The sequence below is a fragment of the Cupressus sempervirens genome, chromosome 5, assembly GCF_028749045.1.
Source record: "Cupressus sempervirens isolate cs-2001-9-10 chromosome 5, ASM2874904v1, whole genome shotgun sequence".
Classification (NCBI taxonomy): domain Eukaryota; kingdom Viridiplantae; phylum Streptophyta; class Pinopsida; order Cupressales; family Cupressaceae; genus Cupressus; species Cupressus sempervirens.
The window spans coordinates 669,076,276-669,146,475 of NC_143122.1; the positions used below are offsets into that span (position 1 = coordinate 669,076,276).

Consider the following 70,200-nt stretch of genomic DNA (forward strand, 5'->3'; position numbering starts at 1 on the left):
GAAAAGTGAGGAAGAAAACTTGAAGGATAAGTAGGTATCCTTGTCAAGTAGAAAAGTAATATTCGATTAGGAATGATCAAGTTTAAGTAGAACAAAGATCTAGATTCAATAATTTAGTTGCATCACAATCAGATCATTTCATTGTTACTCTCTAATCATTGTAGCAGTAAAGTTGGTTTAATAGCTAGTTTCAAATCCTCTAACAAGGTGGCAATTCCATTGAATCATTTTAAGACCTCTTATAAGGCTACTCCTAATAGGGTGATTAAATCCTCTAACAAGGTCACACCTAACAGTTTGTTTTGTAACCTTTAATCGAGTTGGCTCCTAACAAGGCTCACTTTAGAAGAGTGAAAAATAGTAGGTACTTACTTTGGTGGTTTTCCATATATTGGGTTTCCACAGTAAATCCTAGTGTCTCATGTGTTCATTTCTTTTCTCTCATGCATGAAAATTAAGGTTAAGTAATTACTGACAATATCTTAAGAATAATTTTTAGGCCTCACCCCGACCCATCATAGCCTAGATACTATATTTCCATTTTGTTACTTAGAACTAAATATCTCGACATATATTTTGATACTTGATGGACTGTACATTTTGTAATGTGAAGCCTCGCCCAAACCCATCATAGCATAGATGATAAATTATTATTTTGATACTCATGATTCGATATGTCAAGACACTATTGGATACAATGAACATATTATGTTATTTCATGTCATGTGATGTTTTACTTTCAGATATTTGATTACATTATTTAATGTTTTATGAACATGTATACTAATGAAGTAGTGTAGAAAGTGAATGTAGAATTAGCACTTTGATTATGCAATTTTAATGGTTAAGCATATGAGTAGAATGAGATAAACAATTGGTTATTTTAAAGATGGATGTTTTAATTTATGTAATTTCCCTGATATGTTGTATACACATATGCATGTGATTTTCTTGAGCTACTGATCTGTGCAATGAGTGTGCATGATATTTTAGCCAAGAAATCTAATGGAGAAATGAAACTAAACCCTATGTACCAATTTTGAAAACCAAGGTTGAGTCTAACAAAAGGCACAAACCCCATTGTTCATATTTTATTTGTATTGTGGATTGAATGAATGTATCATTTTATAATCTTTAAGTGTTAATGTTTTGTAACAATGAATTTTTAGTGTCACTTGACACTCGTAAATTATATATGCATTCTAGCATGATAGTAAGGGTTAACCAAGTAACCTAAAGATCTAATTTGGACTAGGTTAGTGACCTTTTTGCTAATTAGTTAGTAACCAAGATTAAATAGCCTAATCAGGATTAGTGAGTAATCTACATTTTTGAAGGTTGTTAGAAAGTCCTAAAATTTCCTTTCTTTTTATAGGTCCCTAATTAATCCTAAAGGCATAAAATCATGAAATCAAGTACCTAAAGGGTACGTGTATGGGTTGGGGGCATTTTCCACCCCACTAGCCCCTTTTGTCGACTTTAATGTCACCTAAAAAACCCATTTTTTCTTTATTGCAAAAATTGAATGTTTCATCATGAGTTAGATAACTTTAACTCTACCTTGAGGTTAGCCTTATGTCTAGTTGAGTTAGAAGACTCTAGAATTTTTAGGCAAGTGGGGGAGTCATTAGATTTTGAAGGTGGTTGAGTTTGGGATCTTATTTAGAGGCAAATTTGAGAGGGTTTGAGTGTTCACCCAACCTCTAATTTAAGAGAGCATTTCAAGATTGAAGGAGAAGGAGAGGAAAGGAAGATCATCTCAAATTTTTTCTATTGCCATAACCTTATTGTGAAGGTAGGAATCCCTCATCTCATGATGTTCATGTTTTGTTTCATGCTTAAGTTATTCTATTTGCATACGTATGTTTGTGTGTGTGTTGAATGTGTTTGGGAGGGATTGAAATAGGTTTTATTAAATGTTTTTCCTTTTTTTTTCTTGAATTTTGAAGGGATTGTATGGCTTGTATTAGCATTACTCACCCTCAGATAGGGAAAAAGTGGCAATGTATAGGAGGAGGTCTTTAGTTGGACTCCGATAGTGTAGGGTCCCTTCTTAGGACGAGAAGAGGAAGAGAGAGTAGGCTGTTATCAGCCCCTACTCATTAGCACAAACCACATTTGAGTTTTGGAATGTAAGAATGGAAGAATATAAGTTCTTGAGTTTATAGCCCTGAAAGGGCACCTATTATGGTATTGTGTCTGACATCTGCTATTGGAAAAATCCACCTTCTCCCTAGTCTGATTCAATGTTGAACCTGTTGTGCAAACTTGGATGGGAGTGAATGTATGAATTTGTCTTCTTGTTGAGTTTGGTTATCTCTCGAGTAGTTTTCATTCTCTCCATGATCATCGTGATGCATTGCAAAATTCATAATGGATCCCTTGCTAAGGATCCAAAAAGGAAATTCAAAATTGTTAATGGATTTCAAATATGTTGGGAGTTTTTCCCTCAGGATAATAATCTTATGTAAATAATGTTATTTTTAAATATATTGTGGAAATGACAATGATGTCAAGTTTTCTTCCTAGTTCTTTCCTACTGGAGCCTTTAAATTAGGTGGTTCAATAGAAAAAAAGAGGTTGAGTAACATTCTTGCATCTAAGTTCTAGCATTTCAGTTTTTCTTTGCACATGTTTACTTTAAAGTTGATGTGATGATGATTTACCTTATTTTGGCATTATATACTTCAAAATTTCATTCACCTAATTTATATTAATTGGATAAAAAGGATGGTATATAATTAAGCAATTTAAATTTGAATTATGTCAAGGAAATTTGAGGTTGCATGAATAAAATTCACATCTCGAAATTTAGTATTTGGTTAGTACTTCAATGTTCATAATTATTCATAAGGATGAGGAAGTTAAATAATGCTATTTGAATTCTATGGATTTACATTGAACCCTATGTTATAAATCTAATTAAATAAATAAATAAACAATCCCCTTTCCATGATAATATATTTTTCTTTCAAATTTAACAATTGAAAAAAAAATGAGGAACAAAAAAAATATACTTCCTTGTCTTAAAATTCCAACACTTAGAAAAATTTTGCATCCTAAAGAGTAAAAACTCTTTGGATTTTGTATGAGGAGAAAAAATTTAAATCCATTGAGATAATAGGGAATATTCCATTTAAGGTTCTCTTTGAAAATCTTTTGTTTAAATTTATTAAATCATAAAAATTAAATAAACCAAAAAAAAAAGAAATAGAAAATGCATAAAGAATATCTTAAAATATCCTAAGTGCTACCAAATAAACTTTAAACTCTAAATACTCCCCCCTTTCTCCTAAGTCTTCACCTACCCCACTCACAATTATCTCCATTCTTCTAGCACATGGAAGATCCCTTTATCACTGTGCATAAGTACACCTCCCTAGATGCCAAGTTGGACTTGGAGGGAAGGGGAGTAATGGTAAATTTAAACAAGGTGCAAATTTGTTTATAAAGTTATTTCACATCCCTCTTTCACCCTTCCTCAAACCTGGCATACTTCCCTTAAATCCTTCTTGGGATACATTTTTCTCAAACCCTAGGTCAGTGTGGGAAGCCTTGGTGTGTGCCCATGTCATCTTGACTTGACATATGGGGAATGGAGTAAAGTTGGGCTAAACATATAATGAAGTTTGACATTTAAAAACATTCTCCTTTTCATCCATCCTTTAAGCAAGAAAATTTTTAGTTTTTGGGAAGAGTGAGGTGTCTTGGGGAAATACATGGCCTAGGGAGTAGGATTTGACATGTGTCAAGTTGCCAAGGGTTAGTCTAGGGAAGTATAGGGTTAGGTAGTTATTGTAGTTAGTAATGATTACTTTAGAATTTAGTTTTAAATTATATGTAGTCAGAATTTTAGTTGTTAGTAACATTTATTAAATTGTGTAGTTAGTATTATTTAAAGTTATTAATATTATGTTAGTTTAGGATTTTGTTAAGTAGATATAATTAAAGATGGTTAGTTTTATTTTGAAGTAGCTTAATTAATATGTTTTTAAATATTAGTTCATTAGTAAATTTAGTAATGTAAATAATTATATTTATTTTAGTGTAAGCTAAAAGTTATTTACCACAATTTAGTTTTAGCTTAAGTATATTTTAGTTAGATTAAATTTTTAAGTATTTATTAAGATTTAGTTTAGTTTAGTTGTATTTTAAATATTCTAATAGTCAAAGTTTTTAGGATATAGTTTCATCTTGATGTTTAAACTTGAATTGGATATAATTTAGATAATTTTAAAATATTAGTTAATTGTTTTATCTAAATTATTATTTAGCCTTAGAGTAATGATGGCATTATAATGTTTGTTTAAAATCAAGTCAAGTTATTGGATGGTAAATGTTATATTAATTAAGTGAGTTCTTTTTATTTCAAAGCGTTTTGAATATTTAGAGTTAGTTCGATGATTTTAATGTGTCAAAATAGTTGGATTTGTATTTATTTAAATTGTTTTTCGAATGATTTAAATGTATTGTTCATTAATATTTTAAAAGTAAATAAAAGTGACAATATGTTAAGTCTTTTAATAAATTGAAATTGGATCGTTTAAATTAATTATTCAATTTAATAATGAAAGTTGAATTAAATGATCTATTCCTACATGTGTTTAAAATTGAGTTGTAGTCTTAGGTATTGATAGGGGAACATTTATCTACTTTGCAACATCCCCATAGTTGAACTTGTAAATCAAATGTAGTAAATTTTATCAAAACCCCTCATCAACTTAGTGGTGTTATTAATCTTTTTTTTTTTTTTTAAAATGTACATGTGTTTTTGCCCTTTGTATTTTTGGGCATGACATTTTAGTATCAGAGCTCATGTTTCAACACTAGGAACCTAAAACTATTATGCTTCTGAAACATTAACTAAACTTTAAATTATGTAGGATGTCTCAGATCACATAAAGCAATCGATGAGGTAGGGGTCGTAGGGTGAGAGGAGATAGAGCAGAATAGGAGGATGGACCACCACTTCCACCAACACCACCATGAAACTCAAACCAGGACATTTTGGATGCCCTTTAGACATTGATTGGTGCAATCCAGTAGAGGCTACCACCTGTAGTATGGCTAGGAAAATAGATTTCCAAAGTGGAAGTAGAGGGACTCAGAGGAGGTGAGGCTTATAGTAGAGAGGGGAGTAGGAGTCCCCAACCGAGACAAGTAGAGGGATAGGGTGAGCATGAGGGTGAGTCAATACATCAGAGAGGACCACCACTTGAGAGACCTCCTAGACATGTAGGAGATGATATCAAGGAGTTGATATGACTCTAGCCACCAATCTATACCGGTTCCACTGAGGGAACAGTAGCAGAGGCTTGGTTAAAAAGTGTATAGTGGTGCTTTGGATTACATCCTTATGGGAGTAATCTAAAGGCATGTCTAGAAGTCCATCAACTAAGGGGATATGCCTCCAATTAGTGGCATCAGGAGGAGACTACAGGAGGAGTGAGGATGGATACCCTCACATGGGAGTCATTCTTGGAGAGATTTTGGGAGAGGTACCTATCTGAGCACTTTAAACAGAAGTAGATAGAGGAATTTCAATCTCTATATTAGAGGGGTCTCATAGTAGCTCAGTATGAGAGCAAGTTTCTCAAGCTCCTTCCATATGTTGAATACATGAAGGATGAGAAACTATGAGTGCATCGCTTGATCATGGGACTAAATTTCTCACTCTAGGGTCCAGTCAATTTGGCCTTTTCTACCACCTTTAGATAGGTAGTTGAGATATTATTAGTTTCTAAGGATACTCAGGGTAGACAATAGTCATGGGATCGATCTCAGAACCAAAGCTCTACTTAGCAGAAACCCCCTTAGAAAGGGAATCAAAACTATACAGTAGGGTCTTCTAAGGGACAACAATCTCAGTAGAAGAAACCACAATAATAGTAGCAAAAACCTTGATAAGGTTATTAGGGCTCCAAGCCCAAGTAGTGGCAGTCATAGGGTCCCAAAAAGGATCAAAATGTATAGGCCCCATAGTCATAGTTAGTGAAGACTCTACAGTCTTCTAGGGATGGATATAGTGGATCTAGCAGGTCAGGAGGCCCATAGCAGTCTAGATCACAGGGTGTACAGTCTTATACCCAAGGAACATGCTACACTTGTTTTGGCATGGGTCATATAGCTAGAGAGTGTTTTTAGGGATAGTCATTCGATGGTCAAAGAGGGGCTTTTTTGAGAGCTGACAATTGGTGATATGGGCAAATCCCATAGATTTTTTTGCAGCAATTGACAACCACTAGGCCGTAGTTATCGAGGCCATATGTATAATATAGGGTATTATAGTTGCTATTTTATTTGATTCTAGAGCTACTAACTCTTTTATATCTCCATATATAGTAGAGCATTGTAGGCTAGTGGTAGTTAGACAGGATGTCAGTTGGGAAGTAGAGTTAGCCTCAGGAGCCAGAGTGTTAGTTAGTTCCATGGTGCATAATTAATAGATGCAAATTATAGACATAACCACAATGTCTGATCTACACATTATCCCTCTAGGTTCTTATGATGTTGTCCTTGGCATGGATTGGATTTATGCCCACAACACTAAGATGGATCATCTATAGAAGAGGGTAGAATGTGTGGATGAGTTTGGGATCTCTAGGGTGATCTTCAAAGTAAAGAGACTAGTATCCCTTCATATGATTTCCACTATGTATCTTAGATGGTGCATGTGAAAGGGATGTCAGTTGTTCACTATCACCATTAGTGACAAAGAGGAAGATTCAAAGGGAGAGCCATCCCTTGATGATTTTCTAATCCTATAAGAGTTTGTAGATGTGTTTCCTTCAGAGATCCCTAGTATGCCTCCACCTAGAGTAGTGGATTTTCATATTGATCTTATGCTAGGAGCTAAGCTAGTATCGAGAGCATCATACAAGATGACTACTAGTAAGCTTAGTGAGCTAAAGAATTAGTTGGACGAACTCTTAGAGAAGAGGCATATTTGACCTAGTGTGTCACCTTGGAGTGTAGTAGTGATCTTCATAAAGAAGAAGGATAGATCACTTAGGTTGTACATTGATTATCAGCAATTAAACAAAGTAACCTTCAAGAATTGATATCCTCTTCCTAGAATTGATGATCTCTTCGATCAATTAAAAGGTGCCCAAGTATTTTCAAAGATTGATCTAAAGTCAAGTTATCATCAGTTGAGGATTGTGGATAGTGATATCCCCAAAACTACATTCTGTATGAGGTATGGTCACTACAAGTTCACCATGGTACCATTTGGCCTCACGAATGTTCCAACTGTATTCATGAGCCTCATGAATGGAGTATTTTATACCTTTTTAGATAATTTTTTGGTCATTTTCCTTGATGACATTCTAATTTATTCTTGTGATGAGAAGGATCATGAAGAGCACCTGAGACAAGTATTCTAGAAGTTTAGAGAGAATCAGTTGTATGGTAGCTTGTTGAAGTGTGCATTCTATAGATCTGAGATACATTATTTGGGTCATGTCATTTCAGGTGATGGTGTCTTAGCAGACCCATCAAAAATTAGGGCCATCATGGATTGACTAGCACCCACTAGTGTCACTAAAGTGAGGAGCTTTATGGGACTAGCAAGATATTACTGACGCTTCATTGCAGGATTCTCTAGATTGGCACACCCAATCACATCTCTTCAAAAGAAAAGGAAGAAGTATGAGTGGATAGAGAAGTGTGATAGAGATTTTCAAGAGCTCAAGAGATCTGTCATGAGTGCACAAATTCTTATAGTACCAGATCCTTTTGCATAATTTGTGGTGTGCACCGATTCATCTTTGCATGGTATAGGGGCAATCCTTATGTAGGAGGGACAACCTATTTCCTTCGAGTCTAAGAAGTTAAAGACTCATGAACTCAATTACCCTACTCATGACCTAGAGCTTGCAATAGTGATTCATGCTTTAGTGAGGTGGTGACACTTCCTTCTAGGTCATATATTCAAGCTTCATTTTGACCACTAGAGCTTGCAGTACATATTTACCTAGCTTAACCTTAATGCTAGGAAAAGAAGGTGGATGGAGTTCTTTTGTGAGTACAATTTTGATGTTCATTACATCAATGGAAAGGAGAATGTTGTTATAGATGCCTTAAGTAGAAGGTTCCATGACCTTTCATCTGTGACTACTTGCACTGACTTGAGGGAGCGGATCCTATAGCACTTGCCAACAGATGAGCTTTTTGCAAAAGTTAGTCAAATGGTGCATTCTTAGAGACCCATGGAAGGGAAGTATTCAAAGTATTCTTTGGAGTCTGATAGACTCTTGTGTCATAGAGGATGCATGTATGTACCTTCCATTGGGGGTTTGCGTGAGCTCATTGTACTTGAGGCTCACATAGAACCTTATGCAGTGCACCCTGGTGTTAAGAAGTTAAATGTAGATTTGAGACAGTTATATTACTGGCTAGGCATGAGAGTGCAGATTGCTAACATAGTTGCAAACTGCCTTGAGTATCAAAGGGTGAAGGTAGAGCACTATCATCTTGGTGGGCTTCTTCAACCTCATGAGATTTCAGAGTGGAAGTGGGATGTTATATCTATGGATTTTATTGTTGGTCTTCCCATGTAATCTTGCTGTCATGATGCCATTTTGGTGATAGTTGACACATTGACCAAGGTTTCCCATTTCTTACCTATTCATACTACATACATAGCATGAGACATAGATTATGTGTTTTTGTGAGACATTGTCAAAATTCATGGTGTTCCCCATAAGATCATCTCTGATAGAGATTCACTATTCACTTCATCCTTTTGGAGAGAGTTGTAGGAAACATTGGGCACTAGACTCAATTTCAGTACAGTGTCCCATACTTAGACCAATGGTTAGAGTAAGTGAGTGAATCAAGTTTTAGAGGACATGTTATGTATGTATGTGATGGACCATCAAGTCAAATGGGGGGAATACCTACACCTTTTTGAGTTTTCCTATAACAATGGGCACCATTCCTCCATAGGTATGTCACCCTATGAGGCCTTGTATGGAAGACCTTGTAGAATGCCCTTGAGTTGGGATAGGATCAAGGATCAAGTATCTATTGGTCCTAAGTTAGTAAAGGAGATGGAGTAGTAAGTAACCCTAATTAAAAAATGCCTAAGAGAGACATAGGATAGGTAGAATAAGTATGTAGATGCGAAGAGGATAGATCGAGAGTATCAGGTTGGTGATAGATTTTTCTTGAGAGTGAAACCACACAAGAGTCTGATTCAATTTGAAAAGGGCTCTAAGTTGGCACCCTAGTTTGTTGGATCATTCAAGATCCTAGAGAGGATAGGACTAGTTGCATACCATCTAGCTTTGCCACCTAGCATATCATGCATCCATAATGTGTTTCACATTTTAGTACTTAGAGGATACATTTATGAAAAGTCTCATATTATATATTAGGATGCCTTGCAAGTGGAGTCAGACGGGCAGCTAGTGCTAGAGTGTATCTGTATTATTGCCTGATGGACCCTAGCTCTTCAAGGCCGAGAGCTGCACCAGGATAGGGTCTAGTGGGATTGTTATGATGAAGTTATAGCTTCATAGGAGGATGTAGCATGGATGTGATCTCAGTACCCTTATCTTTTTGATGAACTCTAGGAGGAATTTCATGCCTAGTGGGGAAGGATGTGAGGCCTCAACCCAAACCATCATAGCATAGTTAATACATTATTATTTTTATACTTATGACTCAATATGTCAAGACACTATTAGATACACTAAACATATTATGTTATTCCATGTTGTGCGATCTTTTTCTTTTAGATATTTGATTATGTTATTTAATGTTTTATGAACATGTATATTGATGAAGTAGTGTAGAAGGTGAATGCAAAATTAACACTTTGATTATGCAATTTTAATGATTAAGAATATGAGTAGAATGAGATAAACAATTGATTATTTGAAAGATGGATGTTTTAATTTATGTGATTTTCCTGATACATTATATACATATATGCATATGGTTTTATTAAGCTACTGATGTGTGTAATGAGTGCGCAAGATATTTTAGATGAGAAATCTAATGGAGAAATGAAACTAAACCCTATGTGCCAATTGTGAAAACTAGGGTTGAGTCTAACAAAAATTGCAAACCTCATTGTTCATATTTTATTTGTATCATGGATTGAATGAATGTATCATTTTGAAATCTTTAAGTGTTAATGTTTTGTAACAGTGAATTTTTAGTGTTGCTTGACACTCAGAAATTGTATATGCATTCCAACATGATAGTTAGGGTTAATCGAGTAACCTAAAGATATAAGTTGGACTAGGTTAGTGACCTCTTTGCTAATTAGTTAGTAATCAAGATTAATTATCCTAACTAGGATTAGTGAGTAATCTACATTTTTGAAGGTTGTTAGAAAGTCCTAAAATTTCCTAGCTTTTTTATAGGTCCCTAATTAATCCTAAAGGCCTAAAATCATGAAAACTAAGTACCTAAGGAGTATGGGTATGGGTTGGGGGCATTTTCCACCCCGCTAGCCCCTTTTGTTGACTTTTATGATCACCTAAAAACCTCATTTTTTCTTTATTCCGAAAATTGAATGTTTCATCATGAGTTGGATAATTTTAACTCCACCTTGAGGTCAGCCTTATGTCTAGTTCAGTTAGAAGACTCTAGAACTTTTAGGCAAGTGGGGAGTTATTACATTTTGAAGCTGGTTGAGTTTAAGATCTTATTTAGAGGCAAATTTGAGAGGGTTTGAGTGTTTGCCCAACCTCTAGTTTTAGAGAGCATTTCAAGATTGAAGGAGGAGATCAGGAAAGGAAGCTCATCTCAAATTTTTTCTATTGCCATAACCTTATTATGAAGGAATGGATCCCTCAGCTCATGTTGGTCATGTTTTGTTTCATGCTTAAGTTATTTTGTTTGCATATGTATGTTCATGTGTGTGTTGAATATGTTTGGGAGGGATTGAAATAGGTTTTCTTAAATGTTTTTCCCTTATTTTTTTGCTTGAATTTTGAAGGGATTGTATGGTTTGTATTGGCATTACTCACCCTCTGATAGAGCAAAAGTGGCAATGTATGGGAGGAGGTCTTTAGTTGGACTTTGACAAGGTAGAGTCTCTTCTTAGGATGAGAATAAGGAGGGAGAGCAGGGTGTTATGGTCCCCTACTCATTAGCACAAACCATGTTTGAGTTTGAGAATGAAAGAATGGAAGATCAAAAGTTCTTGAGTTTATAGTCCTGAAAGGGCACATGTTATGGTATTGTGTTTGACATCTCCTATTGGAAAAATCCACCTTCTCCCTAGTCGGGTTCAATGTCAAACCTGTTGTGCAAACTTGGATGGGAGTGAAGGTATCAATTTGTCTTCATATTGAGTTTGGTTGTCTTCCAAGAAATTTTTGTTCTCTCCATGATCACCGTGATGTATTGTAGAATTCATAATGGATCCCTTACTAAGGAGCCAAAAAGGAAATTCAAAATTGTTAATGGATTTCAAATATGTTGGGATTTTTTTCCCTTGGGATAATAATCTTGTGTAAATAATGTTATTTTTAACTTATTGTGGAAATGGAAAAAATGTTGAGTTTTCTTCCTAGTTCTTTCATAGTAGAGCTTTTGAATTAGGTGGTTCAGTAGAAGACTGAGTAACATTCTTCCATTTGAGTTCTAGCATATCATTTTTTCTTTGCACATGTTTACTTCAAAGTTGATGTGATGATGATCTACCTTATTGTGGCATTATACACTTCAAAATTTTATTCACCTAATTTATGTTAATTGGATAAAAAGGATGGTATATAATTCAGAAGTTTAAATTCAAATTATGTTAAGGAAATTTGAGGTTGCATGAATGAAATTCACATCTCAAAATTTCATATTTAGTTCGTACTTCAATGTTCGTAATTATTCATAAGGATGATGAAGTTAAATAATGTTATTCAAATTCTATGGATTCAGATTGAACCCTATGTTATAAATCTAATTTAAAAAATAAATAAATAGTCCCCTTTCCATGATAATATATTTTTCTTTCAAATTTAACACTTGAAAAAAAAATGATGAACAAAAAAAAATATACTTCCCTATTTTAAAGTTCCAACACTTGGAAAAATTTTGCATCCTAAAGAGTAAAAACTCTTTGGATTTTGTATGAGGAGAAAAAAGTTAAATCCCTTGAGATAATAGGAAATATTTCATTTAAGATGCTCTTTGAAAATCTTTTGTTTAAATTTATTAAATCATAAAAATTAAGTAAACAAAAAAAAATGCATAAAGAATATCCTAAAATATCCTAAGTCCTACCTAATAAACTTTAAACTCTAAATACTCCTCCCTTTCTCCTAAATCTTCACCTACCCCACTCACACTTATCTCCATGTTTCTAGAGCATGGAAGATCCCTTTATCACTGTGCATAAGTACACCTCCCTAGATGCCAAGTTGGACTTGGAGGGAAGAGCAGTAATGGCGAATTTAAAAAATGTATAGATTTGTTTATAAAGTTTTTCACATCCCTCTTTCACCATTCCTCAGACTTGGTGTACTTCCATTAAATCCTTCTTGGGCTGCATTTTTCTCAGACCCTAGGTTAGTGTGGGAAGCCTTGGTATGCACCCATGTCATCTTGACTTGACATATGTGGAATGTAGCAAAGTTGGGCTAAACATATAATGTAGTTTGACATTTAAAACATTCCCCTTTGCATCCATCCTTTAAGCTAGTGATTTTTTAATTTTTGGGAAGAGTGGGGTGGCTTGGGGAAATGCATGGCCTAAGGAGTAGGATTTGACATGTGTCAAGTGGCCAAGGGTTAATCTAGGGAAGTATAGGGTTAGGTAGTTATTGTAGTTAGTAATGATTACTTTAGAATTTAGTTTTAAATTATATGTAGTTAGAATTTTAGATGTTAGTAACATTTATTAAATTGTGTAGTTAATATTATTTTAAGTTATTAATATTATGTTAGTTTAGGATTCAGTTAAGTAGATATAATTAAAGATGGTTAGTTTTATTTTCAAGTAGAGCTTAATTAATATGTTTTTTAAATATTAGTTAATTAGTAAATTTAGTAATGTAAATAATTATATTTATTTTAGTGTTAGCTAAAATTTATTTACCACAATTTATATTTAGCTTAAGTATGTTAGATTAAATTTTTAAGTATTTATTAAGATTTTGTATTGTTTAGTTATATGCTAAATATTCTAATAGTCAAAGCTTTTAGGATATAGTTTCATCTTGATGTTTAAACTTGAGTTGGGTATAATTTAGATAATGTTAAAGTATTAGTTAATTGTTTGATCTAAATTATTATTTAGCATTAGAGTAATGATGGCATTATTATGTTTGTTTAAAATCGAGTCAAGTTATTGGATGGTAGATATTATATTAATTAAGTGAGTTCTTTTTATTTCAAAACATTTCAAATATTTAGAGTTAGTCCTATGTTTTTAATGTGTAAAAATAGTTAGATTTGCATTTATTTAAATTTTTTTCCAAATGATTTAAATGTATTGTTCATTAATATTTTAAAAGTAAATAAAAGTGACAATGTGTTAAATTTTTTAACAAATTGAAATTGGATTGTTTAAATTAATTGTTCAATTTAATGATGAAAGTTGAATTAAACGATCTATTCCTACATGTTGTGTTTGAAACTGAGTTGTAGTCTTAGGTATTGATAGGGGAACATTTATCTACTTTGTAACATCCCCATAGTTTAATTGGTAAATCAAACATAATAGACTTTATCAAAACCCCTCATTAACTTAGTGGTGTTATTAATCTTTTTTTTTTAAAATTGTACGTGTGTTTTTGCCCTTTGTATTTTTGGACATGACATGTAACTTAGTTGATGATATTAATCTTGTGGTTTTCCATCATGATATGTATTATGACTTAATTGGCATAGTCAATGAATTAATGGATATTTATTCAGTATTTCACTATTATGATAAGAAATGAAATTATGATGTGATTCAAATTCTTAATGTGATCTTGTTAGGGAAGTTAGTAATATGTAGGTTTTGAGGGTTAATGATTAAATGTGTTATATGTAAATGATGGAGAATAGAAAGTTAATTATGAAATATGTTATATGTGAATGGTAGAATAACAAAATTATCATGTACATTTACTTTCATATGTATTTTATATGTTACTTTTCATTGGACTAATCATGCTAAGGTTTAGTGTGCAGGAAAGGAACCATGGAAACATAATGGGGAAACAAGGTATAAACACATGTTAATATGGCACTACCCAAGTGAATCTTTAGAAGATTCATAAACCTTGTTGTGATGTGTTTATTTTGTAAATGTGAGATGGATATTTGCAGTATGTATTTCACGAGTAGATTCAAAACATGTAATTTCTTATGTATAGTGAATTTTGTGTGTGTCAATTGACACTTGTACTCATTATGTGAAAATGACATGTTATTTGAAGTTGGATCATGTGGCCACCTTATCTCAAGTTGAATTCCTTAATTAAGAATTAGACTTATTTCCTTGACCTAGTAATGGAAACAAAGGTCGCAACCATAGAAAATTTGAAATTGGACTTTACATAGCATTGTGAGGACCAAAAAATAGCTCTAAGATAAATTTGTGATGAAAATAAACCTTAAAAATGATAATACTTTAAGTTAGGGGGCTAATAGTGACTACTAGGGTGCATAGAAGACCTAGGAGACCCCAAAAAGAGTGCATTTTATATTGAATCCGAAAATGGGAGTCTTATATAGAGGCATGGCCAAATTAGAAACCCACTTACCCACTCTCTAGCTTTAGAGACATTTAGGATTTGGAGAAAGAGGATAAAGAGCTCTAAAAAAGCTTTCATTTTCCATTGCTTGGAGTGAGGTTGGTATCCATGATGCATGGTGTTTCTCATTGCATTGTAGATTTGACATGGTGTAAATGTGGTTTGTGAAAAATCTTATTGTATGTGTGTTGAATGTGAGAAGTTTTAGGTTATTCCTTCCTTGAATCTTGTTTTGTTCATGTTGGATGTTTGTGTAAAATGGGTTTGAAGCATCACTCACCCTTGGGAGGGAAGAGATGCTGGGGTGAAGGGGTTAATTGGGCTCATTTAATGTAGTTTAGAAACCCTCCCATGTGTGGAGATGATTTTGATGTGTTTCAATTGAGTATGGGCTTCAAGATTACTTGCATTCTTGGAAGGTATAAGGAGGTGTATGAAGAGGGAGAACATTGTTAAGCCTTGAAAGGGCATATTACTTATGAGAATATGTGAATATATGTGATTCATGGATTTGCAATTCTCCTCATGGAGAGAGCCCACCTCCACCCTATATCTTGATTCTATTGTAGAATCTATGTGCAAGCCTTGGAATGGGTTGTATTGTGTTGTGTTGAGTTGTGTTGAGTTGTGTTGAGTTGTGTTGTTATAGTTTTGCATAATATGTGAATGTAAAGGTGTGCAATAGTTTGTGCCTTGTTTCCCCAAGCTCAGTGAGTGATGTCCTTGAGGCCTAGGATGGGAGGTGAGCCTCCATGGTTCTACATTTTTATCTCTCTTTTGCAAGTTTTTACTTGATGATCTTGGAAACTTGGAGATCATGTAACCTCTCCATTTCATAGGAGAAGAATATACTACTATATTTGTATTGAAATAGAGACCAAAACCCATTTTGTTATGTGATTATATCATATATATGAGAGTGTTGTATTTCTTCTATTTCATTTCCCAGTAGAGAGATTGCGAGTCAACTAAGTGTTGTGAAAAGGTATTTCCATTGTTAATATTTCAAAATATTGATTTCACCACCCTATGTTCATGGTTGATAAGTGTGTAGTATGGAAGAAATGAGAGGACTTTGAAAGAGAATTCTGTTAGATTACAATTGTAGTTTCATTTTCTTGGATATGAATGCGTTGAAGAAAAGGATTAAGTATCATGGTAGACATTAGAAAGATGAATAGGAGATTATCATTTTGTTATTCTTATTTCCTCAAGTCTCATATGAATAATTTAGATTCATTTGTGTTCAATCTCAAATCATATTAAGTGTATATTATGTTTCTAATTTATAATGAATTTGTAGTCATGATGGAGACATCGACAATAAAATTGGAGTATTTAAAGTTCTTATGTAGAAGATTGTATTGTGTCTGTTATAAGAGGATTTTGCAATTTAAGTTTGATAGTAATAGGGTAGTTGTCATGTAGCAATCATAGATTTTATTAGATGGAATAAGCATTGAAATAAATAATGCAGTGTTCAAATGATATTAGCTCTAAAATAAGTATCCATAGAGAAAACTATGAAGAAGACATGGCAATAAGCTCAACTTAAAAACAAATTTCCTATTGATGCATGTTCATTCTCTGGAAAATGTATGAGCAAAATCAAATAATGTCTCTTGCCATTATTGGTCTATAAAATAATAGACCCTGAATAAGATATTAATATCTTGAAAATTATAAGTTAGAAATAAATATTGTAATTCCCAGCGAAGGGATCCAAAGGATTAACCTAGAATTTCACTAAGTTTGGTAGCATTTTTTTTTTTTAAACATGAAAGTAAATACCACATATAACTTATGCACAATAACGGAAGCAATAGCAATGTCCATCTGAAATTAAACATAACATACATAAAAAATTATATTCTTTAAGATCCCTTAACGTTGAATTACATCCAAATTAACTAACATACATGAATCCATCTAGTACAACATCCACATGAAATAATAATGATAAGTACAATGTTTATACATTACATTTCCAAATACTCAATCATCCACTGTACATGTCATAGGGTATGACAAGCTCAAAAGAATATACATACATGATTTATGGTACATCATCCTATTCTAATCCATGATACATCAAAGTAAAGATAATCACATGATACATCATCATAGAAGACATATACATCCATCATAAAGATCAAACATAATAAACTAAGTGCACGGTTCCTCCCAACTGTTAATAGCAACATTAGACCATCGTGGATCCTAGCCATCCCTCCGTGCATAACATTCCAAATCACCGAAGAGATCATCAATACTAACATAGTAGGAATGTCATTCCTAACATACACTATATCATATGCAGAAAGCAATCTAACAAAAGATAACATCATCTAACATATGCTAATCATCAATGAAAGGATACATATCTACCATCATGAAGGACGCATAAGCCATGATGTCTCAATGAATCTCAAATGATAAGAGTGGAAAATACACTACCACCTGACCACGTGGTACCTAAGTGGTCCACTCCCATCGTGCTGAGGAGATAATCTTAAGTCCCAAACAGGCTATCCAAAATCACATAGCACAAATATCTATAAGTTCAGGAATCTTAAAAGTATACTAACTCAAGGGTTCCAAACACAACATTGACATCTAATTCCCAGAGGTACACAATGACATGTAGGAACCTACTATGCAAGCGGGAAAGTGTCATCGCATTTATCACATACAAGTTACCCTAGCAGTTAGCTAAACTCTACGGGTCCATACTGATCTCATGCATCCACTAGTATCCTCTCATACTGATGAGGCATACTATGGAATGCAAGGTCGCAACCATGCATTCTCACTACTCCCATCCTAGCTTGTACAAGCACTCAAGGCATGGGCAAGAACAAAACACTTATCTTTTTAGGTTCATTTAGTTAGTATTAGGTGTGAATGTTATCACTTATTAATCCAACTTATAATGAGTTACCCTGGTAGCCTCTTAGGGCCTCGGCCCCCATTATAAGCCACTTCTCGTCACTACATGTAGATATCCTACCCTAAGCTCATGGAATCATAAATCCCAAAATAACAAAAGAAAATATATAATAAAATCATCAAATATGCATAAAAGCATCAAATATCTATGAGCAAACATCCATAGAAAATCATGAACACAACAGCTCTCTATTGGCAACTGAAGTATCACTGATAATCAAAGTATCCAATGGTTCTCAATAACCAAAATATATCTCAATCATACTAATCGAAGACTCCAAAAATAGTTGAGTCAAACATGTCACAACATGACATCATCAAGAATAAATCCACATTTCAATCCCATCATGGCGACTAGAAAATAACCAAGGATAACTGATCGATGACCAAAAATAACGGTTAAGTCAAGTGTCTCATACATAAGAATCTCAACTATAACTATCAATAATCACATCCAATACATAGAGCATTCCATCACATAACCATCGTTGGGTTTATAAAGATCGAGATTAAAACATCATCATGACATCACAATCACATAATCCCCCAAGCCTCTAGTAGACGTCCTATACTGGTCAACACTAGTCAACCCAAAACCCAAAACAATAGCATAAAAAATACACAATGCAAACACATGTTTTGGTTTTGCTAAGTTTACAACTTAAATTTAAATGCAAAAGTCTCGATTTACATTTCCAAGTTTAGAGAAAGAATTGGAGGAACATTTATACATTTGAATGAATACAAATATTCTTTAAAATCCATCTTTCAATTATGATTTTAATTCAAAACGTCCCCCACCAAACTAACAATTAAATTTCATATAAAACAATTAATTTAAACCATAAACCTTTGATATAAATCATTTATCAGTTATACAATTATAAAACAAATTATTAATAATCATATTTACATATTATATACATACTTTTATATATATATATAATTTTTACATTAAACAAAATCGAATTAGCAAATTCAATTAATACCATTTAACACATATAAAAATTTAATAACAATTAAAAATGATTACTTATGGAAAATGTTATAAACATTCACATAACATAACAGTTCATAACAGTTCGTCGGTACGCAGGATCCTGCGGTCGCAGGGCCTGCGATGGCAGTACACTACAACTGCAGTGGGGGTGTGGATCTCGTCCCCCCTCTCGACTTAATGCCTAATATGTATATAGTTTTTTAAAAATCGCTTACGCGATTCCCATTCGAGTTTTTCGATTTGGTTTAAAACGTTTCTTAAAATGTTTTCGCCTAAGGATATATTATTTGGATTTTAACAAATATATTATATATACATATATATCTATATACATATATATGTATATATATATATGTATGTATATATATATGTATATATATATATGTATATATGTATATATATATATATATATGTATATATATATATATATACATATATATATATACAGATATATATATATATATATATATATATATATATATATATATATATATATATATATATATATATATATATATATATATAATTGCATGTGTGTGTGTGTGTGTGTGTGTGTGTGCATAAATTGAAAATATATATATAAATTTCAATTTCCAGAATTTCTCCATAAACCTTTGATCTCCAAAATTTCCAATAATTAATCTAATGGGTCTGACTATAAATCTCAACCCTAGTCCCGTGTTCTTTTTAGCTCAATGCATATAGAATTCTCAAATAAATTAAACTACCCATATAGAGAATGCATACAAGAAAAATATGAAATTCCTCATAAGACATATGGAAGACACGAAGAAGACAGGGAATGCATGATGCGGAAATAGCATAAGAAAAATCACAAGAATCTACCCAGATTCTGATGCTAATTCACTCTTCCTCAAAAAACCCGCAGAGCAAGCTCCCTTCTTTAGAATTCTTGAATCCTCCAATGCTCCAATTGCACTCCAAATGTTATGTCTAAGCTTCTAGGAATGCCTGAATATAAAGAGCTCTCAGGAAACACCTAGAATGCTTCTAGAAACAGCTAGAAGGTGTCACCAACTAAGCATGGGTCTTTTCCAACCTTCTAGATGAGTCATAGGGTTGTAGACACCATGTGCTTAATTGATGCACTAACCTCCGTGTTGTTGACACATGAGAAATAGAAAAGTGCATTAACTCCCATGCAAGCTTATAACTCCAATTCACTTTTTATATAATTTCTATTTAAATATTTATAACCTTTATTATTATTATTATTTATTTATTACTTTATTATTATTTTATTATTATTATTAATTTTAATTTTCTAATTTTCTTTTATTTATTTCTTTTTCCTCAATTATTTCTCATTTAATTAATTATAATCAAAATATCAAAGATCATGATATTTTATATTAATTTTCTCAAATAAATAATTTATTAAATAAATCTATTTATTAAGACTTAATTAATAAAAAATTCACCATAGACCTCCAAGATAAAATATGAAAACCCATCATAGAGCAAATCACACAAACTCAATCTAAAGGGTTAAAAATCACGAATTATGTCATCCAACAGATTCAGTGGGTAAAATATCCAGATACTTGTCCTACCTCACTAGGAAAATTGGCTTAAAGGTTTGGGATTTGGACTTGAGAATTTATCTCCCTTCTCTTATCATTGAGACAGTATAATAGGGTACGCTCATCCTGGCAATTCAAGGAAGTAGATACCTGGTACTTGCAACCTACAGAAAAACCATGCATGTACATACAATATATATAATGCTAAGCTAAACAGACAATGGCAGGAAGTGGTGCATCGTGTAGATCCCGACTAAGTAGGTGACTATGACTCTCTTCCTTAACCACATAAAAAACACCATACAATAAGAAAACATGCACACCATACACATGCAAGTATGGGGTAAGTATCCATAATAAAACACATAAGATAATAAACCATCCATCTAATCATCAACAATAACTGAAAATAATATAATGATTATCATGTATGCATGAAATGTAAAGTCTAAATAATCTCATCATATAACCACTGAATCCATAACATAATGTCTGATAGTGTCAAAACAATACCACTAATCCATCAACATAAAACTAGTCCATCATAGTCTAATAATAATAGCAACAATAGGTCCTGAAAAAATGTGAATGAGGGTAGGCACTACATCCACCCCCCCCCCTTGTGTTAGCCTTACTCCTGGAAGCCTACAAACAAGTAGGGATATAACTCACTCAATCTAGCTACATCCTCCCAAGTAGCTAAAGAATCATCAGTAGGGTCCCATTGGACCCTTAAATGCTCGATGGTTCGACCCCTGAGGATCAACTTCTACTACTCCAGAATATGAACCAGCTCCAAAGCCAGCTGCCTATCCTCTACCTGCAACGCATTCCAATCAAGAACATGTACAATATCAAGAATATACTGTCAAAGCACTAAAAGATGGAAAACATCATGAATGCGAGCTAGGATGGGCGGTAGAGCAAGGCGGTAAGCAACTAGGCCAATCCTCTCTAGAATCTCGAATGGTACCACAAAGCGAGGTGCTAACTTAGAACTCTTCCCATATCGGATCAAACTCTTTCGCAATCACACTCTCAAGAAAACCTTATCTCCCACAGCAAACTGCTTATCAGTCCTATAAGCATCAGCATACTTCTTCTGCCTATCCTGTGCCATAGTCAAGTGCTCACGGATATGCACTACCTCTTGCTCCATATCATGAAGCATCTTAGGACCCAACAAGATGCGATCCTCAAGACTATCCCAACTCAATGGTGTACGACAAGGACATCCATATAATGCCTAAAATGGTGCCATGATAATAGAACTATGATACGCGTTGTTGTAAGCAAACTCCACCAGGTAGAGATAGTCCTCCCAATGTGTCTGCCTATCCATCACATACATCCGTAACATGTCCTCCAAAACTTGATTCACCCTCTCTATCTGACCATCAATCTCTGGATGATATGCCAAATTGAAGTTTAACTATGCTCCAAGCTCATGCTGCAGTGATGTCCAGAATGCAGATGTGAATACAGGATCCCTATCAGAAATGATCTTTCTAGGAATACCATGTAATCTCACAATGTCACGCATGAAGACATTGGCTACAGAATTTGTTGTATAGGAAGACCTAATCGGTGAAAAATGTGCCACCTTAGTCAACCGATACATGATGACCATGATAGCATCATGACGATAAACAGTCATAGGTAATCCTACTATAAAATCCATGGAGATGATATCCCACTTCCAAGAAGGAATGAGATTAGGCTGCAAAAGTCCAGTCGAGTGCTAATGTTCTGCCTTAACTCTCTGACACTCAAGGCACCTAGCCATAAAATCAGCAATGTCTTGCTTCATCCCAGACCAAAAGAACAAACGTCTCAAATTAGCATGCATCTTCTTGACACTTGGATGTGTTGAGTAAGGTGTACGATGGGCTTCTGCCAGTATCAAGGTGTGAAGCTCATCCAAAAATGGCACATAAATCCTCCCTAGATGTCTTAAAAGACCATCTTATTCTCGAACATAACCCGCAAACTTACCTTCCAAAGATCTCCTTGAATCTATCTCTTTGCACACTTCCTGATACCATGAATCCATAGGAAGTGCTTGAAGAATCTGACTCCTCAAATCCACACTAAGGGCCATTGATGATACCACATGTCTCCTGCGACTCAAAGAATCCACCACCACATTCTCCTTACCCTAAATGTACTTAACCTCAAAATCATACTTGCATAGAAACTCCATCCATCGCCTCTAGTGAGCATTCAAATTAGGCTGAGTAAAAATGTACTGAAGACTACGTGATCACTGTGTAGCTCAAATCTGTGCACCAACAAGAAATGTCTCCACCTTGTCAAAGCATGAACTACTATTGCTAACTCAAGATTATGCGTAGGATAATTTAACTCATGATCCTTGAGCTTGTGTAATTCATACACAATCACCCATCCATTCTGCATCAACACTACCCCAATCCCTTTAAGAGAAGCATTTGTACACACCATAAAATCACCTTTTGGATCAGGTATGGCTAGAATCGGTTCACTAGTCAAAAGCTCCTTGAGCTTTTGAAAAGCTTCCTCACATTTCTTTGTCCATACGAACTTCTTTCCTTTCCTCTGAAGAGAAGTAATAGGATGTGCTATCCTAGAGAAGTTCTGGACAAATCTACGATAATAACTGGCTAAACCTATGAAACTACAAATCTTTGACACATTAGTCGGTGTCATCCAATCTATTATCGCCTAAATCTTTGTAGGATCCACTGAAATACCATCACCTAAAATAACATGCCCTAAATACTAAATCTCCAATTTTAAAAATTCACACTTAGCTGCATTGGCATAAAGTTGATTGTCTCTTAAACACTGCAATACCAACCACAGGTGTTCCTCATGCTCCTTTTGAGTCTTAGAATATATCAATTTGTCATGAAGAAACACGAGTACAAACCTGTCAAGATAAGATTGGAACACACCATTCATCAAACTCATGAACACCGATGAAGCATTAGTCAACCCAAAAGGTACCACTGTGAACTCATAATGCCCATAGCGAGTTCAAAAAGCAGTCTTGTGAATATCTTCTTCCTTAATGCGAAGCTGGTGGTATCCTGAATTAAGGTCAATCTTGGAGAATACTATAGCTCCCTTGATCTGATCAAATAAGTCATCAATCCTAGGCAGAGGATACCTATTCTTAATAGTCACCTTATTCAACTGTCTGTAGTCGATACAAAGGTGCAAAGAACCATCTTTCTTCTTCACAAAGAGCACTGGAGCTCCCCATGGTGATACACTAGGCTGAATGCTCCCTTTGGCCAGAAGTTCCTCTAGCTAAAGATGTAGCTCACCCAATTCTTGAGTAGTCATGTGATAAGGAGCTTTAGAGATAGGCTCCGCTCCAGGAATCAGATCAATACTAAGTCAGTGTCCCTCTTTGGAGGCATGCTTGGAACCTTACTTGGAAAGACATCTACGTACTCTTGCAAAATTAGGTGATCTAAAGTATTCCTCATGGGATCTTCCTCATCAAGATCATTTACCATAACAACAAATATTTGACATCCCTTACGAAAACTTCGCTTCAATTGCATAGCAAAAATCATCCACAAAGATATAGGCCTTGGTATCCCCACTATCTGCACATCATTCCCTTGGTCATCTTGGCACAAAAAAATCTTCTTCCTGCAATCTATACTGGCTCTATGAGATCCAAGCTAGTCCATGCCTAAAACCACATCATAGGAACTAAGGGGTATAACTCGAAGATCCATTGCCATATCAAAGCTTCCTAAGCTAAGCCCACACTTATGAATTATAGAGTCTATGGAGACCTTAATGCCTAAGGCTAGTTCCACTTGCCAACCATGATCTTGCTTCACCACATCTAGCTTACACTTAGAAACTATAGATGGTGAAATAAATGAATCTATTGCTCCTGAATCAAACAATACTAAAAGAGATATACCTCTAATAGCACCTGTGGTCTCAACCATTATTCCCTGATGATCTGCCTGATGCTGATCAATTGCTGCAAAAACTCTATGAGCTCTACCTGCATCACCAACTGTAGGCTCTGAAATAGTAGGTCTAGGTCCTAAAAACTGAGATGCTCATTAAGGACACTGAGCTACATAATGTCCAATCTATCCACATGAAAAACATTCTATATTTCTGCCAGATCCTCAACCCATAGGTGGTACATTTGATTGTTGACGACTGTTCCTGCTAACAAAAGACTGGCTACTCTGAGCTGGCTAATTGGACTGATTCTGTTTATTGCATTGAGCATTGTGGTTGTTCTTGATGTTATAACCTTTGCCACCACCTTGAGCCTGAGAATTTGATCCCTTCTATTGTTGTGTCTGCTGAGACTACTGCTGATATTGTTTCCCCTTAGAGAAAGAAAACTTCTTGTTACCACCTGAATTGTAGTTGCCTTTAGATCCTGATGCTGTTGGCACTCCTACAAAACCACCTTGACCAAGGTTGACACTTTTCTCAACAAGGATAGCTCAATGTACCACATCCTTCAGGGTTTTTGGCTCAAATACCTTGACACCCCCAATTATATGATTATTCAAACCCCTAATAAAATGTTGTGTCAACTGAGCTAAATTTTCATTGAACCTTGAAAAAGACATGAGCTCATAAAACTTACGCTCATATTCAGTCACTGACAAAGTGTACTGTCTAAGATTATGAAATTCATCAGCCCTTTACTATTTCCATTCCTTTGGTAGGAATCATTCATTAAAACTCTCTAGGAATAACTCCCATGTAACACTGCTCATATCGATTCCCAGCTTCTTCTCCTCAATCGTCCACCAAGTGGCCCCAAAATTCTCTAAATTAGTGGTCACAAATCTTGCCTTAACATTGCTGTCAAACTCTTGCATGGAAAAAATCTTGTCAAGGGAAATAAGCCACTGCTCGGCCACATAACTAGAACCTTGCCCATTGAAAGGCTTAACCTTGGATCTTGAAAGATCCTTCATATGAGTGGACACAACGGACCTCTGACGATCCTTTCGAGGACTTCTAGATCTGGGTCTATGCTCTTGTTCTATTTGATGCACTTTGGGTTGTTCTTGAACAAGAGGTAGACATTCTAGAATACTCTGCATCATCTATCTTAAATTGACCTCTTCAAACTTAGCTTGGTCCTCTCTACGGCTCTCTTCCTGCTACCTACTAGTGTGCTCTTCCCTGCTCTCTACATGAGCTGATCCCTCATGGGCAGACTCATGGACACTGATAGCTCTGCCATGACCACGGCCTCTACCACGGCCTCTACCATGGCCTCTAACAAAACACCTAGTCCCAGATACCATCCTACAACAGTGCAAAGTACAATTACAACCACATGTTGCAATAGACTAAGTTTAGTTCTATGTTTAGGTTAAAGTAAAATTTCTAGTTTTGAAACTAAGTGTTGAAGTATGAAAAATATTCAAGTAATAGTTCAAGTTCTATTTTAGTTCACCTAGTTTCAAGTTTGAAAAGTTACACTTAATAGTTCAAAGTTCCAGTTGTTCCAAAATACCTAGAGCTCCCAATGTAGAAACTCGGGCTTTGATACCAAATGTAATGCCCCGCCAAGGGATCCAAAGAATTAACCTAGAATTTCACTAAGTTTGGTAGCATTTTTTTTTTAAAACATGAAAGTAAATACCACATATAACTTATGCACAATAACAGAAGCAATAGCAATGTCCATCTGAAATTAAACATAACATACATAATAGATTACATTCTTTAAGATCCCTTAACGTTGAATTACATCCAAATTAACTAATATACATGAATCCATCTAGTACAACATCCACATGAAATAATAATGATAAGTTCAATGTTTATACATTACATTTCCAAATACTCAATCATCCACCGTACATGTCACAGGGTATGACAAGCTCAAAAGAATATACATACGTGATTTATGGTACATTATCCTATTCTAATCCATGATACATCAAAGTAAAGATAATCACATGATACATTATCATAGAAGACATATACATCCATCATAAAGATAAAAAATAATAAACTAAGTGCACAATTCCTCCCAACTGTTAATAGCATCATTAGACCATCGTGGATCCTAGCCATCCCTCCATGCATAACATTCCAAATCATCGAAGAGTACATCGGTACTAACATAGTAGGAATGTCACTCCTAACATATACTATATCATATGCAAAAAATAATCTAACAAAAGATAACATCATCTAACATATGCTAATCATCAATGAAAGGATATATATCTACCATAATGAAGGATGCATCAGCCACGATGTCTCAATGAATCTCAAATGATAAGAGTGGAAAATACACTACCACTTGACCGCGTGGTACCTAAGTGGTCCACTCCCACTGTGCTAAGGAGATAATCTTAAGTCCCAAACAAGCTATCCAAAATCACATAGCACAAATATCTATAAGTTCAAGAATCCTAAAAGTATACTAACTCAAGGGTTCCAAACACAACATCGACATCTAATTCTTAGAGGCACACAATGACATGTAGGAACCTACTATGCAAGCAGAAAAGTGTCATCGCATTTATCACATACAAGTTACCCTAGAAGTTAGCTAAACTCCATGGGTCAATACTGATCTCATACAGCCACTAGTATCCTCTCATACTGATAGGGCATACTATGGAATGCAAGGTCACAACCATGCATTCTCACTACTCCCATCCTAGCCTATACAAGCACTCAAGGCATGGGCGAGAACAAAACACTTATCTTTTTAGGTTCATTCAATTAGTATTAGGTATGAATGTTATCACTTATTAATTCAACTTACAATGAGTTACCCTGGCAACCTATTAGGGCCTCAGCCCCCATTGTAAGCCAGTTCTCGTCACTACATGCAAATATCCTACCCTAAGCTCATGGAATCATAAATCTCAAAATCAAAAAAGATAATCTATAATAAAATCATCAAATATGCATAAAAGCATCAAATCTCCATGAGAAAACATCCATAGAAAATCATGAACACAACAGCTCTCTATTGGCAACTGAAGTATCACTGATAATCAAAGTATCCAATGGTTCTCAATAAAACCAAAATATATCTCAATCATATTGATCGAAGACTCCAAAAATAGTTGAGTCAAACATGTCACAACATGACATCATCAAGAATAAATCCACATTTCAGTCCCATCATGGCGAGTAGAAAATAACCAAGAATAACTGATCAATGACCAAAAATAATGGTTAAGTCAAGTGTCTCATACATAAGAATCTCAACTATAACAATTAGTAATCACATCCAATACATAAAGCATTCCATCACATAACCATGGTTGGGTTTATAAAGATCGAGATTAAAACATCATCATGATATCACAATCACATAATCCCCCAAGCCTCTAGTAGACGTCCTATACTGGTCAACACTAGTCAACCCAAAACCCAAAACAATAGCATAAAGAATACACAATGCAAACACATGTTTTGGTTTTGCTAAGTTTACAACTTAAATTTAAATGCAAAAGTCTCGATTTACATTTCCAAGTTTAGAGAAAGAATTGGAGGAACATTTATACGTTTGAATGAATACAAATATTCTTTAAAATCCATCTTTCAATTATGATTTTAATTCAAAACATCCTCGACCAAACTAACAATTAAATTTCATATAAAACAATTAATTTAAATCGTAAAACTTTGATATAAATCATTTATCAGTTATACAATTATAAAACAAATTATTAATAATCATTTTTACATATTATATACATACTTATATATATATATATATATAAATACATATATGAATATATAAATTATTTTTACATTAAACAAAATTGAATTAGCACATTTGATTAATACCATTTAACACATATAAAAATTTAATAACAATTAAAAATGATTACTTATGGCAAATGTTATAAACATTCACATAACATAATAGTCTGCCGGTATGCAGGACCCTATGGTCCCAGGGCCTGCGACGTCAGTGGTACTGTGTACCAATGTCATTGTAGTACCTGCAACGGCGGTACACTACGACGGTAGTGGGGACGCAAGTCTCGTCCCCCCCCCAACTTAATGCATAATATGTATATAATTTTTTTTAAATCGCTTACGCAATTCCCATTTAGGTTTTGCAATTTGGTTTAAAACGTTTTCACCTAAGGATATATTATTTGGATTTTAACAAATATATTATATATACATATGTATGTATGTATATACATATGTATGTATGTATATACATATGTGTATATATATATATATATATATATATATATATATATATATATATATATATATATATATATATATATATATATATATATATATGAAGGTATGTGTGTGTGTGTGTGTGTGTGTGTGTTTATATTCATGTAGAATTAAAAACATCATAGCATATAAACATGTATACATATATATATATAATTGCATATATATAAATATATGTATATGTGTATGCAAATTGACAAAATATATATAAATTTCAATTTTCAAAATTTCTCCATAAACCTTTGATCTCCAAAATTTTCAATAATTAATCTAATGGGTTTGACTATGAATCTAAACCCTAGCCCCATGTTCTTTTCAGATCAATGCATATAGAATTCTCAAATAAATTAAACTACCCATATAGAGAATGCATACAATAAAAATATGAAATTCCTCAGAAGACAAATGGAAGACACGAAGAAGACAGGGAATGCATGATGCAGAAATAGCATAAGAAAAATCATAAGAATCTACCCGGATTCTGATGCTAATTCACTCTTCCTCAGAAAACCCGCAGAGCAAGCTCCCTGCTTAAGAATTCTCGAATCCTCCAATGCTCCAATTGCACTCCAAATACTATGTCTAAGCTTCTAGGAATGCCTAAATATAAAGAGCAGCTCTTAGGAAACACCTAGAATGCTTATAGAAATAGCTAGAAGGTGTCACCAACTAAGCATGGGTTTTTTCCAACCTTCTAGATGAGCCATAGGGTTGTAGACACCATGTGCTTAATTGATGCACTAACCTCTGTGTTGTTGACACATGAGAAATAGAAAAGTGCATTAACTCCCATGCAAGCTTATAACTCCAATTCACTTTTTATATAATTTCTATTTAAATATTTATAACTTTCATTTTAATTTTTATAACCTTTATTATTATTATTGATTTATTACTTTATTATTATTATTAATTTTAATTTTCTAATTTTCTTTTATTTATTTCTTTTTCCTCAATTATTTCTCATTTAATTAATTATAATCAAAATATCAAAGATCATGATATTTTATATTAATTTTCTCAAATAAATAATTCATTAAATAAATCTATTTATTAAGACTTAATTAATAGAAAATTCACCATAGACCTCCAAGATAAAATATGAGAACCCATCATAGAGAAAATCACACAAACTCAGTCTAAAGGGTTAAAAATCACGAATTATGTCATCCAACAGATTCGGTGGGTAAAATATCTAGATACTTGCCCTACCTCACTAGGACAATTGGCTTAAAGGTTTGGGATTTGGACTTGAGAAATTATATCCCTTCTCTTATCATTGAGATAGTATAATAGGGTATGCTCATCCTGGCAATTTAGGCAAGTCGATACTTGGTACTTGCAACCTGCAAAAATACCATGCATGTACATACAATATATATAATGCTAAGCTAAACAGACAATGGCAGGAAGTGGTGCATCAAGTAGATCTCGACTAAGCAGGTCCTTAACCACATTAGAAATGCCATACAATAAGAAAATACACACACCATACACATGCAAGTATGGGGTAAGTATCCATAATAAAACACATAAGATAATAAACCATCCATCTAATCATCAACAATAACTGAAAACAATATAATGATCATCATGTATGCATGAAATGTAAAGTCTAAATGATCTCATCATATAACCACTGAATCCATAACATAATGTCTGATAGTGTCAAAACAATACCACTAATCCATCAACATAAAACTAGTCCATCATAGTCTGATAATAATAGCAACAATATGTCTAGAAAAGATGTGAACGAGGGTAGGCACTACAAATATTTTTTACAACCATCCCCCTTAATAATGTGTCAGCCTTGAGATATGATGTATTTTAATCATTAGAAGACCTTGTACAAAAATAATAATAATAAACTAAATATGTGAAAGCCTTTTTACCATAAGAAGTTAGCTACGAAAATGATTGGATAGTAACTCATAATGTATTGAACTCCATTCTTTTCCCTAGGCCTACTTCAGGTGACCATGCTGACAAGGTGTCAATTTCATCTTTAAAAAAAATAAATTAAAACTTAATCTGCAAGGAAGAGTGGAGGGTGGCCCCACCCACTCCACCTTCCCACCTCCTCTCTCCCCATTGGCTTGCCAAAAAACATATATGGAGCACATTTATGGGATCAAGCATGCCTAGAAAGGCTACCCCACATCTTGCACATCTCCTTGTCCTTATTCATGTGAAGCAAGGAGGGATAGCGAATTAGCATAGGGAAAGGTGTTAGTCTAGTGGAAACATAAAGACAATTAGTTGAGTATTAAATTTTCTTTTGTATTTGACGCATTGTTATAAAGTAAAAGGGGTAATATGGGAATGAAAGGGTTAGGAAATTATAATGGAAAGAGTTGAAATTTAAAAGTTTACATGTTTATTTCATTAGGATAGGGGTAGTCTAGATAGGATTTACTTTTAAGGTAAGTGCCAATTTTCATCTTTATTATAAGGAACATTAGTTGGGAAAGTAGTGTTTATATGTGGGATATTAAGGTGTTAAAGGTTGGGGATAAATTAAGTAGATTTAATATCTATACTTAGGGGATAAGTGTAGGGGATTTTTTAGAGTATTGATTCAGTTGTTGTGATGTGGGTTCAGATAGGTTAATATAGTTATATTTAAATTAGCAAAGTAAAAATTAGGAATCAAAAATTAGGAATAGGATTAATATGGAGTTAAAATTTAAATGGATGGTAGTAAGGGTTAACTTAGGAAGTGATGTATCCCTTAGACTAATGGGCAACAATGGTGTTGATAAGAAAATGGTAAACTACTAAGTTTTATGGGATTCAAATTTAATGTTTAGTTAGTATATAATTTAGTAAGAACATTTGACTGATCAAGAAACACTCACTAAAGTAATTCATGAATGGAACCTTCCATATTGGAAATTGACATATCATTATCATTAGGAAAGGGCTAAGACCATTGGCTAATAGACATAAATACCAATAGTTATAAGTGAAATTTAGAAGTAGTTGACACTCAACATACACTAGGTTAAGAATGACATAGCTATATCTTCTTGATTTGGAAATGACTTACAAAGGAGTTAATTTGGCTAACAAAGTTAAGAATATGTATCTCACTTATCTAATCAAAATTCAAAATATTTGGGCAATGTCTAGATCTTCATCATCATCTGTAACCTTAGAATGCAACTTTTTACACATTCAGTTATAATGATTACCATTTATGAATAACCATAACCTAATGCAAGTGTTAACTTTATCAAATTAAACTTAAAATCATTTGACTAACTATACAACATAAAAGTATGCTTTTAAAATACAAAAATCAGTTGTGTTTTTCCTTGTAGAATTTTAGACATGATGTTTTGGTATAAAAGCATTTGGTTACAACACTAGGAGCCTAACCCATTACATCTAACTTATGAATTGAAACTTTGTGTAGGATACTTATAGTCACTCAAAATGGTTGTCAAAGGGCTAAAGGTTCTAGAGTAAACTTAGCAAGCTAAGATGGGGTAGGACGAGATGTGTGAGGATCTCCACCAGGGAAACCTCCAAATATTGATTAGGTTTTGAATGCTATCAATAATCATATTGGGGTAGTGCAGCGAATATTACCACTTGTCATTCCATATCCAAGCTAGTAGGGTGAAGAGGGGATGGGGCCGATATCAAGGAGAGAAGTTGGAATCCCCTACCTACAATTGCAAAGGATCAAGAGGAAGCATCAGTACACCCAATAGAGCCACCCCCTACATTAGACTGAGCACTAGTGAGAGCATCCAAAGATATTGTGGATGAGATTAGTGAGTTACTATGACTCAAGCCACCCATATTCACTGGTACCATAGATGGCACATGTGCGGAGGCATGACTATAGATTTTCTAGATGTGCTTTAGATTGTGTACCTATGAGAGAAATTTGAAGGCATGACTAGCCATACACCTATTACAAGAGGATGCTTCCAACTAGTGGATTTAGGAGGAGACTATAGGGGGAGTAGACATAGAGATACTCACATGGTAGTCATTTTTAGACTGATTTAGAGATAGATATTTGTTAGAGCATTTTAGATAGAGGCATCTTGAGGAGTTCCATGATCTTCAGTAGAGGGGTCTCATGGTGGCCCAGTATGAGAGTAGGTTCTTGGAGCTACTTCCTAATGTAGAGTACATGAGAAATGACAAGTTATACATTCATTTATTCATTAAGGGCCTTAACTTATCTCTCTAGGGATTAGTGTAGCTAGCATTTCCTAACACTTTCAAAGAGGTAGTTGAGATGGCATTGGTTTTTGAAGACACTTGTAGTAGACAATAATCTCGAGATAGGTCTAATAACTGAAACCCCTCCCAGTAGCTAGCATAGTAGAAACCCTCTTGGAAGGGTAATCAAAGTCATTTGGTGGGGACCTTAAAGGCCTTACAAGCACAACAGAGAGGCTAGCAAGACACTAGATAGAGGCCTTATTAGGGTAATTAGGGCTCTATGCCCAAAAAATGGCCATCTTCTCTCTCCAACTATAATTTATATAAATATTAGGGGCCTACCCTTGCATGCATACCCCCTACTATTTTATAAGGATAGGGATACGCAGTTTAGGTTAGTCTCAATGGGGCTTGATGCCTCAAAAATTGATCTGGGCATAGCGAACCAACCTCTTCATTCATGCCTGGCTCTATGGCCTCCCTATTTACCCTTTCAATGGCATTTTCCTACATGCTACACTACCTATAGAAAACTGATGTGGCAAGTCAAGCCAAGGAGCAAGTTGGGCTAACCCCATCAAAATTGGCATAGATCACTTTGTCATTTCAACCTTTAGAATAGTAGGCTCTACTATTATATGGATCAATCTATCCTATAAGATGGATATGAATTTTTCTTCCTTCTCCTATAGATAACAAGAATGGCCAAAAAATAATTTTTCTCTGTAAGGCTCCTAAGTCCTGCTCATGTAGAGGTGATGCAAATGAAAGGGGGTAGATGCTTTCTAAAAAATGATCTAGGTGTGTGAAAAGGAATTATTTAGGGTTGATAAGGGAATGATTTGATGCAAAGGAGGTGAGCCAATTGATCAAAGGCAAAGGTTGGTGGTTTGGAGCCAGCCTCCCCAATTCTAGTTGGTGGGGAAAGTTGGTGGTTTGGTCCTTGGTTTGGCCTACTATTCTAATGGGCCATCTAGGCCCCAAGTGTGATCAAGCCCATAGACCTAATATACATAGCCAGCTAGGAATCAATAGTCCTCTAAGGGAGGCTTTAGTGGATCTAGTAGGATCAAGGGTCAACTACAGCCCAGACCATAGGGAGTGTAGATTCAGACCCATGGGCCATGTTATGCTTACGGTGGTATGGGTCATATTGTGAGAGAGAAAACCACAAGGTCCCATAGTAGGTAGTTAGTGAGAAGCCACCTTAGAGCCTACAATAGGTGATATGGTCAAATCCCATAAGGTGTTTGCAATGGTTGATAACCACTAAGCCTAGCATCAGGCCATAATGATTGAGGCTACAGGTATGATTAGAGTGTATGAGGTTACTATACTATTTAACTCTATAGCTACAAAATCTTTTATATCCCCTTTTGTAGTGAAGCAACATAGGTTAGTGTTAGCTAGACAAGATATTGATTGGGAGGTTGAGTTAGCTTCAAGGGCTTGGGTGTTAGTTGAATCATTGGTTCATGAGTGTCTGATTTAGATTGGAGACATGTCCAGCACATTAGACTTGTGTATTACTCCTTTGGGTTACCATGATGTAGTCCTTGGCATGGATTTTCTTTGCACCCATAGTGCTAAGATGGATTGCAAATAGAAGAGGGTTGAGTGTATACATGATCACGATACACCTAGGGTGATTTTAGCAGTTCAAAGGCCAGTATGCCTTCATATGATTTTTTTCATGCAGCATAAGTAGAGCATGCAGAAGGGATGTTAGTTGTTTACCATCACAATCAATGATAGAGAAGAGGATATAGGGGAGGAACCTTCCCTCAATTGCTATCTGATATTACAAGAGTTTTTGAATGTGTTCCTATCAAAGCTTCCTAGTATGCCACCACCGAGGATAGTTGATTTCCATATTGATCTCATGCTAGGTGTTGTACATGTATCTAGAGCACCCTATAGGATGACCACACCTAAGCTCAATAAGCTTAAGATTTAGGTAGAGGAACTTTTAGAGAAGGAACATATCTAACCTAGTGTGTCACCTTGGGGAGCACTAGTGATCTTTGTAAAGAAGAAGGATAGATCACTCAGATTGAGCATTGATTACCAAAAATTGAATAAGGTAACTATTAGGAATTGATACTCATTACCTAGGATTGACAACCTATTTGATCAATTATAGGGAGCTTGAGTATTCTCTAAAATAGATTTGAAGTTAGTGTACCATTAGTTGTGCATCATGAAAAGTGGCATCCACAAGACTAGATTTTGTACAAGATATGGTAACTTCAAGTTCACAATGATACCTTTTGTTCTCATGAATGCCTCAGTTGTATTTATGAGCCTCATGAATGAGGTAATCTATACATTTTTAGATAAGTTTGTAGTAGTATTCTTAGATGATATATTGGTCTATTCTCATCATGAGAAGGAACATGAAGAGCACCTATGATAGGTATTACAACAGTTAATGGAGAATCAACTTTATGGTAGCTTGTCAAAGTGTGCCTTTTTTAGATGGGAAGTGCATTATTTGGGTCATGTGATATCAGGAGATGGGATCTTAGTGGACCCATCCAAGATCTAAGCCATCATGGATTGGCCAGCACCTACCAATGTCACAAAGGTTAGAAGTTTTATGGGTTTAGCAGGATACTATAGGTGGTTTGTATCAAGTTTCTCTAGGGTAGCTCACCCTATTACATATCTTCAGAGAAAGGGAAAGAAGTTTGAATGGACAAGAAAGTAGGAGGAGGCCTTTTAGGAGCTCAAGAGGGCACTCACTAGTGCACCCATTTTAGTAGTACCCAACTCCTCATTGGACTTTGTAGTATGCATAGATTCTTCCTTGGATGGAATTGGAGTTGTTCTTATGCAAGAGGGTCAAACCATAGCTTACGAGTCTAGGAAACTCAAGGCTCATGAGCTCAATTAGCCTACTCATGATCTCAAGCTCATGGTAGTGGTTCATGCATTGGTACAATGGCATCATTTTCTTCTAGGGTGATGATTTAAACTTCATCCAGATCACCAAAACTTGCAATATATTTTCGCACAACCAAATCTTAATGGTAGGAAAAGGAGATGGATGGAGTTCCTATGTGAGTACAATTTTGATGTGTATTACATTAAGGATAAAGAGAATATAGTGGTGGATGCTTTGAGTAGATGACATCATGAGCTCACTTCCATGATTATAGGCACAAATTTGAGGGAGTGTATTATGCACCACCTACCTAAGGATGGATGCTATGTAGAATTTCACTAGATAGTCCACTCTCAAAGACCTCTTGAGAGTAAACTTGCTAATTATTCATTGGAATCTGAAGGATTATTATGCTATAAAGGGTGCATCCATGTACCCTCCATAGGTGACTTGCATAGGTTCATTATTTTTGAGGCTCATCAAGCACCTTATGCAGCACATCCTAGAGTTAAGGAGTTCCATACTGATTTAAGATAGCTATATCATTGGCTAGGTATGAGGATGTAGATTGCTAGTATTATAGCCAAATTTCTTGAGTGTTAGAGAGTTAAAGAAAAACATGGGCATCCATGTGGACTCTTGCAGCCGCATGAGATACTTGAGTGGAAATGGGACACTATTTCCTTGGATTTCATTGTTGGTCTTCTGATGTCTTCTTGTCCCCATGATGCCATCATGGTGATGGTTGACAACTTAACCAAAGTTGCCCATTTTTCTCCAATTTGAACTAGCTTCATTGCCCCTACAATTGCATAGGTGTTCTTAGAAGACATTGTCTGACTTCATGGCATTCCTCACAAGATCATCTTGGATAGAGATTCCTTGTTTACATCATCTTTTTGGAGGGAACTACAAGTAGCATTGGTCGCCAAGCTCAGATTTAGCACCACTTATCATCCTTAGATAGATGGACAGATAGAGAGGATTAATCAAATTTTAGAGGATATGTTGTGGATGTATGTGATGGATAACCAAGTTAAGTGGGAAGAATACTTGTATCTTGTTAAGTTTTCTTACAATAATGGGCATCATTCTTCCATTAGTATGCCACCCTAGCAAGCCTTGTATGGAAAACCTTGCAGGACACCCTTGAGTTGGGATAGGATCAAAGACAAAGTATCCATTGGACCACAATTGGTCAAGGACATGGAACAAAAAGTGGTACAAATTAGGCAATGACTCAAAGAGGCCCAAGATAGATAGAAGAAGTATGCAGATGCCAAAAGGGTAGATAGAGAATACATGGTGGTTGAGAGAGTATTCTTGAGGGTGCAACCTCATAAGAGTCCAATTTGTTATGGAAAGGGCTTTAAGTTAGCACCCCATTTTGTTGGACCCTTCAAGATTTTGGAACGAATAGGACTAGTCACCTATCATCTAGCCCTACCACCTAGTATGTTGCGTATCCATGATGTATTCCATATTTCTATATTTTGGAATTATATCTATGATGAGTCTCACCTCATAGATTGGGATGCTTTGTAGGTGGAGTCAAACAGATAGATAGACTTGAAGCCAATTTTCATATTGGCTTAGTGGACCTTCTCACTTTGGGACAAAGAGTTGTACCAGGTTAGAGTCTAGTGGGACTATTATGATGAGGTCATGGCATCATGGGAGGATGTAGCATAGATGAGAGCACAGTACCACTATCTTTTTGATGAACTTCAGGAGGAAGTTCATGCCTAGTGGGGTGAGGATGTGAGGCCTCACCCCAACCCATCAAAGCGTAGATACTATATTTCCATTTTTTTATTTAGGACTAGATATCTTGACATATATTTTGATACTTGATGGATAGTAAATTTTTCTACTTACCCAATGATATTTATCTTGTGATTTTCCATCAAGAGATGTATTAGGACTTAATTGGCATAGTTGATGAATTAATGGATATTTATTCAGTACTGAACTATTATGATAAGAAATGGAATTATGATGTGATTTGAATGCTTAATTTAATCTTGTTGGGGAAGTTAATAATATACAGGTTTTGAGGGTTAATGATTAAATACTTTATTTATAAATTATGGAGAATAGGAAGTTAATTATGGAATGTGTTATATGTGAGTGGTAGAATAATTAAATTATCATGTACCTTTACTTTCATATGTATTTTATATGTGACATTTCATTGGACTACTGATGCTCGAGTTTAGTGTGTCAAAAAGGAACCATGAAAACATAATGGCGATACAAGGTATAAACACATGTTAATATGACACTGCACAGGTGAATCTTTAGAAGATTCACAAACCTCATTGTGATGTGTTTATTTTGTAAATGTGAGATGTATGTTTGTAGTATGTATTTCATGAGTAGATTCAGAACATGTCATGTGTGATGCATAGTGAATTTTGTGTGTGTCACTTGACACTTGTACTCATTATGTGAAAATGACATGTTATTTGAAGATGGATCATGTGGCAACCTTATCTCAAGTTAAATTCCTTAATTAAGAATTAGACTTATTGCCTTGACCTAGTAAAGGGATACCACCATAGGAAATTTGAAATTGGACTCTACTTAACATTGCGAGGGTCAAAAAGTAGATCTATGGTGAACTTGTGATGAGAATAAACCCTACCCATGATAATAATTTAATTTAGGGGGCTAATAGTGACCACTAGGGTGCCTAGAAGACCTAGGAGACCCCAAAAAGAATGCATTTTATATTAAATCCAAAAATGGGAGTCTTATATAGAGGCATGGCGAAATTAGAAAGCCACTTACCCACTCTCTAGCTTTAGAGACATTTAGGCTTTAGAGAAAGAGGATAAGTACCTCTACAACAACTTTCATTTTCCATTGCTTGGAGTGAGGTTGATATCCATGATCCATGGTGTTTCTCATTGCATTGTAGATTTGATATGGTGTTTCTTCATTGCATTGTAGATTTGATATGGTGTAGATGTGGTTTGTGAAGAATCTTGTTGTATGTGTGTTGAATGTGAGAAGTTTTAGGTGATTTATTCCTTGAATCTTGTTTTGTTCATGTTGGATGTTTATGTAAAATGGGTGTGAAGCATCACTCACCCTTGGGAGGGAAGAGATGTTGGGGTGAAAGGGCTAGTTGGGCTCACTTGTGTAGTTGAGAAACTCTCCCATGTGTGGAGATGATTTTGATGTGTTTCAATGGAGTATGAGCTTCAAGATTACTTACATTCTTAGGAGGTATAAGGAGGTGTATGAAGAGGGAGGACATTTTTAAGCTTTGAAAGGGCATGTTACTTTTGAGAATATGTGAATATATGTGATTTATGGATTTGAAATTCTCCTCATGGAGAGAGCCCACCTCCACCCTATATCTTGATTCTATTGTAGAATCTATGTGCAAGCCTTGGGATGGGTTGTATTATGTTGTATTGAATTGTGTTGTTATAGTTTTGCATGATATGTGAATGTAAAGGTGTGCAACCATTTGTGCCTTGTTTCCCCAAGCTCCATGGATGGCCTCCTTAAGGCCTAGGATGAGAGGTGAGACTCCATGGTTCTATATTTTTATCTCTCTTTTTCAAGTTTTTACTTGATGATCTTGGAAACTTGGAGCTCATGTAACCTCTCCATTTCATAGGAGAAGAAGACACTATTGTATTTGTATTGAAATAGAGAGAGAAACTGATTTTGTTATGTGATTATATTGTATTTGTGAGAGTATTGTCTTTGTTCTATTTCATTTGCGAGTAGAGAGGTTGTGAGTCAACTATGTAGTGTGAAAAGGTATTTCTATTGTATACATTTTAAAATATTGATTTCACCACCCTATGTTCATGGTTGACAAGTGTGTAGTATGGAAGAAACAAGAGGACTTTGAAAGAGAATTCTATTAGATTATAATTGTAGTTTAATTTTCTTGGATATGAATGCATTGAAGAAAAGGATTAAGTGTCATGGTTCACATTAGAAAAATTAATAGGACATTATCATTTTATTATTCTTATTTCCTCAAGTCTCATATGAATAATTTAGATGCATTTGTGTTCAATATCAAATCATATTAAGTGTATATTATATTTCTAATTGATACTAAATTCATAGTCATGACGGAGACATCAACAATAAAATTGGAGTATTTGAAGTTCTTAAAATTGCATGCAAAAGATTGTATTGTGTCTCATATAAGAGAATTTTGCAATTTACATTTCATAGTAATAGGGTAGTTGTCATGTACCAACCATATATTTCACTAGATGGAATAAGCATTGAAACACATAATGCAATGTTCAAATTATATTAGCTCTAAAATAAGTATCCATAGAGAAAATTGTGAAGAAAACAAGGCAATAAGCTCAACTTAAAAACAAAGTGCCTATAGATGCACCTTCATTCTCTAGAAAATGTATGTAAAAAATTAAATAATATCTCTTGCCATTATAGGTCAATAGAATAATAGACCCTAAATAAGAAATTAATATCTTAAAAATTATAAGTTAGAAATAAATAATTTTTACAACCACCCCCCATTAATAATGTGTTATCCTTGAGATATGATGTCCTTAAATCATGAGAAGACCTTATACAAAACAAAATAATAAACTAAATATGTCAAAGCATTTTTATCCTAAGAAGTCATTTAGGAAAATGATTGGATAGTAACTCATAAGTTAATAGACTCCATTCTTTGGCTTGGGCCTACTTGAGGTGACCATGCTGACAATGTCTTAGTTTCATCTTTTAACAAAAAAAAAAACATAAACTACAAGGAAGAGTGGAGGGTGACCCCACCCACTCCACCTTCCCACCTCCTATCTCCCCATTGGCTTGCTAAAATCATATATGGAGCACATTTATGGGAGCAAGCATGCCTAGAAAGGCCACCCCACATCTTGCATGTCTCCCTTTCCTTGTTCACGAGAAGCAAGGAGAGCTGGTGACTTAGCATAGGGAAAGGTGTCAGTCTAGGGGAAAGGTAAAGATAATTAGTTGAGTATTAAATTTTCTTTTGTATTTGATGCATTGTCATAAAGTAAAAGGGGTAATATGGGGAACAGAGGGTTACGAAATTATAATGGAAAGAATTGAAATTTAAAAGTTTAAATGTTTATTTCATTAGGATAGGGGTAGTCTAGATAGGATTTACTTTTAGAAATGTTTTTCTTTTGTAAGTATATGTATAAGGTAAGTGCCAATTTTCATCTTTATTATAAGGAACATTAGTTGGGAAATTAGTGTTTATATGTGGGATATTAAGGTGTTAAAGGTTGGGGATAAATTAAATAGATTTAATATCTATACTTAGGGGATAAGTATAAAGGAATTTTTAGAGTATTCATTAAGTTATTGTGATGTGGGTTCGGGTACATTAATATAGTTTTTTTTAATTATAGGGAGGGAAAGTAAAAATATAGTTATATTTAAATTAGGAATCAAAAATTAGGAGTAGGAATAGTGTGGAATTGAAAATTAATTGGATGATGGTAAGGGTTAACTTAGGAAGTGATGTATCCCTTAGATTAATGGCCAACAATGGTGTTGATAAGAAAATTGTAAACTACTAAGTTTTATGGGATTCAAATTTAATGTTTAGTTAGTATATAATTAAGTAAGAACATTTGACCAATCAAGAAACATTCACTAGAGGAATTCATGAATCCAACCTTTCATATTGGAAATTGACATATCATTATCATCAGGCAAGGGCTAGACCATCTGATAATAGACATAAATACCAATAGTTATAAGTGAAATTTGGAAGTAGTTGACACTCAACATACATTAGGTTAAGAATGATATAGCTATATCTTCTTAATTTTGAAATAACTTATGAAGGAGTTAATTTGGCTAACAAAGTTTAGAATATGTATCTCACTTATCTAATTGAAATTCACAACATTCGGGCAATGTTCGGATCTTCATCCCATAACCTTAGAATGCAACTTTTTACACATTCAATTATAGCAATTACCATTTATGAATAACCCTAACCTAATTGAAGTGTTAACTTTATCAAATTAAACTTCAAATCATCCTACTAACTGTAAAACATAAAAGTATCCTTTAGAAAATATAAAAAATAAAAATTCAGTTGTGTCTTGCCTTGTAGAATTTTGGGCATGACAATAATTGATTATCGAGTTATAGTAATTTATGTTTACTAAGCATTAGCAGTAATCAATTTTATTAGTCTAAATTTCAAGTTGACATCTAAGGGATCTAGGATATATTTCAGTTGTAACTAATTCATCCCCCATCTCAGTTACTCTTATATTTCCAACAATTGGTATCAGAGCTTTTGGTGCTTGCAAGAAGGTTTCAAGGACCTAAGCTAAAGATAAGGATGTCCTAAAAGAGAGAGATTCCAAAGCTAAATAAAGACAACTTTTCAGCATATTAGGGACTTATAAGACTTCATCTAGCTACCATCAGTGATTCAGGTTGCAAATACCTTGATGAAGAATAAAAAACTCCTACTAGTACATTATCTATTGGACATCTTGCTAAGAAAAAAGAACCATAACATCATGATGATTGACATTGTATCTACTCTTAGCTATGATGAATTTGATGAGATCAAAGACTCTAAAATTGCTTTTAATATGTGGAACAAGCTAAAGAATATCTATGGTGGTGATGACAATGTAAGGAGATCCAAAGTAGAAAACCTTAGAGGACAATTTGATCAAATGAGAATGAGAGAAGATGAAAATGTTGCTAAATATGTGGAAAGAATCAAAGCCAGTGTTACTTTAATCAGAGCTTCTGGAGGATAGATCAAAGAAGAAACTATTGTAAGTAAAATTCTTAGAACTTTTCTTCCCATCTATGCAATTAGACTATTTTCTATTCAAGAAAAGAGATGTGATTCAAATAGCAAGTTAGGCTTAGATGCCCTAGTAGAAATATTGATAACTTTTGAGCTAGACAACTTTAACAATTATGTTCCAGCTTCCAAAAGTATTGAGTCTACATTTGAAGCAAAAATTTCACTCAAATAAAAAGGCAAGAAAATAAAAGAAAATTAGTCAAAAAGTGAAGAGGAAACCAAGGAAAGTTCCAATAGTTATCTTGAACTTGTTGAATCATTACTTGCAAAGAAGCATTCTAGGAGTAGAGGAAAGTACAAAGATAAATTTCCTCTAATATATTTTTTATGTGAAGAATTTGGTCATATTGCTGCCAAGTGTCTAAATAGAGATAGCAAGGATGAGAAGAAGAGCCACAAGTACAAAGGAAAAAAGGAATTCAAAGTTCGCAAATCCAACAAAGACAAAGCTAAGAAAACTTGTTTTATGGCAAAGAATTCTAATAATAGTGGGGATGAAATAGTGTACATTACTATAAAAGATGAATCAGATGATGAAGGAGATAAGATGGAACTTATCTCTCATGTTAGTAAAAATGATACATGGGTCATAGATAGTGGATGTTCACACCATATGACTAGAGGAAAAAAAAAATTTGAACATTTTGAGCACTATGATGGAGGTAGTGTAAGGTTTGGAAATAATGAACCTTTTTTCATAAAAGGAAAAGGTTGTATCTCATTAACCAATGAACTTGTACATGACAATGCTTATTGGGTTGAAGGACTAAAACATAATCTACTGAGTGTGGCATAGCTAATCAACATTGGATTCAAGGTAGAATTCATGCATGGCAAGGAAAGACTATTGGATGACAAAGGGAATCTAATTGGATCAAGAAAACAAACAAAAGGTAACCTATTTTATATTGATCTTGGTGATTGCTAATGTCTCATTGCTCAAGTGGAAGAAATTTGGTTATGGCACAAAAGAGTATGTCATGTAAACTTTGACAATATGGTCAAGATAAGAAAATTTAGAAAAGTAAGAGGTATCCCTAGTTTGAAGAAACTAGATGTTGGCTTATGCAAGAATTGTCAAATTGGAAAAATGTGAAAGGCTAGTTATAAGAGAAAAAACTATCAATCTAAAGATGTCTTGGAAACTATGTATACTTACTTATGTGAATCTAGTGGAATAGAAAGTTAAAGTTGAAAAAAAATAAAATTATTCTTTTTATTGATGACTACTCTAGAACGATGACTATTATGTATACAAGAGAAAAGTCAGAAGCATTTGAGAAATTCAAATGGTATCTAGAAAGAGTAGAAAAGGAAATAGGAAAAATATTGAAATGCTTAAGATAAGACAAATGTGGTGAATTCATCTCTGATGAATTCAATAATTTCTTGCATTGAAAGAGGAATCAAAAGACAAGTATCAACCCCTAGTACTCCTAAGCTGAATGGAATAGCTAAAAGAAGAAATAGATCCATCATGGAATGTGCAAGGACACTAATGATTGAAAAGAATGTTGCTATCAAATACTTGAAGGAAGCTATCAGTAGTGTAGTTCATACTTTGAACTAAGTACAGTTGAACAAGGACTCAAATAGAAATCCCTATGAACTATGGTATGGCTACAAATCCAATGTAAGTTACCTGAAAGTATTTGGCAATAAATGTTATATCTTGAAAGAATCTAGAAAAGGCAAGTTTGATGTAAAAAGTGATGAAGGTATATTTCTAGGATATTCCTATAGAAGTAAAGCATATAAATGTTTGAATTTGTCTACTCACAAGATCATAGAAAGTGTGCATGTGAGAATTGATGATTTTGCAGAAAAGACTAAAGAAGAAAGCAAGAAGGAACCAAAAGATTATAGGAAATTTGTTTACTTCAAACCTGATACATTACCAGATCTATCTGACAATCAGGAGACTTCACCTCCCAAGTCCTTCATAGTTATCAAGTCACATTATAAAGCTACCAAGTCTGAAGGACCCAAACCATAGACTAAACAACTTGAGCCTAAAGTTGAAATTCAAAATGAAGATAGTACAATTCATTCAAAAGGAAAAGAACCTATATTGGCTAAGTATGTCAGATGACATCATACACCTGATCGGATTATTGGAGTTAAATTAGATGAAACTATGATAAGAAGAAAACCAAAAGGTACATGTTTACTTGCTGAATTTGAACCTAGAAGTGTTAAAGATGTATTGGAAAATGAAAGTTTGATTGAGGCTATGAATGAAGAAATAGAATAGATAGAAAAGAACAAGACTTGGACTCTTGTACCTAGGACTAAGGATAAACATTTGATTAGTACAAAATGAGTATTTAGAAATAAGCTAAATGAAGATGGAAACGTATCAAGAAATAAAGCAAGATTAGTATGTAAAGGTTATTCTCAAGAAGAAGGTGTTGATTATGGTGAAACTTTCACTCCTGTTCTAAGACTAGAAGGTGTTAGGACTTTACTTGCATATGCAACACACTGAGGATTCAAAGTATATCAGATTGATATTAAATCTCCATTCTTGAATGGAATTCTTGATGAAGAAGACTATATTGAAAAACTAGAAGGCTTTTTTGATCCTAACAAAAGGGACATGGTCTACAAATTACACAAAGAATTGTATGGTCTCAAACAAGCTCCTAGAGCCTGGTATGAAAGATTACATAACTATCTGATATAGATCAATTTTCAAAGAACAAATGATAATAGTAGTCTGTATATCAAGGAAGGACTGGATAAGAAGATTGTGTTGGTAGAAATATTTGTGGATGATACTCTATTTATAGGGAATGATGACCTATGCAAAGCATATTAAGAACAAATGAAAAAAGAGTTTGAGATGTCCATGTTTGGAGAGATAAAATTATTTGTTGGATTGTAGATACAATAGAACAAAAATGGTATCTATATCACTCAATCTAAGTATATGAAAGAGATACTCAAGAAGTTTGGAATGGAAGATTCAAACCTAGTTAGAACCCCCATGTGTATTGTAATAAAGCTTACCAAAGATGGTGACTCCAAAGAATTAGATCAGACCTTATACAAATCAATGATTGGGAAATTATAGTATGTATTTCACAAAAGGCCTAATATTGCCTTGGTAGTTTGAATAGTGGCAAGATTCTTAGTAAAATGCAAAGAAAACCACATGATGGCAATCAAAAGAATCTTAAGATATCTAAAAGGTACTAAAGACTATGGGTTATGGTACAAACTTGGAGGAAATCTAGACCTAAAAGTGTTTATTGATGTTGATTGGGTAGGAAATATTGATGATAGAAAAAGAACTAGTGGTGGAGCTTTCTTTCTTAGTAAAAGGTTCTTATCTTGGATGAGCAAGAAGCAAAATTGCACATCCCAATCCAAAATAGAAGCATAATATGTGGCAGTAGTAGTAAACTATTCTAACATTGTTTAGTTCAAACAATTACTGGAAGGAATGAATATTGAAATCAAAGAGCTAGTAATCATGTATTGTGATAACACTAGCACAATTAACATATCAAAGAACCCAGTGATGCATTCCAAAATGAAGTGCATTGATATAAAATATCACTTTGTCTAAGAACTAGTGTAGGACAAAGAAATTGAATTGGAATATGTCCATACAAAAGAGAAAATTATAGACACATTCACCAAACCATTACCTAAGGATGCATTCTTGTATCTAAGAGGTAAGCTAGGGGTCATTCTCCTAAATAAAGCTCACTAAATGAAGTTTAGTTGTGCATCAATAAGAACCAAGTTGAAGATCAATTAGTTGATGTAGCTTAGTTAAGAGAGTATTGCATATGAATTAGTACTCAAGGTACATTGATACTAATTTGGCATGTGTTGTCTTTGGCATGTGTTGTCAAAGAGGGAGAAGTTTACTATCATAAACTTTTGAAATTTGTTTTGTCATTCCAAGAAGAAGAAAGTGATATAATTCCTTTATAGAGGGAGATGACTACAATAAAGGAGAAACTTCCCATGTAAAATCAAAGAGGGAGAAACTTTATATCAGAGGGAGTCTTATTCTCAAATTTCATTGTGCTATGACATGTTGTGTTGCCATCAATGCCAAAGAGGGAGAATTTTGGATACAATTGATTAATTGTGTGTTTTCTTTGATGTTACATGAATGTCATATCAAATGGCAGTCAATGCATAGTGAGCTTACTTGGTTAGTTAGACAATTTTCCTTGTGTACTGAGCATTCTAAGTTTACTCTATGGGAAGGCAGTGTCTACCAAGCTCACTCAGGCATCGAAGGAATTATGTAGAAAAGGGTGTTAACTAAGATCACTCAGTTAATGAAGGAAAGTTAAACAAAGTTACTGCTAACCAAGTTCACTTAGTTACCAAAGGATTTTTGCAAGTTTGCAGTGTTAACTGAGCCTCTATTGGTTAACACAAGAAATCATCTCAGAATCTAAAACACAAGAAATCATCTCAAAATCTATGTTTGCCAAGCAGGGTTAGCCAATGAAGGATTTTATTATTTTGGCATAAGAAAATTTATTATTTTAAGTATTGGTCACTATAGTAATGAATATTGGTCATTCTAATTTTTATTTGAGTCAACTTGACAATCTGGATGATATAAGTATAAGGTCAAGTTGAGATTTCAAGAGTGTGCAAGTGTGTTGATTGAACTGAAAGAGAAAAGTGAGGAAGCAAGCTTGAAGGATAAGTAGGTATCCTTGTGGAGTAGAAAACTAATATTCAATCAGGAAGGATCAAGTTTAAGTAGAATAGAGATCTGGATTCAACAATTCAATTGCATTACAATCAGGTCATTTTATTGTTACTCTCTAATCATTGTAGCAGTAATCTGAAATCTCTTAACCAAGTTGGTTTAACGACCATTTGTAAATACTCTAACAAGGTGGAAAATCCATTGAATCATTCTAAGACCTCTTACAAGGCCACTCATAACAAGGTGATTAAATCCTCTAACAAGATCACACCTAACAGTTTGTTTTGTAACCTTTAATCAAGTTGGCTCGTAACAGGGCTCACTTTAGAAAAGTGAAAAATAGTAGCTAGTTACATTGGTGGTTTTTCCCATATTGGGTTTCTACATTAAATCCTAGTGTCTCATGTGTTCATTTTTTTCTCTCATGCATGCAAATTAAGGTTAAGTAATTATTGATAATATCTTAAGAATAATTAATTACCGAGTTATAATAATTTATGTTTATCGAGCATCAGTAGTAATTAGTTTTATCAGTCTAAATTTTAAGTTGAAATCTAAGGGATCTGGGATATATTTTAGTGGTAGCTAATTCAACCCCCCCTCTTAGTTACTCCTCTTATATTTCCAACAGGTTAGAACTTCATAAAAATTGCATTTCACGAAAAACTTTGAAAAATCACAAAAGATCAAGAATGATATTTGCATACCAACATTGTTTCATCTTGAAACTAGTAGATGTGCACTAGAGTTACCATGGTGTTTGATGAAATGCCTCTAAAGGCTAATGACACTAAGAATAATAGCCACATTCTCAATGCATAAGGATTGCAATGGCTTCCAATGGACTTGAGTAGATGAAATTGTTTGTCCCACCAGATGTGTCAAAAACTATTAACAAAATAGTTTGCACCCTTTCTTGAGATATGACCCTCAAATGACCTTTTGTAACATGGAAACAAGCTCCAAGTGTGGGACTTTTTGTATGAGGATGAATCTTTAGAAAATCTTGGATTCCTTACTACTAGGATGCACCTAAACTACCACTTAAGAGGAAAAGGGAGAAGGAATGCACAAAATTAAATTGTTGAAAGGGGAGAGGAGTATTGCAGCAAAATATAATGTGGTTAAATATCTTCCTATAACTGCAAAAAAATCAATGAAAACCCAAAATACACTAATCTCGATCCAATCTATTTCCCAAAATGACATGAAGGTTTGGCATTAATTGCAGTATTGAAAAGAAAAGGGATTTTACTATGCAATAGCTGCTAGCAGACTTGACATAACATATGAATCAAGAAAATAGAAAATAAATTATTCACCACAAGGCAATAGATGTGCACAAATAGTGAACTAAAAGAAGAGGTAAGAAATAGAGCTTTCACTAATGGAAGAAAAAAGTTGTAGAGTATAATATTATTGTAAAATACAAGCAAAGATGAACCCTCAAAACATATTCACAACTACCTTTTATAGTGTTCAGGCATAATTCTAATATTTATATTGAATTCAAACCCCAACCAAGTGGAATTGGATTGTAGATAAGAGCAATAACTGAGAATCAAAAGAGAAATCTAATTAGATGCACATCCCAACAACTAGAAATTTTGATTTTTGTGTGCAAATCATGCTTTAAAGAGACAAAAATGATAGCCATAAATACTTTGGCTAGTAGATGGATAAAAAAGGTGGTGGAAGGATGAAAAATGCATTTCCCAAGCATGAAGAACACTAAAAGATGGTTACAAATGATAAAAAATATCTATTTTCCATTGACAAGCTACTTGATTTCATGTTTGTTATAGTGCTAGGTCCTTCATGTCATTATTCAACAACCAATTCTACCACATGGCCTCATATTCTTTAAATATTCCACCACCTCACCTATTCTTAATCTCCTTGTTGACCTATAATGTTGTAAAGACTTCCCTTGTTCATTGATTCATATCTCTTTATTTTCATTAAATTCATGGCCTTGTGAAACTATGACACCTTCAATTTATGCCTTATCACTACTTTGCAACTATTTATCATTTTGGTCCACTAACCATTGTGACCCTATGATGACCACTAAAATATCTTCATCACATCACCGCAACTGCTTGTTGCTCAACACTTTCTTTGTCTATGATGCCTTATATTTAACTATGTCACCTCCTTGTAACCACCAAACATAAATCTTTCTTTAACCAAGAAACATTGTGAACACTACTTTGGATGGCTACTATCACCCTCTGCAACCTCATAACTAAAAACTTCTACAAATGAAACCTTGAGATGTTGTCCTTAGCCCTTAACCTTAACATTTCTTTCTATTACAATCTCACAACCATAAACTTTAGCCATATTATTAACCTTGCAAAGATGAGAACAAATCTTTCACCACTTTGTAACCTAAACTAGGGGTTAGCATTAACTCAATGTGACACTGCAACTTCCCTAAATCTTAATTGCCTCAATCACCATTTGCACCTTCATAGCTTAATATTTTGTTGTAACTCAAACACTTATGATGGTGTGAAAACCACTTTCTTTAATTGTTATATATCCCTCATAGCTTGGCAATGATCACCATACACACCTTTGTAGCTTAATATTTCTCTATAGCTCAGCCACTTATGATGGTATGATGACCACTTTCATTAATTGTTAGATATCCCTTGTATCTTCACAACTTAAATTCTTTACTTTTGGCTTAATCATGTGAGAATGCATTAACTAAATTTTCACTAAGGCTATTTTACTTTCACACTATTACAACTTGAAACATTGGAGCTTATTAATGGATTTATATCTATTTAAGCCAGTCTACATTTATCAAAAAGACAATCAATCAAAACTAATTATATTAACCTGTGACAATGCAATGAAGGATTCCTATGAAATGGGGTCCACCAAGGCATGTGTCCACTAATCACTTCATCATAACTTAAAATTGGAGTTTAGCATTAACTCTTACAAAAGTGAAAACAAGGCATTCCACATCATCACAACCCAAAACTCAGGTCACCCTTGACTATTTACAAAGATGAAAAAGCCATTTAAACTTGACTATAACTCTCCATCGTGACTTCATAAATTAAGATTCCATATTGCATAAACAATCTATAGTCATGCGATTGGCAACCTTCATGCCTTCACAAATCGAATTTGAATGTTATTCCAAATAGTTGTGAATCTGTGCTAATTGTGAACATAACTCTTTCACATCCTCATAGCCCATCTGACAATTAGATCACAAACTAGAGTGATGAGGTGATTGAAATGATTTCACACCATCGCAACTTGAAATACTCATAGAGATATTGACATATAATATAAAATATTAGACTTAGGGATATAAAAGAAATAATGCATAACCAAAGTTCTTATGTATCCCTTTTTATGCTTGCATGCAAATTATGAATAATTTATCAGAATGTAGGTCATAGCTATCACCTTGGGTGTTTAATGAAGATGGAAACCTTGAAACAATAGGGGCAAATGGAGAACAGTAACCCAAAGAAAGTTAATATGGAAAAATATTTATGGGTTGAATACAAAAGTCATAGAAGAGAAGAAAGGAGCATGGGTAGAGAAAAAAAAAATAGAATATGTTGAGATTTCTCTAGATAAGACAATTAAGGAAGATGCAAAAGATACACAGGATGTTATTTTTCCAAGAAGAAGTCCTACACATTATGAGAAAGAGATTCAATAGGGCTCAGTGACCATTAAGGACATTCCTGATCACTCTATAAAGAATGTTAATCCATTGAGTGAGGAATATCTGAAGTCACTACAACAAGAATCCACTTATATTATTCTACCATGCACAAATTTTGTATTGGTAAATATTGATAAATCCCAAAATGTTGAGATTTGAGACACAACAAGACACGTATTTTGTGCTCCCACATGTTGTAGATGTAAAAGAGAAAGAACCCCATGAATAAGAAATAGCTCAAGGTGTACCCCTAGAACAACAAGGTTAGCTTCATCAAGCACCATTTTCAATGCCTATTGTTTTAATTGAAATGAATGAGAAGGAGCTAGATACCCAAGCTACATTACTATCTAGTCTACAAATGTCAGGGTTTCCAACATTTGTCATAATTGATAATAAGGGGAATGAAGAGAAAGAGGATAAGGAAGAGAATCCTACACTTATCTTACAAAAACCTATTGAATATTAGACATAGGTTGAACAAGAGGACATAGATAAGAAGACTGATGAGACTAAGGAATGGGTAGCTATATATAGACACTGGTAACTTTACTAGTCACTACACCTCCTCCTAGCAGCCAAACTCTTCAAAGGTTGAGTACTCAAGCTACACCACTATAGCTATCAAGGTCAAGTACTAATACACCTAAGAGTGGGGGGACTACATTATATGAGGATGTGAGTCTAGATGAGGTGATTTTTCTACCCTAGTTTGAACCCACAACAATCAAACTTGAAGAAATGGTTGTTCTTTGGGAGGCTCTCTAGAGGAAATCAAGGCAAGTAATCTTGAGAAGTGAGAACAAGTAAAGAAATTTATAAATGATATTAGAGATATTTTGTAAATTTTTTTCATATCTCAAATTCATTTTCCAATAAGCCCATCCTAGAGAAACTTGTAAATATAGTTCATAACATTAAGGATGATGATATAGAGTCAAATTTAAAGCTATTGGAATGGTCTGGAAGGAAGTTTCATACTAAGGTTAAGGACAAGATGTCTAGTGCTATTGCACTAAGACAAGTTAATTTATCAACAAAGATGGATAGTGTGAAGAAAACATTGGACAATATTTTCTCTCTATACAAGAAACTATGTAATGTTGGTATCTTTACCAAAGAGACTCAATAGTCAATTGACAAGCTAAAAGAAGATTTACAAGTAATAGGTAATACATTGAGGCAATCTCTTGGCACTAGTCAAATTCATTTTTATGAGATTACTGCAAACACAAAGTAGGCTTTCCAAGTTGAAAGAAAAGGATGCAAATACTAGATCAACACTAATTAGCATTTAGTCCATGTTGACTCCACAGATGTAAGTTTTGCAAAAAGAACTAGTGTATGTAGAAACATTGATGAAGAAAGATTCTCATTTTTCTACTCAAGAAGGTCTAGTAGATATGGTGGTGAATCAAAAAATATAGATTCAATCTTTAGATGTTGCTAGTAATAATTGGGATTTCTCTTTGGGAATCATAATGGAACTTTACAAGCCATTTTTTGACAAACACACTATTAGTGGACTACCCAAATGACATAAGTGTCAAAAAATAAGGATTTTGAAGATTTTGTAACTTTATTTTGTCAAGGCTGATATATACTAAGAAGGAGCTACAAAAATGAAATGAATTATTTACTTAGGGGATTAATAAGGTATGGGAGACAACAACATTTTTTGCAAATTTTGAGATTTTGAAATTTTGTATAGGAGCCAAATAGAGATAATATATTATCTGACTTATGCATAGAATAAGATTGTATAAGCCATGACAAAGTGTTTTAGCCACTCATGTAAAATGGGATATTGTTAATCTCATTATGGTTTTGACAAAGTAGTGACAAAACACATAGTCATTATTTAGCAGAGAATAGTGCAAGCCAAGTGCATAGTGTATGCCAAGCATAAGCCTCTAGACAATACATGCTGAGTAATATGATAGTTAGTACAGAGCACTAGTATTTGTTGAGCATTCAATGCATGCCAAGTAACTTATGTATCAAGCAAGTAGAAGGAGCCAAGAAAATAAAGTATGTCAAGTGATTCAAGTTATGAGCAAGAGTGTGCTAATCCATTCACAGGTTGAGTATTAGGATATAGAGCATAGTGAAGGTTAAGAATCAAGGTCTATTCATGTTGACATGAACATGAATTTTTAATATTAATAAAAAAGGATCCAGTCATATTATGATTCCCCATGCAAATACATGCAACCAATCAAATAAAGGGAAGAATTAGGTAGAAATAAGAACTAACCACAACCATTGATTTTAACCTAGCCCATCTCCATAATGCCTACAAAAAGAGGTAAACCCTAGAGAAAATTAGTCATGTGAAGAGAGCATTTCAAGGTGCAAATGATAGCTACATTATGGACCTACAATGTAGAATCAGTTTGAGAAGAACAAGGTTAGACAGTGAAAGGATATAGAAGATAGATCTAATCAAGAGAATCAAGAGATAACTAATAAAGAGGAGATCTGGCATAAAGAAGAAATGTACTAATCGAAGGATCAGGTGTTGAATCATTCTAACAAGTACTACAATGTAAATCTCTTAACTAAGTAGTCTTAATAGGATTTTGTAAAGCTCTTAACAGAGTGCTTACTTAGTTGTGAGTTAAAATCTTTTAGTCAAGGTGAGACCTAACAGTCTTGTAAGCCTTTAACAAGGTAGACCTTTCACTAGGTAGATCATAGTTTGTGATCAAAACTTTGTAGCCATAATAGGCCATACTTTAGCAATTGTGAAAAATTGTTGGTGTCATCCCCACCGTAGTTTTACCTTCTCCTTGGAGAGTTTCTGGGTAACCAAAATCTTATGCACTATGTGTTGATTTATTTCATGCTTTGGATGTGTTGAATGGTTACTTATTTCAATTTACATGTTAAGTTATGAGATGGATGTATGGAAAAATATTTTAGAGGCTAAAGTTTTAAGTAATGATTCACCCCCCCACCCCCCACCCGCAAACTTATTTTCCCATTGTTGGTTTAAATAATGATCCGAGGAGCTTTTGATTCACAACATCTAAGATATTCAACAAGCCAATGTTAAACATCCTATGGAAACAAAGAAATAAAGGAAAACTTAGTTTCTTGTTGTGAGAAGTTTACTTCTCGGGTCCTATGAGAGACCAAGACATTTGTCAAACCCTATCAAAGCATTGACAGCGTGTGAAGATTAGTGAGTACATGTATGCATGCTCAAAATGCAATCGGTCCATTCCAAATCGTGTTGCTATGATATCTCACTCAGCTATAAAGATGAGATATTTCATTACCAAAACAAGGTTATAATTAAAGTTTTGGGGTATATTATGATTACAAATGGAAATTGGAAATTAAGGTGTTCAAATATTGTGTAAGGAAAATTACTCATGAGACACCAACTAATCGTCGTGCTCATATTGGATTATTCAAGCCAAATGATAAGGGGTTAGATGTTATATTACAAGTGGATAATGGGAAAATATGATTTCCATTAAAAAAAGACAAGTATCTTATCACACCACCCAACATAGTGCCATATGAATGGTGGATAAAAATATTTCATCATTGATGAGAGTGTGGAAAAGCTATGCTGAAGGACTACATATAAGGTATTCATTATTCTCATTTCTTACTTTGTTTATATGTAGAAATAGATATTATAAATTTAAGATATCATGTAAGGATAATATTATATAATTTGAAATATTATATATGTATGATATCTAAATGAGATTATGTTGATATTTTATGAAATCTATATTGTTTTTTTAAAGGGGATACAATGAATCCAAAGTATTATTATAATTTCTAATATTTTTGAAATATAATTCCTAATTGCATCCAAATATATAAATAGGAATAGCATCAGAGACAAATTATTTTTTATCTTACACTCGACACATAATTTGAAACCCTTGGTAATAAAATTCATGATGGATAGGAAGTGTGCAAAGGGGGAGGAGTAAATTTGTCGCGTTGGGGAAAAAGAATCCCAATATGGATTTTAAGATTTGAGGGAGCCCCAAGCTGAGCATGTCCAAACTCAAGCAATAGTAAACCTTCCATCCATAATGAAACTAAAAATGTACATAGTGGGTAGGGAGTGTGCCTGGGGGGAGGAGTAAATCAGTCACGTTGGGGCAAGAGAATCCCAAAATGGATTAAAAATTTGAGGGAGCCCCAAGTTGAGTTTGTACAAACTTGAGTAGTATCAAATCTACCATCCACTATGGAATTATACACCCTATTATAGTACTAGCTATAGAAATTTTTTTTTAAATATGCATCTTCAAGAACATTTGATTTTGAGACAGAAGAAAAGAGCACGATGTTCATGATCAAAGTGGTAAAAAATTTCCTGACCTTTTTCTTATTTCAAATTGTAAGTAGGATTATAATATGTATACTATGTGTCTACATCATCTTTTCATGCATTAATATGTTTGCTTCATGTCTTTTCATATCTTCATGTATTCTTGTGTCTACCTCATGTTTGCATCACGTCTTCATCCATTAAGTGTCTAATTTGTGTCTTCATTCATATTTTCCTATACATGTTATTATATACTAACATGTTTACTTTGCAAGTGTCTAACACATATTTAGGAAAGAGAATGAATCCAGACTATGAATAAATGAGGATCAAATCAATTTCTTGAGGACAAGAAATTTGAGAGGGGAGGACTGTGATGTTCCCAATTTCAAAATAGATTTTAATAGGAAATAAGGATTAATTATCAATACTAGATTATTAAAATAATATTATTATCTTCTATTTTATAATATAAATATTATTTATAATAAATAAGATAAATAATATTAATCTTTTCGATAAATTTACATCTAATATATATAATATAATAATATTTAGGTTAATTATAATATATTTTATATATAATAATACGCATATACATATTCAAATAATAATAACATAATATATAACAACTATTTTACTATACAATAATAAAGTAGTAATTGATATTATACACACACACACACACACACACACACACACACACACACACACACACACACACACACACACAAACACACACATATATTAAACATATAATTTATCAATTATTACATACTCTTTAATATGCATAAATTAATGTGTATGTGATAAATTAATAGTAGTCTTTTGGATAAATTTACATCTAATATGTGTGTGTGTGTGTGTGTGTGTGTGTGTGATATAATATAATAATATTAAGGTCAATTATAATATATTTTATGTATAATAATAGGCATATACATATTCAAATAATAATAACATAATATATAACAACTATCTTACTATACAATAATAAAATAGTAAAATATATATATATAAAGCATATTATTTATAAGTTATTACATACTCTTTAATATGCAAAAATTCATGTGTATGTGATAAATTAATATTAGTAATATTATATAAAATAATAGTTTTATATTATTATTATATAATATATGAAAAGTCACATCTTTTCGCTTGATATTGTATATAAGAGAAGTATTAACATAGGAAAGGGGTTATGAAATGGATTTTTTATTAAGTCTATATTATAAATAAAAGGAAAATGAGTAATTCCTTGAAAGGGGACATTACAATCTAGTAGATATGGTGGCAAATCTAGAAATATAGATTCAATCTTTAGATGTTGCTACTGATTCCTCTTTGGGAATCATAATGGAACTTTACAAGCCATTTTTTGACAAACACCCTATTAGTATTTACTTAGGGGAGTAATAAGGTATGGGAGAAAACAACATCTTTTGCAAATTTGGAGATTCTGAAATTTTGTAGAGGAGCCAAATAGAGATAATATATTGTCTGACTTATGCATACAATAATATCTTATATGCCATGAAAAAGTGTTTTAGCCACTCATGTGAAAGGGGTAGATTGGTAACCTCATTATGGTTTTGACAAAGTAGTGACATAACATTTAGTCATTATTTAGTAGAGAATAGTGCAAGTCAAGCATAAGCCTCTAGAAAATACATGTTGAGTAATATGATAGCGTTGAGAACTAATATGGGCCAAGCAATCAATGTGCACCAAGTAAATTAGGTATCAAGCAAGAAAAAGGAGCCAAGAAAATAGTGTGTCAACTGATTCAGGTTATAAGAAAGAGTGAGAGATGAGCCATTCACAAGCTGAGTATTAGGATATAGAGCATAGTGAAGGCCAACCATTAGGGTCTATTAATGTCGACATGAACATGAATTTTTAATATTAAGAAATAAGGATCTTGTCATATTACAAATTCCTATATTGATACTTGCAGCTAATCAAATAAAGGGTAGAGTTAGGTAGAAATAAGGATTGACCACAACCATTAATTTTAACCTAGCCCATCTCCATAATGCCTACAAAAATTGGTAAACCCTAAAGAAAATTATTCATGTGAAGGAGGATGGGAAGAGAGAATTTCAAGGTAGAAATGATGGCTAAGTTATGGAGCTACAATGTAGAATCAGTTTGAGAAGAACAAGGATAGATAGTGAAAGGATAGATAAGATAGATCTAATCATGAGGACCAAGAGATAACCATTAAAGATGAGATTTGACATCAAGAAGCAAGGTGCTAACAAAAGGATTAGGTGCTAAACCATTCTAAAAAGTGATTTAAGAGTAAATCACTTAACTAAGTAGTCTCAATAGGATTTTGTAAATCAATTAATAGAGTTCTTAGTTAGTTGTTTGTTAAAATCATTTAATCAAGGTGAGACCTAATAGTCTTGTAAGCCTTTAATAAGGTAGAACTTTCACTAGGTAGATCATAGTTTGTGATCAAAACTTTGTAACCATAATAGGCCACACTTTACAACTACAGTAGTGAAGATTTGTGGGTGTCATCCCCACACATGTTTTGCCTTGTCCTTGGAGGATTTCTAGGTAACCAAAATGTTATGTCTTATGTGTTGATTTATTTCATGCTTTGGATGTGAAGAATGGTTACTTATTTGATACATGTATGGTGAAATGATTTAGAGGTTAAAGTGATGATTCACCCCCCCTCTCCCCTCAGGACTTACTTTCCCATGTTTAATTCCAACACATTACTGTATGATAATATATGAAAATTTAATGCTCCTATTATGAATATAAGTGGTTTTCCATTGCATCTTAGTTGGGGAATAAAATAGATAGACAATGTAGGGATGTTGAGAATTGTAAACTTTAAACACATAGAGGTTTGAATTTTAATCATTATTAGCTTAGTTATTGAAGAACTTTGATGTAAATGATGGTCAGCTAAAGTTTGGCTTATTTGTATTGTAGGTTGAACAAATACATTAGTGTACTTTACAAAAAAGGTGGTTGGTCACAAGAAGAGGACAAGATCTTGTTTGAGGTAAAATTCAAATAACAAATTGGATATTATTTTAGAGTGGTGAGGCTGAGATTTTTAACTCATAGCACTGCAAAAGGATGAACACTCTTAATACCATCAAATTCTTATGAATTCAAACCTTTTGGATCAACCATTGAGCTTGTAAATTTAGTATTCAATAAAATTATTAATATTAGTAAGGATAATTTTTGAGTGGGTCTAAGAGTTCATTCCTCGTAGCATTATTATTCTTTTATCAATGTAGATGCATAAAAAATTTGGCAATAGATGGACAAAGATCAAAAAATTTATTCCAGGCAGGTATGTAGTAAATTTTCTTAAGACCATGATATACAAATAGGATATATTTTATTTAGGAAGTAATTGCAATATCTAAATGTTGATTAGTAATCCACAAGTACTTTGTTGCATATTGATATTGTAAAATCTTAATTATTTTTTAAATAAATCTATTGTGTAACCTCTGTTATCATCATTATATGAGATGCACTTGAAATTTTAATTCATATAGGAATTGTATGCAACCAGATGTTTATTTTTGTGTGATCTAAGAAGGACAGACAATGTTGTCAAAAACCAATTTGATGCATTGCATAGAAAGCTAGACAAATGGAAATTATGCAAAGAGAATGATGATGATACTAGTACCATTTAAAAAAATATTTCTACTTAAAAGAAATGTCAAAACATAGCACTCAATAATATTCTGTGAAAAAATGAGGTACACTTTTATGAATGTGATTCAACATCAACAATTTCCCATGGTGATCTTTCCAAGCCTTACCATCACAATATCTTTGTCTTATGTTTTAGGAACCAATTTTTCAAATTTTTAGAGGGAATGGATCTTCAAAGAGAGGAGCATGTTATAAGGACAAAAGTTGCTTCAAGAAAATTTTAAGGAGGTGTAACAATTAAACTAGGAATTCAGGGTGGACAACCAGATTCTATACACCAATCTAGAGGGCCTCTATCTATTTTATTTCATGTGAACTCAGTAAACTCAAGGGAATCAATATTTCCTTCTCATTCAAGGCCTTATCATTCTTTTTCTATAATTAAGGGGTCATTTCAAAAAGGCTTCTATATTGAATAAGCAATAGTCTCTATTATTCTATTTGACAAAGTATTATTTTACAATGGAAGACAAAAGTATCAAATTTTGAGAATTTGCAAGTTGCATGCCATCTAACTATGATAAAACTCATTTATATTGTGTTTACTTATAGTTTCCAAGCTACAAGGTAACTTCCTAGAAAATCATGATCCAAGACTTTTGGCTTTGGCTTAGAAACTAGAACTATTAATCTCACTAGCTCAAAGGCAAAATGCAAAAACATCAAATCAAGAAACTAAAAATTCTTGGAAGGTAAAGTCAAGTGCATCTATAACATGTGGTTATACATAATCAATATTTTGATAGGGATTTCCCAGTAGATTTTTTGATAGAGTTGCATCCTTGGTCATCTTAGTATCAAATTTAACATACCTTGATGCATCTACAAAGCATGCACTTGCCTATTTTCTATAAAATATTTTAAGTTTCAACATATCATAATGATTTTCCAATACAATTGAAAAAATTCTACAATTGATAAAAGTGAAACCTATAATAGGAAGTGCTTTAAAAGAGGGGAACATAATAGAGTTATGTGTCAAAATAAAATAACTTCATTCAACATTCAAATTTAAAAGTTAAGTAAAAATAAATCTTAGATTTTTGGCCTCTACAAATGACACAATAGTAAAGAAACATGTTTTTATTTTTATTTTTTGCTTTTCTATTTGTCCTTGAAATAATTGGCATTTTATTGTTCAAGCCACAAATGGAATCTTAATTCAAGGAAAAGATAGTCACTTGAAGGCTAACAATCAAATGAAAGACCAAAGTCCAAATTTTAACCCAATAGAAAATGGTTCAACACCTTACAATGATATGACAAGAGAAATCACATGTAACCCATTTTCCTTCAAAGAGGTAATGGTAACAAAATTTTATTTTGATTTTTCTTACTTTAAATTTTATTGTGGTCCCTTGTAGAATGATGCTTTTAGGTTTTAACATCTATTCCTTTCTGAAACTATGTGAACCATTTGAGAATATTACAGAGTGAACTCATGAATTTAGTGTTGGCTCAAATTTGGATGATGAACCCAAATGAAAAATAATTCAAACTAATTGCTATGATGTTTTCCCTAAAGATAAAATTTTACAAAATTTCTCTACCAATACTAAAGGATAGGAACAAGTCTCGTCTGGCAATGAGGATGGATCTTCTTGCTCAACTATAGTTCAATATGGTAGCTACTGACTAATGATACCTTTAACATGTTTAGTTTTATGCTTTGTGGTTATATGTTATATGTTTGGGTTGTATCCACTTGTTGATATAGAGTCCCATGATGAGGAAAACTCAGGATCAAATCTTGGTAGGCTGCAAGCTTTAAATAAGTTAGAGGTGTTTGAAGAAAGAGCTTGACTTTATGAATAAATTTGAATAAAAAATATTAATTGACACTATATCTTTGGTATTTGAGATATTTTGTGGCTAGTATTCTATTTTCCATTTATGAATTTGGATGATTTGATTTTTTTTATTATGGGAGAAGTAGTCTCTAAGGTGGAAAACACTTCAAGCTCTGGATATTTTTGGGGACCTTTTGAATAATAAACTTCCAATGGAAGAAACTTTCAAAAGATCTTTGAGATCAGTTGAACATTTTCCAACAGTGAGACCCCCCAAGTGCATGTAAAATCTTTGGAAACTAGAATAAAGAAAGAAACACTTATGAAAGTCTACTAGGAATTATTTTTGAAATCTAGAGACAACATTATAAGATATAATATAGCGTTCATATCAATGGTCCCTTCCTTATATATGAATGATTACATGATACAAAATGAAATGTTACATAAAGTGTTAAAACATAAACTACCATATTGGATCAACCCAATATATGAGAAAAGAAATATCATTGCCAACAATGCTACAAACACAAAATAGATCAACATGACTGTAAAGAAGGAAATAATAACCTAATATAGTGTCATATTTGTACCAAAGATGCCACATGCATAGACTTCTCTTCTATTCATACCAATAGATAGACACATAAGCTAAGTCAATGTCCGGCTAGTTTGGATAGGTCACATGCTCCCAATTGATGAAGACCAAGACTAAGAGGTGGAAATTTCCATCTTAAAGAACTTGTTTCAAATTTTCTTTTATTGATCCTCTCCACCATATCCTACATTTTCATAAATACACTCATGACTCAAAACTATCTTATATAATCTTGATGACATCAAGTAACAAGAAATTAAACACTTTAAGTAGATCCTTGGTAAATCTCACCCCTTCCACCCACCTACAAGAAGTTAATTGATGTGAGAGCACCCTGGTTAAGAGAAATCTTGCATCACCCAAAAAAAAAATTTATTTTCAGCCTTTTCTATTTTAATAAGGACTAGTAGACAAGGGGGTTGATATTTCTAGGAACTTGCTATTTTCAATATTTTTTTCATATGAGCTTAGAATGTTCTCATTTTCTTCTTGAAAGTTAATTTTAGAGTTATAATCCTACCATTAAAATCTCATTTCTCTAGCTTAAGTATCAAACAAGTTATTGCAAACTTTTGGTGGAAATTTTTGGAAAAAAAATATTTAGACTCACCATTGGAAGCCTTATATTGCCTAGATGAGGTCCAAAAACTCAATAAAAGGGAGATTACATAGTTTTGAACTTGTAGATCAGGAGCTAACATTTTTGAAAAGTGGTTATAATAGCCAATCAGAGCAATAGTTTGATAGTTATGATGTTGCAAAGTTGGACTTCCCAAAATTTCTAAAATAATTGTTAAAGATGTATTTGGATGACTATATGTTTTGTTAGGTCTGTCAGCCCTAGGTATTAAGTTTCAATATCTAGAACCTTCTTGGGTGGCATAAAATTGTTTGTTTAAGAAAGGCCTAAACATTTTCTAGGACAATTTTGGGTGTTAGTTCATAGCTTAATCTTACAAATTACTATAATGAAGTCACCTATGCAAGTTAGCATATTTTACTTGTGAATTCTATAATTCGACATTTGTGGTGATGATAAAAAGTTTGTATTTTGTTCTTGCATTTTTTGTTGTTTCTTTTTTTTTTTAATGTGTTTATGGTATTAAGGGGAGCACCCTTCATCAAGTGGTATTAGAGCTAGAGTTCTTGAGAGTGAGAATAGATCATCCACTATGAGGTAGTTCATACTAGTACCATGGTTTTGGTTGATCATGTAGACAAACCACTGATACTGAGGTAGTTTGCACTAGGGTTTCAGTGGACGCATAGAAATGCCTCCACAAAGAGAGCATGGTGAAAGAGTCATAGGTGTTACACATGGCGGTTTTAGAGCCTTCCAAAGACAAATTCAAGCATAGGAAGAATAAATGTGAAGACGAATAAATTTTCCCATAAGGGATGAAAGTGAGGAAGAGGATGAAGTAGAAGAAAATGCTGAAGTAGAGGTAGTTCTAAACCTAGAGAAAGAGAGAACTTTTAGGACCATCTCCAAGATTGGGAAAAGACATAAGTTTTAAGTTCCCACATTTTTGGGAAATCTTAACTCATAGGAGCTAATCAATTGGATCAATGAATTGGAGGTGGACTTTGAGTATGCAAATATTAAGGATCCTAATAGGGTCAAGTTTGCAAAGGTGAAAATCAAGGGACATGCAAAGATCTGCTGAAAGGAGGATAAGTTGGAGAAAAATAGAAAGGGGAAGGACAAAATCACCATATGGGATTGAATGATAGCTAAAATAAAGTGACAATTGATTCCTATGGATTATGAGCTTGATCTATTGAAGAAAATGCAAGGGTTGAAGCAAGCAGAAAAATATATTCAAGAGTATACCAAAGAGCTCTACTGAGTTCTCATTAGAACTAGCCATGCAGAAGCTAAGAAGGAGAAAGTGGTATGTTATCTTAATTCATTTAGGATAAATATCTAGGATGACCTAAGTCTAGTTTGAATGAATAGCATTGAGGAGGCATACTAGTTTTCCCTAAGAGTTGAAGAGAAACTAAGCAAGAAGTTTGACAACAAGAATAGTGGAAGAGATCATGGTCAAAGGTCTAGCAGATGATCTCATGGAGGCTATAATGATGATAAGAAGAACAAGGATGAGGCTAGAAGTAGTATTCAGAACTAGAGGGGAAAAAAATTCCAATCATTTCCATGATCAGAACAATAGTGATCAGAGAGGAAGAGGCAAGGGAAAAGGATCTACAAGTGGAGGATTTTGTGGGAAATGTTTTCATTACAGAATAGAAGGGCATAGAGCATTTGAATATTTCAAGTGCCAAGGAAGGATAGATCAAAGAATAGGAGGTCAAGCTAGAGTTTCTCATGTTGATGAAGATGCTAAATGAGGAGAAGTCCTACTTAATAGAAGAGTCATGCAAAGTGGTGAGAATGAACCTAATCAAAGAGGAGTTTGTTTCACACAAGGTACAAATGTGAAGATAAGTGTTGTGATGTGATCATTAATAGTGGAAGTACTAACAATATAGTGTCAAAAATGATGGTCACAAAGTTGAAGCTGAAGAGACAGAAACACCCACATCCATATCGTATTACTTGGGTGCAAGACAACCACAAAGGCATGGTCAATGAGTAGTGCTCATTGAACTTCAACATTAGAAGCTAGTAGGATGAGGTACTATGTGATATAATACTATGGACATATGTCATATGTTTTTGGGTAGGTCATGGTAGTTTGATAGGCCTAAGTTTGAAAATTTTCATAATTGCAAGAAACAAGGGCACAAATCTTCGAAGTGTAAAACCAAGAAGTGCAACCCAACTGAATAAATTATGAAAGAAATATTCAAATAGGATTACAACACATGGTCTAGATGTCACTACTATGGTGAGTTTGGACACATTGGAGAAAACTATGTGGAACATCATATGAGGAAAAGAGACACTACAAAGAGATGTTTTATTTGTACAACATTTGGGCATCTTGCCAAGAACTATATGAACATAGGAAGAATTGAAGATGAGAAGAAAGCCAAAGATGACAATATCAAAAAAAAAATGAGGCAGCAATGGATACCAAAATCTCTAGAGAATGCAAGCCAAAATCATGAAGTGAATGAAACTCATGCTGATGAGTTGGTTGGAAAAAACATTTCAACTTAGTTTCCTACATAGATTACTAGAATCGTGATTCACAAGTAGTCATCTAACATTAGTTCCAACTACCAAGCAGAATGATCCAATAAACATTCAAGATGCACAAGAATCACCAAGTGATGATGGTAAATTCAATGCCTTACCAAGCTAGGTTGGGTGGAAAGATCTTACCAAGAGAGGTCAAGATACACTACAGTATTGGATGTAGACATCGAGTTGTTGGTGACTCGACCAAGCTATAAATGTCTCCTGAGCATTGAAATCCAAACCAAATAGAGGATAGTTTGTCACCGAGGGAGTATATTTATGAAGCATTAATGGAAATTAAAAAGAGGAAATTTGCAAAAATGAAGAAATCAAATACATTATTTCACTATAAATTTCTAGACCAATTTGTGAAGAGAGATTTCAAAGCCCTCGAGTGATTTGAGTATTTGTTGTTGAAGATTTCTCACATTTTTAGAAACCCTACTGAGTAATGGCATCATCAAGAAGAAAATTCAAGAAAGGTTTTGAAATTTTGGTACATAGAGTTGACTACAAGGAACCTACATTCAAGTTGATCCCCACAATTATAGACGAGCACGACCTAGCTTGTGCACAGTCTCAAATTCCACCCAAGGTATTACTCATCTATGACATCCATTCATTTTACCACCCTTCTATTTAGGAACTTGGTACTCTAGAATGAATTAGACATTTAATGAATTATGTGTGGATGGTGTATTAAAACCTAAGCATCAACATTTGGAAACTAAGGATTTGATGCATATTTTACATATGCCAAGGTATTTTCAAGTCAAATGGATTAGACTTATTCTAAGACATGTTTAAAATGGGAAATTATGGTTGGAACAATCCATTCATATTAGAAATTACATGACTCATAGAATCACTAGACCACCAATGTTAAAGAAAGCGAAGATGACCAAAACCTAGGTCAATTTGAGTTGGCTAAATGGATTCTTAGTGAGTGAAATGGAAGAGGCATAAAGCTTAATGGCATGATAGAAATGAAGATGAAATTTGGAATACATGTGATTTCTCACAAAATTTACAACCCTAGTTAGCTGAACAACTTGTCATATAAAGCTATTGATTTTGCATACAAGGTAGTAAACAATGATCTATCCTTTGACCTTGTCAAGTTATTGTTGACCAATTTCAACAAGAACATGGAGAGAATTAGAGTGTCCAAGACCAACCCATGTATGTTTGATTCCCTTTTGACATGTCTATTCTCGTTTGCTTAAAAATTTTCCCTTTTAAAGGTTCTATAGTATGGAGAAAGGATGTTCCAATTTTATATCAAATCAATGAATATATAGCAGAAATGGGTGAGAATTTTGATAGAATCATGAATAATTATTTTGAAATATTCAAAGAAAAGATGAAAAATAGGTTTAGGATACCTAGGAAGCTTGTGCAAGACTATGAGAAAGATATCTATTTCATGATTGACTATGAGAAAGTATACATTCGAGTAGTCAGAGCTAGAGTGGCATGGGTTAAACCTCTAGAGTATGAGGTTAACATTGATGACACTAAGGATATCATTAAATCTCTACTGAATGATCCTATGGATTCCAAAGCCACATATTACAAAACATATGATGAAGCAAAGACAAGAATTGAGCTTGAGATCAAGCTACCTCAAGTAGTCAACAAAGGAAGGAAGAGGATAGAAATTTTTTAAAAAAACACAAAGCAAGCAAGTTCTCCTTTCATGCTGACAGAAGGAAAAGGAGATGATCTAGAATATTATGATGAAGAGGATATAGCAAAGGAATCCAAATCTGAGAAGGAAGAGCCTCCCAAGAAGAAGGGGAAGGTCATTATAAGAAGACTTGCCAAATCCTCCCCCCGCTGTATTTACTAGAAGGACAGCCAAATACAAAAGGAAATTAGAGTTAGGTAAAGATGAACCCAAATAGATTATCTACAAAATATTTGCACCTACATTCCAAGAAAGATTGACAAGGATGGAAGAAGGAACCAGGATGGAATATTTTAAGTTTCTCAATTATGAGACAAGGAATTAAGAAGAGAAAATGAACATTGAGGATACTCTTGTGACTAAATTGGGAAAGTGGAAGTACTCACCATATGAACTTTTACAAAAAAATCCTAATGAACTTATGGAGGCAACAAAACTTAGACGGGAAAATGAAAAGAAGACTATCATGGACATCTTTGAACAAAATTTCAAGGAACTCATGCCGAATCTCAGTGAGAAGGAAGTGAAGGAATTCTTGAAGTAAAGTGAAGAATTTTACTCTCAAATTAAACACATGTATGATATTGCTTAAGGATATTGAATCTATAGTGAAGAAAACTACTACTAGATGGAAGAATATCTATGAGTCACACAAAACTAGTGATTTTGTTCTGCACATTGATGAAAAAGATGGTGAAGATAAGGAAGAAGAAGTAGAAATAAAATATGATGAGATATATGATGTCAATCTTGATGGTGAGGAGGAAGCCTTCTAGAGACCATTGAGGAAACAAATGCAAAGAAAATTGCAGCAATAGTCATGGCTTCATTTCCTCACTCCTAAGCATAACCTTAGTGTCATAAGCCTCAAAGAAAGCTTCTACTGAGTTGGTTGTGGATACCACTACTACACCAAGAACCCAACCAAGCTTTAGATCTATTCTACCAAGTGTTACATTGACTAAAGTACCCAGCACTTCCTCTACCGAGTAATAAGTTCCTTTATCATTAGACCTGACCAAGCAACAACAGGGTGTTCCCATTTTTACTATCATCTCTCCATTTACTATTATTCCATCTATTTCTATAGTTGTTTCCATTCCAACTGTACCCATAACTAGTGCAATGATAGTTGAGAATAAATCTCAACTAAGCACTAAATTTTTAAATAAGGCTAAAGAAATTGTTTCCACTATTCTAAAAGAAAATGGTAAAGAAGAGGAAGAAATTGATCTAGATGAGGACATAGTTATTCCAAATTAGGCTATCTCTACTATGAGGCCTCACCCTGACCCATCCTAGCATCGATGATACATTATTATTTTGATACTCATGACTCGATATGTCAGAACATTATTATGCTATTTATGATGTATGATGCTTTACTTTTAGATATTTTTTTTCTTCATTTAATGCTTTATGAACATGTATGATAATGAAGTGAATGAATGCAAAACTAACCCTTTGAATTTTTCCAATTTTAATGAATAAAATAAGATGAATAATTGAATTGTAGAAAATTGGATGTTTTAAATTATATGAATTTCTTGATGCGTAGTTTTGTGTGTGTGTGTGTGTGTGTGTGTGTGTGTGTGTGTGTTGCTTGAACTACTGATATGTGCAATGAGTGTGTAGAAAGTTCAGTCGAGAAATCCAATGCAAAGACAGAGCTGAACCCCTTGTTCATTTGTGCTATATTTGCATTGTCTATCTTTAAAAGATTGTTATTTAGTTTTATTATTCTCCTAGCTTTGGCTTAAAAAAATTAAATTTAAGTACCCTAGGGGTAAGGATGTGGGTGGGGAGCACTTTCCAACCCCTTAGTCTCTTTGGTTGACTTTTAGGGTCACTCAAAAACCCTATTTTTGGTTGATTACGAAAATGGATTGTCTCTTTACTTGAGTTGGTGACCCAAAACTCCATCTTGAGGTTACTTGAAGTCTAGTTGAGTTAAGGGTCATTCTTAGAGGCATTTTTGGAGTAGTTTTGGTTTTATTACCCAATCTCTAGTTTTAGAGAAATTTTGAAGATTGAAGGAAGAAAGGGAAAAGCTCTTCTCAACTTACCATTTTACCATAACTCTTTGTGAAGGTAGGATTTCTTCACTCTTTTGGTTTTGTTCTTCATGTTGTTCATGCTTGAATCTTGCATAAAGTATTGTGTTGTTCTTGTTTTTTCTTGCTTGTGTGTTGGGATGGATTTGGAGGAATTTTTTTTTGTTCTTGATGCATTCTTATGCTTGTCTTGATGATTTTTTTTGAGGGGATTTCATTGGGATTGTTTTGGCATTACTCACCCTTGGATAGGGAAGAAGTGGCCATGTACGGGGGTAGGGCCTTAGTTGAACCTCAATGGTGAAGAGTCTCTTTTCATGGTGAAAGGAGGGAAAGAGGGTAGGGTGTATGGGCCCCTACTTGTCATCACATGCCTTGGTTGATATTGTGAATTCTTCAATATGGAAAGGAATGAAAATCCTTATGGTATTAGCCTTGAAAGAGCCTTGTAGAAGAATGGAAGTTCTTGGCATTTTATCCCCAAAAGGGCTATGTTATGGCATGGTGATTGACATCTCCCATTGGGAAAATCCACCTCCCCCCTAGTTAGGTTCTATGCTTGGACCTATTGTGTAAAATCGGGTTGGGGTGTATGCTTAAAATTGCTCTTGATGTTGTGATGTTCATCCTGGGTTGGCTCTTGTCTTCTCCTTGTATTTCCTTGAAGTTTTGAAGGTATTGGAAGAGAGTACTTGTGAAGGATTTTGAAGAGGTTTCATTTGAATTGTAATATTATGTAAAATGTATTTGAATTTTGATGTATTGGCAAAGACATCAGGTTTTCTTACTAGTTCTTTCTTGATGGAGCCTTGAACCAGGATGAATAATAGAGAAAGAAAAAGATTATGAAATCCTCCTTGTATTTTTCTAATGTGATTTCAAATTTTGCATATGTTGTGAGAAAGTAGATTGATAGATAATGACTTTGAATTATGAATTTTCAAGTTTTCAGTTATGTTAATGAAGAGCAATTTGATATGTTGAAGTTTCCAATTTGATGTTTAAGTATTAAGAAGAGATAAAAATCCTACATTGTGATCACAAGGTTAGCTCTCTCATTGTTAAATTTCATAATTGACTCAATCAGATTTGATTAAGAAATATGCATCACTTGAATTCTGGATAAATGGGACACACACCTTGTTTATGATGATTGATAAAACATGAATTGTAGGATGAAAGAAAAAAGAAAATATAACCTTATGCACTTCATTGGATTTGTATGCTTGTTAATGGAAATCAATGTTGTCATTAGGTTAAAAATCACTCCTTGTATAAATATGTATATAGCAATGAGAAGCATGCCAACACTTAGACAAAATTGGCTTCAAAATAAAAAATGTACATCTCCAAGAGTGAAAAACCTCTCTGGAAAATGTATGGGGAAAATTTTAATTCCCCCTTTGGTCACAAAGAATATTTTTTGAATTATTCCTTTGGATTTCAACTAAACATCATTATTAAATCTTTAAAAAAAGAATATAAATCAAATACATTTGAAATTAAAATATTTAATAGCAAATCTTGTTGACATTTTTCACCCACAAAAATTTTGGCATTTACTCCTATGGCTATCTAGCCATCACTAAATCTAGCTCCAAATCCTCTCCTACCAAATTTGGGTGCAGTCCCCATTAGCATTAAACTCCATATAGCTATAGGGCAAGGTACTAGCCTAAGGTTTGCTACCCATCAAACTTTTTATAATTCAAAAGAATATATCAAAGCTAACCACTGCATTACCTTGCCCCATTCTCTTACTTTATTTGTTTTAGCTATCCCATTTGAGGCCTAAGCATGAGCAAGGGTACAAGCGCCATATCATCTCACTATTGACATGTCATATCATGGAAGAGGGGGTGCAACAAAAGAATTTTTTTTTTAAAAAATCATTAACACTTCACCTTTCACCTACCCCCATACCTTTTCCCTCTCATGCACATATTATTTGGTTGAATCCCAACTCACGCAAGGGCAAGGAGGGGACAGGTCTACGCTGACAGACCTGGTCAATGTGGAGGTACCTCGGGCAATGTGGGATAAGATGGGAGGGAGCCAAGTGGTGGCTAGGCCACTTGGCTAGTAAGTGTTGTAGGTTAGTTTAAGTAGTTGGTAGCTTAGGATAGTATTAAGATTTGTTTAGTTAATTTAATGTTAGGAGTTGTCATTACTTATTTAGTTAGTTTTAAGT

At 33.8% G+C, this 70,200-nt stretch overlaps 1 pseudogene; it reads left to right on the forward strand.

Annotated features, from left to right (window-relative positions):
• The first annotated feature begins 28,098 nt into the window (after positions 1–28,098).
• On the forward strand, positions 28,099–60,364 carry LOC149557706 (transcription factor MYB124-like; annotated as a pseudogene).
• Positions 60,365–70,200: the final 9,836 nt, after the last annotated feature.